This window comes from Podarcis cretensis (genome assembly GCF_951804945.1).
Source record: "Podarcis cretensis genome assembly, chromosome: 6".
NCBI lineage: Eukaryota > Metazoa > Chordata > Lepidosauria > Squamata > Lacertidae > Podarcis > Podarcis cretensis.
This window is the reverse complement of record NC_137175.1, coordinates 50,143,636-50,215,724: the sequence shown is the minus strand read 5'-3', so window position 1 is coordinate 50,215,724 and position 72,089 is coordinate 50,143,636. Positions and strand designations below refer to the sequence as shown.

The 72,089-nt window shown below is 43.8% G+C and overlaps 2 protein-coding genes across 4 annotated transcripts in view; both read right to left on the bottom strand.

Annotated features, from left to right (window-relative positions):
- AHCYL1 (adenosylhomocysteinase like 1) overlaps positions 1-24,678 on the bottom strand; it is a gene marked incomplete at its 3' end in the record, with an annotated part of 49,525 nt that extends 24,847 nt beyond the window's left edge. For all 3 annotated transcript variants that reach the window (XR_013840396.1, XM_079982545.1, XM_079982546.1), the window contains exon 1: positions 24,447-24,678. Coding sequence is in view for 2 of the 3 variants with exons in the window: in XM_079982545.1 (XP_079838671.1) it covers positions 24,447-24,557 (111 nt within the window). The remainder of the gene's footprint in view (positions 1-24,446) is intronic.
- Positions 24,679-42,383: 17,705 nt separating this feature from the next.
- On the bottom strand, positions 42,384-68,327 carry CSF1 (colony stimulating factor 1). The gene is made up of 10 exons (XM_079981940.1): positions 67,956-68,327; positions 67,368-67,801; positions 61,725-61,856; positions 56,148-56,213; positions 54,001-54,174; positions 52,810-52,975; positions 50,081-51,213; positions 48,450-48,508; positions 48,080-48,138; positions 42,384-45,982 (listed from the first exon to the last, which is right to left on the bottom strand). The coding sequence occupies exons 3-9, from the start codon at positions 61,848-61,850 to the stop codon at positions 48,081-48,083; spliced, it is 1,782 nt and encodes a 593-aa protein (XP_079838066.1). The 5' UTR covers positions 61,851-61,856; positions 67,368-67,801; positions 67,956-68,327; the 3' UTR covers positions 42,384-45,982; position 48,080.
- Positions 68,328-72,089: the final 3,762 nt, after the last annotated feature.

The window sequence follows — 72,089 nt, the reverse complement described above, 5'->3', positions numbered from 1 at the left end:
AGTATAAAATAAGTACACACAAGTTGACAGAGATGCAGATTTATTTTGTAGATAACTTTAATGTCTGCTTTATTTTTCAAACCGCTTAGAAGTTTTATTTATTATCAAGTGGTATATAAAGTTTGCTAAATAAATAAATGCTAAATATGCAAATGAGATTTCAACAAGATTTTACAGGCTAGGTAAAGCTGCACTCCGGTCCTGTGAACTCTATGTAACACAGACCACAAAGCTCTGAGCTATTAAGAAGGAACTGTGAACTGATGCCAAAGGCTCTTTTGCCTGCCCCAAGAGCCACAAAGCCTCCCTTCTGCAACCACCTAATCAGACAAACGATAGCTGTGCATGTGAGGAAAATACTCTCTCCTCCTAAGAAAAAGGGGGCTACAGAACTATGCCAGAAAAGGAGTGCCCTCAACTGGCAGGGCAGCTACATCCATTCTCAGTATAGGTGATAGGATGTCTGCTATATGCACACATGCTTGTTTGTTTGTGTTTGTGTGTCTGTGTCTCTGTGTGTATACCACCTCTTCTCAGCTATACCTCAAGTGCTTTTGTTCTGTGGCATCCAAGCAAAGGCCTTTTAATCAGCATATCTATAAGGAAACTTGATCATTAGCCAGTAACTCAGTGTGATGTAGCAGTCTGCAGTTACAGCAAGACCTAGATTCAATTCCTTGCTTAGCCACAAAACTTACTAGTGACCTTTGGGCAGTCTGCTTCATGAAGTTGGTGTCAAGATACAATGGCAGGAAGACTGACTATACTACTATAAGCTGTTTGAGAAACGGTAGCTTAAATATGAAATTTCATAATAAACCTATGTGCACCATAATTGTCTCAATCCTATAAGGCAGAATAACTGTTCCAATCCTATAAAGCAACAAAGAAGTGTCTGAAGGGATCTACCGCTGATTATGTTCTGTACTATTGGTAGTACAGCTGACCTAGAAGTGTGTGAAAGCTATCTTCAAGTGACTGGATGACCAACACAATGTGTGATGCAGGCTTGCTGATTTTTGGTGGTCAGTAGAAGACCTGAAGCTGAAAATCCAGACTTCTCTATTTGCTACAAATCAAGATGTTAATCTAGGTTTAGAATGTGTTTATATATGTGGCAATACATCAAAGGGGGTTTCCTTAAAAGCAGAACAGAAATTTTGGGAACTGAGAAATGCACAAGGAAAGGGCAACAAACTAAGGTGGGTGGCAGAGGTAACAATGTTATTGTTAATACGAAGTTCCAGCAAGAGACATTTGGTATATGCTAGGCTTGCCATACGTTAGGAAAATTCCTGACATGTCCTGGTTTTGGGTATAAAAATGGCGTCGGGGGAATTTTGCTGAATTGGCAAAATGTCAGGAAAAATCCAGATGTATGGCAACGTGGTGGGAAAAGCAGCGGAAACAGCTCCAAAAGCTTAAAATCACTATTTTGGGGAGAGGCTTCCCCAAAAAAGTTCAACAACTTTGTGGGTGTCAGGAAGTTTACTTTTTGAAATATGGCAACTCTAGGGAAGTAATAGTGCCACTGTATTCTGCTCTGGTCAGACCTCACCTGGAGTACTGTGTCCAGTTCTGGGCACCACAGTTCAAGAAGGACACGGACAAACTGGAACGTGTCCAGAGGAGGGCAACCAAAATGGTCAAAGGCCTGGAAACGATGCCTTATGAGGAACGGCTAAGGGAGCTGGGCATGTTTAGCCTGGAGAAGAGGAGGTTAAGGGGTGATATGATAGCCATGTACAAATATATAAAAAGATGTCACATAGAGGAGGGAGAAAGGTTGTTTTCTGCTGCTCCAGAGAAGCGGACACGGAGCAATGGATCCAAACTACAAGAAAGAAGATTCCACCTAAACATTAGGAAGAACTTCCTGACAGTAAGAGCTGTTTGACAGTGGAGTTTGCTGCCAAGGAGTGTGGTGGAGTCTCCTTCTTTGGAGGTCTTTAAGCAGAGGCTTGACAACCATATGTCAGGAGTGCTCTGATGGTGTTTCCTGCTTGGCAGGGGGTTGGACTCGATGGCCCTTGTGGTCTCTTCCAACTCTATGATTCTATGATTCTAGTATATGTGCAAGTCCTAACAGGTGGTTAGAATGTCAGACATCTGTCATACCCCAGTGGCAGGGCATCTACTTTGCATACAGGTCTCAGGCTCAATAACCAGCATCTCCAGGTATGTCCTCAGAAACTGCCTCATTTGAAAGTGCCAGTCAGTGTAGACAATACAGTACTGAGTGAGACAGACCAATGATCTGACTGAATACAAGGCACCTTCCTATGTCTTTGCTGTAAACCATAAATGTAACATTTATTTAAAAACAAATCAGGGAAACTTAAAAAAAAATAAAAAATCAGGACAGCCACTATAAGTCAAACTTCTAATTCAAAACCCAAGAGACAGCATGCAAAAATAATCAATAATCCAGGTTACAGTTTGTCATATTGGTAACAAACTAACTTTAAAGTTTGCAAATGCTGTATGTCAAAACAAATTCCCACTATGTTGAGAAAGCATAGAAATTATAAGCATACCTTTTCCCAATGCTCCAGACGAACAGTGGATTCCCATTTACTCCCAAGAAAAGTCCCTGTTTATCCAGAGCAAAGATTTGTTTGCTAAAAACTGGCCAGTGCTCCCATTTGTCACCACTATTTCTTCAGAATACAAAGAGGAACAAACAAGTTGCATTTGGATCTGGCTTTTAAGTTCTAAAAAGGACAATTTGGATCTGGGAAACTGCTTGCTAATGAAATCAACTGCTGAATTTACCACTGTAATCCCTGAACCGGCTTTAAGGGCGCTCATCTGAACTCTGCAGCTTAGTAAAATCTGTCCTGTCTAAAAATATTATCAAACATGGCAAGCAGCTTACTAATGAAGTGAATTACTCCAGCATTAAATCAATTTTAAACTTAGCCTGAAACCAAAATGGTGTATGACACGGGGCTGGAATACAACCCTGGGAAAAAGACAGGATCCAACTGCAACCTCAACAGTTGACCTCACAATATCATCTTCTTTGTTCATGTGCTGTGATCTCTAGATGACATTAAAAGGAAAATCCTCTCTCAAATCTCTCTGACACCAATATTGACTGGTACAGAGTGTCTCCTGCACACACAGCTGTGGAATGTAGACGTCCAAGCACGTGTTTTGGGGAAGGTCTGGACAGCTTGCTATATTCAAAGCCTGCTAGTTTGACTTCACCCAGGAAAGCAGAAAACTGCCCCTTTTCACCATGGGTAGAGACTTAATTTTTCCCAAAGCCAAAAGCAATCTTCACAATGTCATATTTTCATTGGAACTCATATGTGTTTCACTGCTGGAATTTGCTTTCCTAACCGGGTGTGGCACAGTATTTAGCAGCAAAGAAAATATTTTAGATCCCAATACTTCAACACCATGTAGGGGGAAACAGTTTAGATTCTCCCTCGACCTTTAATCCATGAAGCTCATACATACTTAAGTCAGCATCGCCCTTACTTTGTAAACAAAGGTTAACTGTAAGACTAATACCAAACCAAGCATTATTACTATTAAAACATACTATCCCCAGTATCAACTGGGAGTTACTAACCTGATCAATATAAAATGAGTTTCTATTGTGAAACCTGAATTGTTAAATACATTTGTTAATATTAGGAAGACTATTGGCTCTCAAGTCTATAAGATGGCATCAGGACCTACTTACCCCAGTTTGACCTCTGGGATGTGCCTGCATGGGCTTATGACATTTAGACCTGACAACTGAACTTTTACAAAATTAAGGTTCTCATCTACAAGCCATGCAGCAGGACTTTAAGTACCCATTCGCTTCAGGGAGTTTGAAAAAGATTAAACACATTCCAGCTGAATACTGAAAAATAAGAGGTAAAGGAGTGGGGAAGCAGAAGACAACAAAGAAGACTGAAATAGGAAAAGCTCAAGAACGTGTTAAAAAATTATAATGATTGTAAAGCCATTAGGGACAAGCAAAGAATGTTTATCTTGTGGAAGAGTGGTATGATTTTATCACCTTTGTTAATTATAAAACTATTTCTCTCCTTCTTCACATTATATGAGGGTGTGGCCATCTTGACCCAAACTGCTCTTTACGTATGTATTATTATTTTTTGCATATAAATTCCTATTTCTTTGCTACACTTACCTATTGAGGGGTAACAGGACATTTTTAAGATACTTGGAACCAAAAAGTCTGTTAGTTGGGGGGAAGTGCGATTTAGTTTTGCCTCAAGTTAAACTAATTAATTGATTTTTTTTGTTATAATAGCTCTATGTATGTTTGTTTGCTGAGTGAGGGAAATACTATAGTGCAATGCAACTGTATCAGTATTCAACAGATAACTTATTCTACTTATGTATTCACTTTTTCTTGAAAACATAATAAAGATTATTTTTAAAAGAAAAAAACAAATAAGGAATTGGATCTGCACTGAATGATTGATTGACTGAATTTATATACCGCCCTTTACCTGCAATTTTTTAAAGCTCATTTCTAGCATGAACACTTGCAAGAACAGTTCCAAAATACCCATGCTATGTCTGGTGACAATTCAGAAGCCAAGAGAGCTGGACAAAACTCCCACTGGGCTCACTTAGCCCCCAACCACTTTTCTTAGTGACCATTATTAGTCCCCCTGCCTCTCATACTCCAACCACAATATTAATTCACCTTGCATTTGTTGTATGTAACACCTTGAAAAGTCTTCAAGTTTGAAGGCCTTAATCCTGAAAGCAAGCTTGACAGTGACAGTGCATTCCACCAACATTCTCAGTTAAACCACATATAAAAAAACTAAAACCAAAGCTAAACCTTATAGTCTCCACTGCAACACACAAAAAATGCAATATCTGACTGGCCTAGATCTCAGGTACTCGGTGTTCCAAAAAGCTACTCCTGGGGCTATTTAGACTAACTTCTTTAATAACTAACTACTTCATGAGTCTCTTCCTACAGAAAGAAAGAATGATACGTGTTTACTGCAGGGGGAAATGTTATAATTACCACATTCTGCTGCAATAATTTTAATTGCAGACTATTTGAATGGCTCAATATTCATTACTCTACAGCCTTTAATTGCTTTTGTGGGGGAACTAATCAATGATTATTTATAGCACAATCCTAACCATATTCACTTAGAAGTTAGTCCTACTGAATTCAGTTGGGCTTGCTCCCAGGTAGGTGGATTAAGATTCCAAGATTAATATGTAGCTGGCCAACTGATGCAATGGATTTGCTGCAGCTACCATATTTGTCCTAAGGCCCAATTTGCTTCCCAAGAACTAAGCTACAACACTCCGGAGACAAGAAAAGATAGTATATCTCAAATCCTAACTCATGAGTTAATTTCCTACACTGAAAAGCTTTTTTTAACATTGAGCACATTTAATCATGTTATCCACACCTTTGTTCTGAATTGGTACAATTGCAGGAGATCTGTACCATATTATACGCATCAGTAAATAGAACAGCCCTTACCCTAGTACATTAAGTCAAGAGGAAGAGATTGTGTTCCTCCTTTAAGGTGAGGAAGATGGATTCTAAGGAGCAATGTCAAGTGCTACTCAACCCAAGGAGGTGATAATCTAGTATTGTTGGCACTACTGCCATTATTGCAGGATAAAAGGTAAAGGTAAAGGTACCCCTGCCCGTACGGGCCAGTCTTGCCAGACTCTAGGGTTGTGCGCTCATCTCACTCTATAGGCCGGGAGCCAGCGCTGTCCGCAGACACTTCCGGGTCACGTGGCCAGCGTGACAAGCTGCATCTGCCAAGCCAGCGCAGCACATGGAACGCTGTTTACCTTCCTGCTGGTAAGCGGTCCCTATTTATCTACTTGCACCCGAGGGTGCTTTCGAACTGCTAGGTTGGCAGGTGCTTGGACCGAACGACGGGAGTGCACCCCGCCGCGGGGATTCGAACCGCCGACCATTGATCGGCAAGTCCTAGGCGCTGAGGTTTTACTCACAGCGCCACCCGCGTCCCTTATTGCAGCATGGTAATGTGTTAATATGGTAGACCAACATTTATAAACCACTTGTGTTATAAAGAGTGTCAAGGAAACACAACTGTAATTACAACCCTTTCTCACGGACAGACTTTCCCCAAGAAGAACACTTCCTTCTGTTTTAGAAAGTTATGGCTGCAGTTTTATGGCTGCAATCCACAAGTTTTAGTTTTATTACCTCAGGTAGGACCAACATCACAATTTAACAGAGGGGTTTTTTTAGTGTGTAGTTGGCACAAAATCTAGAGTTGGAAAAATGTGCTGCTGGAAAGCTGATAATGTGCAGTTGGAAAAATGAGGGGAGAGGAAGTAGACATCTTAGGCATATGTGTTTTATTAAGCGCTTAAATGATAGGTAGTGTCACCGATGGCATGTATGCCAAATATATATGTATAGAATGTGCTCAGTTTCCATATTTAAAACAAACTGCTCAAACTCAATTTAAAATTCCCTTCTTTTTGGGGGGCAGAACCTCCTCTTCTTCACTTTCATCTTTGGGCAGGAAATACTTTGTCACATCCTTGTATATACCCTTAAAATACTCCTGTTTTTCCACCTGTTAGTCTAGGGCAAATAAAAAAATAAATCATCAATGGATAGTAGATAAAAGCTAGTGATTTCTATGGCAAAAACCTCACCGATAAAGGTTGTAAGCCAGGAACAGAGTGCCTTTGAGTTAATTTGCCTTCTTCTAGGGGTGGGGATTTGTACAGCTGGAAAAACCTGCATTTTTAAAGAACCAACCATTTAATTGGAAGTATTCTCCGTTAAAGTGGTTTGGGGAATCACAGCCCAAATTTCTCATTATTTTAATAAATTTACCTGAGAGTAAAATATTACTTACAAGAACAATTCTTCTGCAAGTTTTCCATGACCATGATAAAGATGGGGAAGAATTTACATTCTAGAGCTTGGATCCTTCTACTATTGACCTGCACTGCTGCACAAAAAGAGCAACTTCTACATGGACATCTCAAGGCCTGCATCAACATAATTCCCATCCCAGCCTTTGGATGAGTTATCCTCCAGGAATGAAATGAATTAGGCCTCAGTCTTGCACAGGCTCTTGCATTCCCTTACCTCAGGGGAAAGTGAGCAATAAATTGGGAGGTTCCCATTTTGGAATGTAGAATAGTTCTTGATGAAAGAGAATGAAACCCTCAGAATAAAATCTCCTAATCTGGTCATTCACTTCTTTTAATGTTTAAAAGGGTGCACAAACCTAAGGCCCAACTCCTGATCTTTTCTGAAGATTATCCTTGGCTAAGAACCGAGGGCATAAAATAAAACATTCACAGGCCTCCAGATCCTTTAAAAACATGAACTGAAGAAAAAGCTCTGTAGGGTGCAAATTATTGCTGCTCAGCACAAAAATTGTTCTCCACATACCTGAGATTACTATACTCATTTAAGCACATTAAATTGCTTTTTATAGAAAAAAATAGAACACGTAGCTTTTTGTGGCTTATTTGTTCAGCACATATGGTTCTTATGAAATAAACTAGAGCAGCCAGTCCCTTTGCTCAGAATTAGAGACTGGAATAAACTAATCTTGAAGAAACATATAAGCCCATAAAAATCTGCAATTGGAGCTATTTTGTCATTCTGATTTCTAAGCAACCTTATGTGAAATGCAGCCTTGTGAACAGCAGTTGGTTTTACTGAAGTTAAGCTTTACCTGAAACACACCCAAGGGGTGGTGGGAGAACCATGTGGGAGTAAATTCAACAATGGAGTAGGGATATCACCCAAAATAGAATTAGTGTAAAACAGCCTTTCTCAATATTGAGTCCCCTTATGCTGCTAGACTACAACTCCCATCATCCCTAGGTAGCAGGTCCAGTGGTGAAGGGAGTTGTAGTACAACAACATATAGGGTGCCAAGATTGGGAAAGGCTGGTCTGAAACATCTGGGGGGCACCAGATTGGGGAAGGCTGTTCCACATGATGCCATATGATGTTATCCCACCACACATTGCAACATGTGCCCCACAAAGGACATGGGTAGGCTGCTCCTGTAACCCCAATCACTTTCTTCTGTACTCATCACAGCTGAGTGACAGATCCTCTGGCTTTATGAAGATAAGCACACAACATTCCTCAATTGAACTTTCTTGGATTATTCTTGCCCCACAGCCATGACTCGAATTTCATTCTCACAAAACAAGCTTGCAGTTTGATTACTGTCTGGTCACTCAAGGTGACTAAATATTGCCTCCAGCAGAGGTACAATCCCACCTACAGAGCACTAAGATCTGTTGTTCCCACAATACAGACACACACCAGGATGTTCTAAAACTGCTAGTGCAATTTTGTGACAGTCTTTCCTGTCTCGCACATTTGGCAAAGACATGGAGATTGCTCAACATGCCAGTGTCATTCCTTAAGAGGAAAAAACTTTTGTGGCGTAAGGTTTTTGTTTTTTTAATTTTGTCACTATGTTCTATGCTTGTAAGTTGCTTCCAGACACTCTGTTGAGGGAAGCAATTTATAAGTGAACTAACTTGTTCTGCAATCTCATCCAAATTGGGAGAGCCAATCCCAGTTGCCATCTGACTTAAGACAAGAAGGTAGGGATGGACCTGTAAGATCAGCCACCATTCATAATAAAAAGAAAAAGCAACTTGGGCAAATAAACAGTGTGTGACTGAAGACTGTTTTGAAGGTTGGTGTCGGAATCTAAATAAATACTCATGAACAGTGAAGAAGTAATTGGGTTGCAAAGCCGGACAGAAATGAAATTTGCAGGCATGGTATCTCCTTGTGCAGGGGGGAAATGAGACCAGATAATGAACTCTCTGCTACCATCCCTCATACAGGATTGACTGAAGTCCAAAAACAACAAAGTGCTTTCTCCTTTCCCCCAGGAAACATCAGGCAAAGCCACCAGCCTGGAGTCTTTGTGCTAATCACATGTAGCATCCCCTCCAAGGTACTTGGAAGGGGAGACACCGACTGTCTTTGCCCAGGGCCCAGAGTGGGAGCCAGAGTGATCCCTAACAGGAGCTCACTTGCACTGAGGGGATACTAAATTTGCACACTGCTCTTTTACTTCCACAGAAATTAAATGCCGCAGCACGTCCTAATATGACCTGTTCTTTTTGCTCATAACAGCATATTCATTCTGACACAAGACTTCTACATTTTATCAGAACAGAGCCAGCAATTGTCCCAAGACAGAGCCCAAGTAAATGATGGTTTTGCCACTTATATGACAGCTTTTTGTGGGTGCAATATATGAGTAGTTGAAATGGAACTTTAAAGAGTCTTATCTAAAGTTCCATGCACACTGCCTTACATAACCACATGAGAAGCCACAGCTGCTAAAATCTGTGATTTCTCCTTAAAGTTAGATTATTAAAAATGGAGGAAAGGGTGAGAATTTCCAATCCCAGAAATTGCAGCACATAAGCTACCAAGTTAAAAAATATGTCTATAGCAGTCTGTGAGACGAATAAATTGACGTGAACATAAATGCTGCACCCTGCTTCCCAGAGTACAAAATGTAAGGTCCCATGTGCATTATACATTTAAAGAAGTATTGTGCTATTTTAAACATTTCTCCTCACACAACTACAATTTCCAGAATGCTTTAACAATAAATTCCTCTTCACAGGGAACTCTTTGCACCATTGGCTTGAAAGTTTCATTTATGTAAGTCTAACCCAGACAAATAGATGCTGACACATTTTAATCTTTTGAACTGTTAATTCTAATTTTTTTTTTAATCTTTTAATTGCATTTATCTGCTTTTATTGATGATTTTATTGATGAGAAGAGAAGACTCCTTGGAAAAGACCCTGATGTTGGGAAAGATGGAGGGCACAAGGAGAAGGGGATGACAGAGGACGAGATGGTTGCACAGTGTTCTCGAAGCTATTAACATGAGTTTGACCAAACTGCTGGAGGCAGTGGAAGACAGAAGTGCCTGGCATGCTCTGGTTCATGGGGTCACGAAGAGTCGGACATGACTAACGACTAAACAACAACAACAATTGATGATTTTACTATTTCTTATAAACTGCATAGAGATTTTACTACAATCTAGAAGTATATAATTTTTTTAAAGTACAAATAAAATACCATAAGTACTTTTCACACAGTCTTTCTAACCAGAGAAAGATTTTTTTTAATGTGATCCTTACTACTACAATTTAGGCTGCAGACCCAAACTACTTTGAATGACTATTGCCATCAGTAAAGATTGGTTACCCCATAGAAAAGATCATTATCTCAGCAGAATTTCCTCTTAGGAGCCTAGACCTGTTTTCTTGTAAGCTCCTGTAACATTTCTAAGTTTAGAGACTTTGGGATGGTAATTGTTTTAATTCATTTATTTTTGGAAGCAAGTTGTCATATTTAATAAAAAGCAGATTTAAGAGAGAAGGGAAAAATGCATCAGTTCTGCTTGTGTCAGTCATACAAAAGCATGAAAGCTCCTCTGACATCCTGGAACTGCAGGGCATTATCCCCCAGGGTCAAATTGGAGATGACTGACAGGAGTTAGCTTAGGCCACATATTTTAGGCTGCATTGTGATACTTTTCTGTAGAGCAATGGGTGTAAATCTCCCCTTTACTATTACTGTAACCCAAGCCTTGTTCAGCAATTGCAATAATGGAAGTTGGAGGGGAAGGAGAAAGAGAATGCCTGCCCCCAACCCCCAGTTTCTAATTCCAGTCACTTACTTGAGCCCCTGTACTAGTCAATGACTTGTGAAATTGACCAGACGGCATCAGAAGCAGCTTCTGGTCTAAAAATATCCACCCCTAATTAAGTTTTAAAGGGGAAAAGTGTTCTTAAATGAGGTGGAGAGGGAAACTGGGGGACTCCATTATAACAAATATTTTAATATTATTATTGTGGCAGTACTGATCATGATGCTCAGAGCCAGTTTTGGCTCTTTCAAAGTATTTCTTGGAGCACTTTAAAAACCTGCAAAACATGTTTGACCAGAAATAATGTGTGTGTGTGCTATGGGCAACGATAGCAACATCAAGTCTTTGAAGTTACTATCTGTAAACAGCCTTAGATTGCCTATTATCAAAAGAGAACCCACCAAAAATCCCAGCTAGTACTGACAGATGCTACAGCTCCACACATTTACAGAGGGAGGTCCACAGATGACACAGAACAGTCTTGCCTTAGGGCAGCAGTTAAACACCTACTTCTGAAGAATTCCTTGTGTGGCTTAAAGACAATTTTCTGATAAGGCATGATTCTACTTTGAAAGAAACATGGAGAAAACGGATGGCTATAAGAAGGCCAGTATCATCATATAACCATATTTGTACCATTTTGAACCTATAAAGTTTCCCAAGATACAAAATTTCTAAAACAAAGAAATATTACATGTTCCTGGCTACTTAGCACATTAGGCCAGGCATAGGAAAATTCGGCCCTCCAGATGTTTTGGGACTACAACTCCCATCATCCCTGACCACTGGTCCTGGTAGCTAGGGATGATGGGAGTTGTAGTCCCAAAACATCTGGAGGGCCTACTCTGCCTTATGCCTGCATTAGGCTATAAGCAAAATGATGCTGGGAGAGGGGATATTTGTCATGCAATGGGGAGAAGATGGGGAAAGTTACCTTGAAGAGCTTCACAAAAGCTGCATGTCTAGCAGAGAAGCTCTTTGAAAGTATCAGGGGTTGGAAGGGGGTGGGGGGAGACTTTTAGATCTCCCTTATGCAGAAATTCTATCCCAAATATTACAGTGTCCGGCCCAAATACAACAAAGAGAATGGCTGTTGCTTCCTATTCTTATAACCTTGATTTGTCCAGGCCCTTGAAAATGGAAGCAAAGTATTGGCAGCAATGCAATTTCAGTGCTGCAGCATGAAGAAGACTCATGCTCTGTATGTGATTACTAGGGGAGCCGCTAGAGGATAATGTAATGATTAGTGGGGGAGTTGCACAGTTGCTATGGGAGTAGTAATTCCTGTTGCTGCATTTATTCTTTCAGTGCTGTTACTGTGTTAATACACCAGCAATTTATTAGGGTAGAATACTGATAAGTTTCAGCCAAGAATTCTAGCAGGGCTACTTAGAAGCTGATTTGCCCATGTCCAGCAGCTGAACATTACAGCCTTACAAATACGGCTGGGCAAAGGTGAATCGTTTCTGCAACTCATTAACTCCCACTTTTTTTAAAAAAAATGCCAAAGGCTACCTATAAAAGAGAAGCACTTAGGAACAGAAAGACTGCAGAATCCAGAACTGGAGTTTTCAAGGCCTTGAATGAATTTACAATGGTATTCTCCTATCCGTGACAGTTCATTTTTTGGCTGTTGTTCCTGTTTGTTTGTTGTTGTTGGTTGGTTTGTTTTTCTATTACGTTTTATTGTAATTCATATTTGGTATTAGCCGCCCTGAGCCCGGCCCTGGCCGAGGAGGGCAGGGTATATATATATATATATATATATATATATATATATCTCCAGTACATGGCAGGTAAAGGTAAAGGACGCCTGGACAGTTAAGTCCAGTCAAACTTAGACTATGGGGTGTGGCGCTCAAATCACTTCAGGGAGCCAGTGTTTGTCAAACAGACAGCTTTCCAGGTTATGTGGCCAGCATAACTAAACTGCTTCTGGCGTGACGGAAGCCAGAGAGCATAGAAACACCCTTTACCTTCCCACCACAGTGGTATCTAGTTATCTACTTGTGCTGGTATGCTTTCGAACTACTAGGTTGGCAAGAGCTGCGACAGAGCAATGGGAGCTCACCCCATCATGCTTGGTACATGGCACCACTAGCTTAGTCAACTTAAACATCAAATGAATTTAAGCTATCTTGATGTGTCAGTTGCAGAGCTTCAACATGAAATTATATTTCAGTTCCTCAGTTCCAAATAACCCCCTTCCCTTTTGAGAGTAAAGTTTGCACATCAATAGTTACATTTGAGGGGGTTTTCCTTAACAATATAAAGCGGCATAGAAATGAAATTAATATTAAAAATAGTTCATTTTGCAGTACCTGATAGTTTGCAAGAAAAAAGGGGAGGTCATGATTTCCCATCCATGCCAATGATTTTGCTCTTTCTTTTTGGCCTAGCATCATTTAAAAGCAGGGGCAATACCAAACAGGAACAAGTTTAGGAATGGGACACTGATAAAGACAGTGTTTGATACAGGGCGGGTGGGTAGGAAGGTAGTTTGATTGTTCTAAAGGTGCAGTGGCAGCCATGTTATTTTGCGCCAAACACAAAATACATTTGGACACAATAAAGGTGCATACCAATTGATTACCCAAGGGCAGCACCTGGAAGAGTCAAGAGGGGATCCAGACTGCCATTATTTCCAGCATATCCAACCCTTGGGCCACATTATAAATTAACATACTAATATTAAGTGTACTGATGCATGGACAGCAATTACCCCAAGGTCTTAAATAAAAACCAGCTAATTGCTTTTAAAATGAGGAAAATATAAAGTTGTTTCTTGGCAAAGATCTTAATGAAGGTTATATATTCAGCCACAGGTTGTAAAGCAGGTAACAAGGTTTAAGAAAAACTCAGTGAGCACCAAACAAAAAGCAAAACATCCTTTATGGTTGAAAAGATCACAACTCCTGCACACTGGAGGAACTTACCCCTTTCAGCATATACTAAAAGTTATGGACCTCATGAACAAATCCAAATAAAAATGACAGAAGGGATGTTCTGTGATCTTCTAAAGCACCATTTGTTGGTTTTGGATGACACAACAAGCTGTGCTCAATCAAAAAATGGAAGTGTCAAAACGTCTGAAAGTAGAGGAGAGCTGAAATGGAGGCGGCAGATTTTGCAAAAATTTTCACCACTGTGAGATGCTTCCCTCCTCCTTTTGGTGATTTTTGGCACTTCTTTTCAAAAGGGTGCCAAACTGTTTATGAGAGGTGGTTGTCCTGTCTCTGTTGCATTAAGGGTGGCACATGGGAGTTAGTTGGGATGCAAGGAGCTGAGGCACCTTTCATGGCCAAAACTCCATTCCTGGAACGAACCTCCAGCCAATTTTCAGTGACTCCCCCTTCCTTCTTAGCCTCTCTGCACCAGAGCTCACCCCATTCAGTAGGGTCCCCAACACTTGGGGGGAGGTTTGCCAGGGGAACATGTACAGGAAAGTCACCTTCCTCCATACCCCTTTGCTCTTGCTTCTCAGCATCCAGGCAAGAGTTAGTTAGTTAGTTAATTAATTAATTAATTCATTCTTTCATTTCAGATTTGCACATTTGCATTAGAGCTATTGTAGAAAATGGTTCAACCCTGTCTGCTACAGTAGATAACCATCCTAAAAAAGAACTGAAAACCTGCAGCAAATACTTAGGCAGCTTAAATTCAAGGAAACTTACAGCAAAATGTGGCAAATGGTATGGTTTTAATGTACTGCCTAATGTGGCAACTATTCAGTCATATTTATACATATCAGATAGTCGGGAAAGGAAATATCTGCACAGAATTAGTCAACATATGCTTAATTTTTATATGCCAATGGCCCATCCAGTCCAGCATCCTGTTCTCACAGTGGCCAACCACATGCCTGTGGGAAACCAGCAAGCAGGATTCAAGCACAACTTTAAATCTCTCAAGTGTAATCTGTTTTAACTAATTTTAATAACCTTTTAAAAAATTATTCTAACCTGCCCTAGGACCTCATGGTAAAGTGAGTGTAAGAAATCTAATGAATAATAATTTTTCAAAACCCAATCCCTAAAATGCATTTTTGGTTGGTCTCATACAGGCTATAAAGTATTTTCAATCATGCCCTAGCTTAATTGCAAAATGCAATATTCAGCCCACACAGCTGCAGCAATGAGAACACAGGAGAATTAGCTTCATCGAGACAGAGGAAGGTCATGCTTTGTTATGTATACAGTCATTCAATCCAACTTTAATAAGAATTGGCAATACCCTCTTATTTAGAGCTTGCCTGGATCCAAATTAATCCTCTCCCTGTGGGGCTGGAAAAGAATGCACAAAATTCTGACCAGGATTCTTGTGTGTGGGGGATGAATGGCTGAAGATGAAAGCTTCCAGAATACAGGTTCAAATTATATAAAGAATTTTGCAAGAAGGTGAAGAAGGAATTCCCACTGATTCAACAAGAAGTCTGATTCTGCCCATTTCTAACAGCAAACTCCCAAGTTCTGATATCTAGGAACGACAGCCCTCCCACCTCTAGTGCCAGGAGAGCAATGGTACCAGATATTTAGCTCAAGATCATCCGCCTGTATGCAGAAATAGAGCACCCTGTCCCACCCTCATGCCTGGATTCTCAGCATACACCACCATGCTTCCAACTTGATTAGAATACCCAATCCATGGCCAGCTAGTTGATTCCCCCCTCCCTTACAAGCCTAAAGTGAACAGATTCTGCAGCAGCAATAAGCCTGTTACCAAGGGCACAGTATTGATCACAACACATAATATAGTTCAACTAGCTCACTATGAAAGGGAAAAGGCAGTTCCTGAGCTCTAAGACTTGAACCATGTCAACAGGAAATATCCTTTCTAAAAAGCTGCTCACTAGATTCTTTTTTTAAAAAGGATTGACTAAGATTTTAAGCAAGTTGTATGACCACAAGTCAACCTTGTGCTGTCATTCCTTCAAAATCACTTTCATGTTGTCACCATCAGGGACAGTTTTGAGTAGCATGCTGAACTGCGTACATCCTAAGGAAAAGGTTTTTAAGTTGTGCTACAAGACTACAGACGAACCTTTCAGTGTTTCACTAAAACAAACATTTAAAGCTACTTGGCCTCTGGTTGAGGAAACTTCACAATGGAACAGCACAAAGGGCAGCCAAAGATAGCAAGTTCAGTGCTGGTAAGCCCTGAAGGCGGCTATGTCCCCAAGAACTAATGGATTCAAACATAAACTAGTACTTTTGGTACATAATATGCAATGACTTTAGAAGAAGTTCTGCACCTTAAGAGGCATCAGCAAAAATTCATTCAAGTAACTGAAATATAACTTCTTAAAAATTCATTCAATGAAAGCAGCCTTGAAAATAACTGCAAAATTGCTAACCTACAACAGCAACACTACTACTACTATGACTACAACTACGATATTTTACAAGCCCTTCTGCTCACACATCTGCATCCGTCATTTATGCCACACATTTCTCACCTGGAATCGAAAAAAGTGACATTCTTAAAGCTTACAATAGATTATCCACCTGAGGAGTATACTGCCAGTGTAAGGGGGTCTCTCAAATCAGACAAAACTATTTTGAGCTACTGGATCCCAAGAACACCTAGTAGTTTATTTTTGTTGTTGTCATGTTCCTGTTTGGTTACTGAATAGATCACAAATAATTTACAACTAGAATTTCCATATGCATAAACAAGATTGCTATGTTCCAACCACACTCTGTGAGGCAGCTACCATAGCAATATTCAGAATAAATCAGGAAAGGATCTCTAAGTTTACACAAACTGGAACCCCCCAAAATGATTCTAATGCTGCCCAAAGGGAGCATTAGAACCTACTCTATAATGCAAAATTGGGGTGGGGGGGGGAGAAAAATTTATAAGGCTGTTTAAAAATCTACAGCCCTTCAGCATCCCCCAATATGTCTTTCACAGATTTCACAACCGGCAAAATAATCACATCTCCATTGTTGCTATGAGGACACACAACAACAATGAGAAGGAGATATGCAAACTTGAGAATTTCTAGAGCTGATCATTTCATCAACAACTGAAGCACTTATCATAATGAGACTCTTGGGAAACCAATCAGAGTTGCTCCAAAGAATCTGAATGACAAAACTTTCTTCTATTAAGGGATGTTGAATGACTATTATCAACTCAAGTTCTAGTAAGTCCATTTTAAGTCTGCACATCTGTCCACCTGTAGAACTCCTTGGATTATCTACCGTATGTCAGGGTGCGCTATCAGGAAGTTGATAGGGGAGCATAGTAGGTCTTTCCCTTTCTAACAGCTATCCTGGGGCAAAGTTCTCAACCTGAGGTACTACTTCTGGGCTAGTGGAGTTTGTAACCTGAAGTGTTTGTAACCCAAGGTACCACTGTATTCTACAATGCTACTTCTAAAGGTTGCCTAGCTATCTTCTAGGATGAACAACCCTGTCAGCAGCAGCTTTCGGCCAATTCTGAAAGACACAGAACCAGTGCTTTTTTTCTGGGGGGACGCATACCCCTAAACATTTTGTGAATCGTTGTACTTTTGTCCTTTCACTGTATTTATTTTTCCCAATTTGAACTATAAAATGGTGATTTTTCTTGAGTCAAGATGAGAGTACCCCCAAACATTTTTTTAAGAAAAAAAAAAAGCACTGCTTAGAACCAAACAATGTTGAACACACACAAAAAATGTGCTGAGAGATTAGGACCAGGAAAACTAGAGACCCATACACACTGAAAGACGTTCTGGGCAACAATTTCTATGCATAACAAAAATGAAAATGAATAGTCAGAAATCAATGTGGGTCTGCAGGGGTGAGCAGCAATCTCATGGGCAACACTAGCACAGCTACTTCTTAGATATAATTGAAAGGCAATGTAGGATTTTCTTTGGTGTGTTTATTCATTGTTGTTTTTTGGTTTGGTTACTGAAAATTAATAAAAAGAATTAAAAAAAGAAAGAAAGGCAATGTAGGATTGGGAAACAATGGGCATACAGTGGTACCTCAAGTTACAGACGCTTCAGGTTACAGACTCTGCCAACCCAGAAATAGTACCTCAGGTTAAGAACTTTGCTTCAGGATGAGAACAGAAATTGTGCGGCAGTGGCACAGCGGCAGCAGGAGGCCCCATTAGCTAAAGTGGTACCTCAGGTTAAGAACAGTTTCAGGTTAAGAACGAATTAAGTTCTTAACCTGAGGTACCACTGTATAGGGTTTGTCCAAACTAAGGCAGGGGGGAAATCTTTTCCCAAGCAATTTGGCTGAGAATATTGTTTCTAGTCAAGATATAAATAAGCTATTGGTCAAGAACCAATGAAAACTGGAGAAGTTGATTGCATGTTAAGAGGAAATTAACTGTTTCTCAAGATGGCATATGTAGATTTGAAAAAAGATGATTTTTCATATCCATTCATGCAGGGAAGGAAAAAGGAAGGAGATTCTTGTGTTAAGTGGACTGTGTTATACAAAATATATCCATGTTCTGTATTAATGTGGAGAAGACATCGGAGCTTGAATTCTGTAAATTTATGCAAAATAAATACATGCAATTTATTCAAACTGCAATATTTCTGCAGAATTGTGACTTTGACAAATCATGTATGGAACGTATGCTAGAAAAATAGGAAGGAACAGGGAAATATACAAATATGCATTGTCACATTCTGATTCCTGATTATTCAGCACAGCAAACTGTACATTTTCTAATTTCTTATTGTTCGTTTAAGAAAAATAAGAAAAACAGTTTGAGTTTTCTGTTGCAGTTGTAGTGCACATATAGCACTAGAGAAATACCATTTAGGATAAATTAACCAGCATATAAAATTCTTTTTTTATTAATATCTTAATATTAATATAATATCAGGGGTCCCTTTACCTAGTCTATTTTCTATTAGCTAATTTTTCCAATCTTCAGATCGAGATATTATAAGTTCATTTTCTCTTGCATGCAAAAAGTCCATAAGAAGTTTCCAATCCTTAATAAACGTCAATAATGATTTTTCTCTAATTAAACACATTAATTTTGCCATCTCAGTTAAGTCCAATAATTTTATCAACCATTCATTTATAGTAGGTAGGGCTGTATCTTTCCATCTTTGTGCCTATAGCAATCTTGCTGCTAAAATTCTTCACCTAAGATTCTGAAACCCAAAAGGATATTTACAAAATTGACAGTATACAATTGTAAAGCAGAAAAAAAACACATCACTACGGAAAGTGTCAGTCCAATGTGTATATGTAAGCATAAGGAACGTACTGGAGGGAGCTACAATGAGCAATGAAGCTGAGAAGCAGAAATACTGATTGCTGAGAAGCACAAAAAAGAAGTAGGCAGAGAGGAAGAGTAACACTTTTTTATACTTGTTAATATGTTGTCACTGGAAGGGATTCTGTAGAGTGGGAATACATGACTCCACTTGCCTCAGTCTGCTACCTACATGAGTGGCACGATTTTTTTTTGGGGGGGGGGGAAATCCAAGGAGTGACTAAAACTTAAAGCTGTTTTTGAACGTTAATCTCTGTTTTATAACTCCTAACCTCTCTTTGTTTTCTTTTTTTTACATGCTATTAACATTTTTTTTTTTTTTAGCTGTGATTAGTATTCAACGCTAGGGGACGCAGGTGGCGCTGTGGGTTAAAGCCTCAGCGCCTAGGACTTGCCGATCGAAAGGTCGGCGGTTCGAATCCCTGCAGCGGGGTGTGCTCCCGCTGCTCGGTCCCAGCGCCTGCCAACCTAGCAGTTCGAAAGCACCTCCGGGTGCAAGTAGATAAATAGGGACCGCTTACCAGCGGGAAGGTAAACGGCGTTTCCGTGTGCGACTCTGGCTCGCCAGAGCAGCGATGTCACGCTGGCCACGTGACCCGGAAGTGTCTCCGGACAGCGCTGGCCCCTGGCCTCTTAAGTGAGATGGGCGCACAACCCCAGAGTCTGTCAAGACTGGCCCGTATGGGCAGGGGTACCTTTACCTAGTATTCAACGCTAGACCTACTTAAATTAATGGACATGACTAACTTAGGTTTATTAACTTCAATGGGTCTACTCTGAGTAAGACAGTAAAACACAACCCTGTGTCCTAATCACAGAGTTGTAGAGATGGAAGAGACCCTGAGGATCATCTAGTCCAACCCCCTGCAGATGTCCCATACAGAGATCAAACTTGCAACCTTGGCTTTATCAGCACCATGCTCTAACCCAGTGTTTCCCAACCTTGTGCCTCCAGCTGTTTTTGGACTACAATTCCCATCATCCCTTGCCACTGGTCTTGCTAGTCAGGGATGATGGGAGTTGTAGTTCAAAAACAGCTGGAGGCACAAGGTTGGGAAACACTGCTCTAACCAACTGAGCTATCCAGGCTGACGGTGGTAAGGTTGTTTTTTTAAAAAAGCAAACAATGAAACAATTTTGCATAGAGGGATTGATTAATATTGATGCAACTAAGAAGATCTATGAGCCACTTGTAAATACCTGAAGAAGGAGTTATTCATGATATGAATGTACAAAGACTCAAGGGGAGATTTTAGCACTGTGGTGGTAAGAGCTTTGAGGCGGGGGAATAGGCCACAGCTTGAAGCATTTTAACGGATTATATAGGAGTGCTAGAATATGACAGTACAATGAAAGGAAACAATCCTATATTTGGTATGGGTGGAAGAGCAAAATATGCTTGACCTTCTACTTTCTTTGACCAGCTGTTAGGAAGATGGAGAGAGGAGATAGAAAGAAATGCAAGAACATATTCTTCTTGAATCTATCAAAGCAGCCATGAGGGAGCTTTGTGGCATCCATAGCAACCCAGGAACTCTCTTTTAATGGGGGTGGGGGGTGTTGTTGTACTTTGCTGTAGACTTATAGTGACTAAGATACTACCCTATCTCCTCAGTCTGTATGTAGGAACTCGAGCTGTATTATGGTAAAGCTGCAGCACTATACTATTAGCATTCTAACTGCTGTAATATTAAAAAGTGTGCCTTAGCCCATTGGCTAAACAAGTCTTCTCAATTACACCCTTGGCAGTTTAAGTGGCCTGCACCCGTAAGTCTTGGCTTATTTATTTTATGAAAAGCAAAATATAATTTGAGCACTAGTTTTCACTCATTTAAATTCATAAAAGCAGAGTTCAAAGGAGTCAGAAGCAAAAACTCTTGCCTACTACAGAGCATTGCACCCACGAAACGGCCATTCCCTGAACATGGACAAACCCCCTTAAATGAGTCTTTTGAAAATAAAGAAAGGGCCATCCATACCACCAATCCGACATCCTAGCTGTAGTCATCACTGATCCTCTGGGCAGGCTAACAATGTATGGGCAATAATCCATCCTGATGCCAATCGACACAAATTAGGTGACACAATAGTCACAACAATCACAGTAGGAGCAATGCTAGCAACTGGAACACCTGGAAGGCTTGGCAAGAGGTGTTACATCACTGATACTCTCCCAGTAAGTCCCTTTTAGTGATGCCAGAGTCCTCTGGAGGAGAGGTGGCCAAGCTGACTTTGAACCATTTGGTGGGGGTGGGGGGAACACAGCCCCACCCACTCTGAATCGTATTTAAGCCAGGCTGCTGTGGCCCCTTGGGAGGGCAGCAAGACTATAACTACTAGCACTGGTTAGTCCTATTATTACTAGCCTGTAAATACGTATATACAGGGCAATATCAAAATTAAGTCTAGACTATTCTATTGCAACACTAACTTATCAGGTTAATTAACTGCTTTTAGTTTTCCTGATATGTTTTCTAATAAACTGTTTTCAAATTGCAGACCACTTTGGGCATATGTTTACAGTGGGGAAATGGCATATAAATAAACTATGCTTAAACTTAAAAAGATACCTTATGTACACCTTCTTAAATAAACAGACAAGGTTCTGGGAATAGATGAGGGCAAAGAAATTCACAGATCCAATTAAACCTCCTTTCTGTTACATTTAAAAACATTGATAAGGAAACTGTGTAACAGGAACTCCACTATTAACATTACATATTGGATAAGATTTGAATAAACGGTAGCTGAAAACATTAATTTATGTCCAAATCAACCAAGATTTAACGGTCTTTTCTGATTTATGAGTCTCAGACATTAGCTGCACATTCTATATTTCTCTAAGCAATATTTTAATCAAACTGTTCTTGAGACCCATATAAGTAGCACAAATGGCGACATTGGAGTTAAATACAGGCTTAAAGTTAAAGCAACTTTAAAGAGCAACTATTTGCAACCAGAAATTTGAGAACTTCTTTCCCTGCAGTGTTCTTCTAAACCACTCAAACCAACAACATAGCACGTTATACTTCAATGGGATATTGAGGCCACACATATATAACTAAATACAATACAATGCAGTACTAAATACACTCAAATAAGCAAACTGGCTGTAATAGTGTATACCAATGGCATAACTATATCTGGATAAAGAATGTTTACGCAGGCATGGCCAAACTTGGCCCTCTAGATGTTTTGGGACTACAACTCCCATCATCCCTAGCTAACAGGACCAGTGGTCAGGGATGATGGGAATTGTAGTCCAAAAACATCTAGAGGGCCAAGTTTGGCCATGCCTAGTATAGCATTGATGCCAACCCCTTCACAGCACTTTTTAATGGGGGAACACTCATGAGGTAGGTTTGAATGTCTTTTCCATAATCTGAGATCTCAGATCAGAGGGACCGTGTGTCCAGGGCTGGCCCAAGTTACCTTAAGGGCAAGGCCCCTGCCCCAGCCTCATTTCATGTACAGAAACTGAACAGATTGGCTAGGGACAGGACAGCATCATCGACCACAGCCGAGGATAGCAGGTTAGTTTAGAAGGTGTAGTTAAGTTCATGTGGCACCTACAGCTTTGTCCTCCAACAAAAGGGTACAACTGGAGGGCTGCTGACACCATCCCCCCAGCATCTGCCACCTGAGGTCGTCCTCCCTCTGCCAACCTAATATATGCAGTTCTCCATCCATGTTTGGATCATCAAAAGTACAAGGTCACAGAAACAGTCCTGATAGGTACCCCAACCACCAACTCCACACAAATTACAGAAACATTATCAGAGATGATGTGTGTCTGGAATAGGTGACCATATCCCTTTTCTGACAGTTGATTTTGGAGGACAGGAATGCTTCCTGCTGGAGTTCATGGGCACAGCAAAATATGTATGTATGTATATTTTTATTAACACACTTGTGATTATTTTGTAACTTAGAATTTGCCAAAGCCAAAAGGAATAACATCTCTAGTTTCTCAAATTTCACTTTCTAAGGTGGAACTAGTGGTTTTGCATTATATTCAGGTGGAGCAAACTGGAATGTTATAGGCGTGGTCCTTGGGCACCTGCTAAGCATGAAGTTTGATTTTCCAGCTAGCACCAAAATGTTTCTGCTAGTCATTGAAAGGTTGGGCTGTACAAAAGGTTTCACAAAAGGTTTCAAATGTGAGTTTAAGGAAATAAACTTTCTTTACAAGTTTAATTCTGCTTCAGTTCAGCCATCAAAAGGAAAATGCCCATTCTCCCAGGAAAAGCTTTTGCGCCATACTCCATTCAGGTTTAAGTTCAGAGCCATGCAACACAAAGCTAGGGAGAACGCAATGTTCAGCCCAGAAGGACTTCCTACAGGAAATCTAAGCCGAGAATTCTGGCTATATCTGCCCATGCATAACTGAAGAGTTCACAGTTACAGCTCCACTAACAGCAATGATTACTAACAGTTACAATCACTGAGGCTGCAGGAAGATGGTTTTTGAAAATCCTAAACCAGGTAGGAATACAAAGCAAAAATAGCCCTTCCCACTAAACAGCACTTAGGAATAGCACGAAGGCGTTTTCTGATCTCTGGATTGACATTCTCAATGACGAACAAAAAGTTGAGAGCATATTCCAGGTAGCACAAGACACCATGCCTCTATCTGAAGGTACATTCGCACAAGTCAAGCAATAACTCTTGTGGGAGCTCCCACAAGACTGCCTGGATTAAGCCTGTACTGCTATGCTAGGACCGATAATATACTGGAAGAATATACTAGGACTTGTGAAAGAGAGAGACATAATGATATGGAAAAAGCTACAGGCCACTTTTAGCTTGCACAGCATCCATTGCACCCGGTTCCCAGGGGCAGTCTTGACAGACAGCAGTCAGATATCACATATGCATGCTGGGCTCCACACTGTTCCTAGCTAGCCAGGTGGATGGAGGAAAGCAGAGTCCAATCTCCTCTGCGACTGCTAGACGGAAATGCTTTCCACTGGCAGACATGGGGATAGAGACCTTCGAGGCAGACGGTCCAGCCTTTCAGCTGCAAAGAAAAGTGTTCGCACGAACACCGCCCAGGCCTGCCAAGCTGAGGATCCGTGTCCTAAAGGACCTTCCTTCCCAGTTCTTACAGCTGCCCAGAGCTGCCACAGCTGAACCACAGCTCCAGACTCCTCCACATCTCCTCCTCCTGGAGTTTCCCCCCTATTTCCTCCTCTTCCCCAGTCCCCGCTCCCTGCCGGAGGGGGTCACGTCTACATGCCTTAAGCCCCGGAACCAGTTTCCAGGGTCAGGTCTCAGCGCCGGGACACGAGAAACGCCGACGCAGAAAAGAGTTCCCCTGGGCATGTGCAGAGCGCCCGCTGAACCTGCAAGCGCGTCAGGGGTCAAGGGGAAGGAAAAGCTTTCCCCCACTCATAGGGCGCGACTTTCAGGGGTGGAGGGCTCAAGCCCCGGCTCCTCTCCCGCCGGAGGGCCTGAGGCGCCGAGCCCCGTCGCTGCCGCCCCGCCCCGCCAGCGCCCCCCGAGCTCCCCGCTCCCCCGGCCACCGGCCCGCACCTTCTTGGGCGCCTTGGTGAGCGTGGACATGAAGGAGTACTTCTCGGCGTCCTCCATCTCCTTCGTCTGCTTCAGCTCGTCGCCGGCGGCGGCGTCCGGCACAGAAGACATCGTGAGGGCGAGCGCGGAAGCGTCCGGGCGCCGAGGCCGAAGGCAGCTGCTGCTTCTCACCGGCTCCGCCGCGACCTCCCTCTGCAACCGCCAAGACTGCGGCCGCCGCGCTTCAGCAAGGGGCGGGGCCAAGGGGACCAACACGTCACCACGCACGCTCGGAGTCGCCCGCGAGCCGCTCGCACACGCACAGGTCGGGCACGCGACGCCTTCGCGCAAGGATCTGGCGGAGGAGTCTCGCTTGCGGGGGCTGCAGCGCCACCTGGCGGAAGGCGCCGCGAAATGGTCGTAGCCTGAGCTTCTTTAATTGCAGCCAGTCCTTGCGCATTGTGCCTCCCTAAGAGCAGGGCCGGCCCAAGGCATCTTGGACCCCAAAATGGCATTCCCCTCGCCACCGCAGCAAAAAGGGGTGAGGGGAGATCTACATTAGGAACAAGGGGGGGAGTAACATCAACATAAGGATCTGTTGCCTCATGGATCCTGCCGCTTAAGGCAATTGCCTCAAGTGGTTTTATGGGTGGGCTGGCCCTGCTAATACTGTAATGTATTATTAATTTATTTGTTGTTATACGGAGCAAGAAAAGCACTCTCAAAGCAACTTACAAAAATGTAAATATTAACTAACACTTAAAATGTAATAGCGTTTAAAATATTAAATAGCGCTGCTCCTGGTGGCTGTTGGATGACTGTTTCAAGTGGCTGGAAGAGCTGTCAGATTTTTCCCCTCAAGCTGGTACAGTCACATTGGGAATTTTGCACTTTCGGAGGCATATCATCAGTCTGATTCCTGGTCAAGCACAACCCCAATGCCTTTGAAAGGACACAGTTCTATTTTATCACTTTTATTTACGATTTGTATTTATTTCATTAAATGTATACACCATTTGATTGTAACAAAGTTCAAAGCAGTTTACAAAAAAGATCAAACAATAAAATCAGGGGAAATTCACAACCATACTTTAAAACATACAAAAGTTAAAATACAGATTAGAATTACCTCAACTTTCTAAGCATCTGCATAGGCTTCTCTAAACATAAACGTAAAGAGTACCATGAAGGCGGCAACTTGATTTCATTAGGCAGGAAGCTCCAAAGTGCAGGTGTTGCCACACTTTTTATGAACTTGATCTGTCAAAGGCATCTGTGCTCTGGGGCATTAGGGATCCGTTTGGAAGGACTCACTAAGGAGAACTCTGCTCTCACCTTCCCAGGATTTTGGGTGCTGTTCCCTCTTCCGCCAGCACCAACACCTTACACATATATGAGACCAGATGTAATGTTTTAGACTCTTCCAGTTTAATCATTTCTCTTTGATTTCCCCATGCTTGTTCATGGTCTAAAGGCTATAAAATAAATAATGAGGATCATACAAAAAGTGATCATACACTATTTAAACATATTAATTTATTCATAGTTTATTAAATTTGTCAGTTGCTTTCTCTTGCCCAGGGCAACCCAAAGTAACTTACAACCAACCAAACAGACCCCATATAAACTCCACATGGATACATTACAACCAAGAGGGAAGAGAAACCCATTAAAAACATCCCGCCCACTTCTAAAGGCGACAGACAATCAAAGGCCAAAGACCTGTTTATAGAGTTTTTGCTTGGCCCCTAAAGATATATAATGATGTTGGCAGGCGAACCTCCCTGGGGAGAACATTCTACAGACGGGGAGCCACTGCAGAAAAGGCCCATTCTTGTGTTGCCACCCTCTGGACCTCTCATGGAGGAGTCACACAAAGAAGGGCCTTGGATGATGAATGTAGGGTCCAGGCTGGTTCATATGGGGAGAGGTGGTCCTTGAGGTATTGTGGTCCGGAGCTGTTGGGCCAGGAATCACATTATACAGTGTGTTCAAGCTGCCTGCTGCATTCTACAACAGCTGAAGTTTCCCAATCATCTTTGGAGGCAGCCTCATGTATAATGGGTTGCAGTAATCTAACTTAGAGGTTACCAGAGCATAGGCAACAGAAGTTAGACTATCCCTGTCCAGGTAGCAACAGGGCCACCAGCCAAAGCTGAGGCCACCGAGGCCACCTGAGCCTCAAGCGACAGCAAAGGACCTAGAAGTAACCCCCAAGCTACATACCCACTCATTCACAGGGAGTGCAGACCCTCCATGGGTCCCTATTTTCCAGGGATGTCCCTGATTTAGAGAAGTCGTCCTGGTTTCTGATTTGATCCCAGAATGTCCCGCTTTTCCTTTCCTTAAGGTGTCCCTATTTTGTGGCTTAGGGCCCTCGTATTTATGGGACCGCCTCTCCAGAGGACCTTAAGGTCCATGAATAATCATAGTTTAGAGGTCCCAGGCCCTAAGGAAGTTAGATTATCCTTCACCAGGGCCAGGGCCTTCTCAGTGATGGCTCCGACCTGGTGGAATGCTCTGTCCCATGAGACCAGGGCCATGCAGTATTTAACTTCCTTCCGCAGGGCCTGTAAGACAGAACTATTCCACCTGGCTTTCAATTTGAACTTAGCCTGATCTTTTGTTCCCTTTTCTTCCTTCCCCCTCCCCTTTTTATGAAGATTACCCGCTCTGGGATCCCACAGCTACCAGTAATTCTCCCCTGGTCTCCTTGCTGGCCCAAATAGGACTAATTTAGGCAGCTAGCCCTGGTGATCATCTAATGTTTATTGAATGGATTTCCCCTCTAAATTGATTTTTTATTTTATTGTTATTCACATTTTATACCGTATTTTAATGCTATTTTTTTGTAACATCAATTAAGTGTTTTAAATTTGTTGTTAGCTGCCCTGAGCCCAATTTTCTGAACTTGGAAGGGTGGGGTATAAATAAATTATTATTATTATTATTATTATTATTATTATTATTATTATTATTTTCGTTGGAGAAATGTTGGGGGTATGGTTGGATGTCCCTATTTGCATTGGAGAAATGTTGGAGGGTATGGAGGTATTCGACTCCCAAGCCGCCTGAAGGCAATTATGTATAAAGAAGGGGTTTTTTAATGTATAATATTTTATTATATTTTTCTATATTATATATTTTATTATATTTTTCTGGAAGCTGCCCAGGGTGGCTGGGGCAACCCAATAAGACGTGTGGGGTATAAATAGTAAAAGTATCATTATGGAACAGGACGTCCCTATTTTCATTGGAGAAATGTTGGAGGGTATGGCAGTGTAACCCTATCAAGAGCAGCAACCTCCCATCAAGTCTAGGGAACTGTCCACTTCAGTCTTATCTGGATTGAGCTTCAGTTTATTGGCTCTCATCCAGTCCATTACTGAGGCAAAACATTGGTCCAGCACATCCACTGTGTGTCATCAGCCACGATCCTATGCGTGTTTATTCAGAAGCAATTTACACTGAGGCTTTCTCCCTTATAAGGGTTGCAACCTGAGGTACCATAATATTTTGGGTCAGCCCTGAGGGCAGAAGCATCTGGTCTTGAGAAGAAAGAGAAGATGTAGTCAAGAGCAAACAGATCACAATATACTGAAATAAACATCTCCTTGGACATTACATTGCTGACCTTAAGATGGCAATGTTGCACTTCTCTATACAGTTTCTGTCAAGTGTTGGTCCTTTAGAAGCCACAGATGCTGCATCCCAGAGGCCTCTTGGTCCCTAATAAGACATCTAGATTCCAGGTCTTGAAAATGAAATGGACACATGAGCTTCCTTGAGCATGGTTCTACTCTTCAGTGCCTTCACTCACTGCTTTATGACTTTTCAAATTTTCTCCCAGTAAAAGTGGATAGGATGGCACCCTTTCCAGGTTTTGATTTATTAACCAACGAGAAGCCTTTGCATTTGGTCTCATGAAGGCCCAGGTACCATTTATGCTCCTGATCCTGAATACATTTGTGTTAGCATTAGTTTCAGTTTAGAAGGATTTATGTTCATCAATAAAAGTCATTCAGTTGTACAGATTTCCTACACAGAGTTATTTCTCTGGGGTGAATCAATCACTTAAATCTTTTCAGAATCAACCTGACTTGCAGGTATGTTATGTGCATCCGAATCTCTGAGTGGTAAGAGATTCCGAGCATCCCAACAGAAAACCTTGGATTTGATTTCTTGAAATTAGTGTCACTGGAGGTGGATAGCATTTTCTGTGATATGAGGTTTATTTACACATATGGAAGATTCACAGCACCAGTGCTTTAACTGAACCTGCTTCACCATTAGTTTTCTAGGAGGTGGCACCAAAGCCACAGCTTTGCAATCTCAAAGAAAGCAAATCAGGCCTCTATGTCTTTCCAGCTCCAGGACTGGCAGCTCTTTGTCTTTTTGATCTGTTTCTCTCTCTCTCACACACACACACACCCTCACCCTCTCCAGCAAGGGGACTTGCCCACTTCAGCTCATCTTCTAGAAATATCTTCAGCTTACATAATGAAACCAAACAGTTAATTTACTGTATTTTGACAGTGTTAGCAGTCTTTTTTTCTGTTGTATCCCATCTTACAGCTAATAGAAGCACAGAAGGGGACCCCAAAAGCCCATTTAGTATGTCCCCCACACTAGAATTGCAGAATTGGCCTGAGGGCGGTTGCCTGCAATGAATTAAATCACTGGTCCTTTAAGGGAATGCAAAGTATTTCTTTATCTGCACTTCCCACGAACCTGTTCAGAGGCACACCTAGGCTCCCTTGCACCCTTGGCAAGGAGCTGTATGGGCGCCTCTGAAGCCAGGAGAGACCATGGACCAAAAACTCTTAAAGTTTGCTTTTTGTCGCCTTTCACACTTCACCAGTGACTTTCTCCGTGGCCATTGGGGTCGGGTCTGCTCTGCTCCACCTCCCTCTGAACCTGTTAAAGAATTAAGCAGCAAGGGAAAGGAAAAGGGAGGAGAACGTAGCATGAATCCAGAGGTTGAAATGTAAGGGAATTACATGCAAGATGGCCTGTGAGGTAAAAACCATTCATGTATGGAAACAATATTATGGACGTTTCTGAAAAAAAGGACTGCACAGCTATGGGTTATTTCCCGCCCCCCCCCCCTCCAACCCCAAAGCAAGCCCTGAGACCTCAGCTGATAGCACCTTAAAAGCAAATTAAGTGTAAAACCGCAGAAAGTCTCCAGAGGAAACCACAGAGCTGTATTCTTGGAAACAGCTTGTCGCAGCTACTCAGAATCTGCTGTGATCATTATCATGGACCAGTGTCATGATGTGCAAGCCTGGCTGTTTCAAGCTTTCTTGTCAGCTGTCTGCAAGGCTTTTTAAGGTGTCCAAGGGGATCACCTTATGGAAACAGCCAATATTCACTTATTTTGTAAATGTTTAGGTGCTAGAATCCCAGGGCAGTGAACAATAAAAGCAATAAAAGTCAGTACAATAAAAACTATATTAGGTCAGTGTTGTTACAGATCTGGGGTAACAGCATTTAGGGGTGAATGTTAGAAATTAACAAATGGTAGAATTTAGATAATATTGGTTTAGAGTATTGAAGGGAAGGTTCCAGGCCACTAAAAAAAAACAGGCTGAGCTGCGTTTCCAGGCCAGGGCCTCACCTGTGATAGAAGAAGTCATTAAAAATGACAAAAACGGTCCTGGAAGCATGTCAATAACCCATCCATGAAAACCATCATCAGGGCAGAGAGGGCAGTTCCCATGGTTACCGTGGACAGAGAAAGGTCTAGGATTTCAGCTTCCATGACTACAGGGGAGAGGGAGGCTGTGCCCACAGGAGAAAGGTGTCTCGTGGTTTTTCTGGCAAGGGTCTTTGGAAGGGAGAAGGGAGGAGGCAGAACTGCATGAGCTGCTGCTACGAAGGCCAGAAACATATTGGCAAGTTGGCACAGAGATGGCGTGCGGGATGCCTTGGACTCCAATGCTGCACTGCTGTGGGGAACAAGCCCTTCTTGAGATTTGATGCCAGGGCCGTCTTAAGCATATCCAGAACCGTGGTGCAAAGATCCCTCCGGCGCCCCCCCCCCTTTCCAGAGTTGTCGACCTTTTTAAGGGGGGCGGACCCCAAAGTTGTTGACCTGAACTTAGGAATTCCACAGATTTCACTACAGGGAAGGAGAGGCAAGAGCTGGGGGTGGGGGAAACCTACCCCTTCCTTTACTGGATAGAAAGTGGGACAGAGGAAAGCAGGAAGGAGAGGGCATTTAACCCACTGATGGAGAGGAGAGGAGGGTGGGGGTTAGGAAGGTCAGCATGCCCATCGAAACCGTTCCCACCCGCCTCTTCAGGGCTCCCCTCCCGCACTCTGGCCATGCACAGGAGGCTTGGGAGGCAAGCTGCACTGAGCGAAGGAGAGAGCAGCTAGGAAAGAGGGAGGAGCAGGAGGGCAAAAGCAAGCGACCAGATGACTGAGAGAGTGAGTGCAGCACAGGGGAAAGGAGGAGGAGGAGCCTCATGTGTGCCTCCTTTCGTTTCGTTCCCATCCCCAAGAAGGCCTCGGTTCCCAAAGAGGGCATGCTAGGGAAGGGTTGCCATGTGCTGCACTTGCTCAGCCGCCCAGTTTAGAGAAGCACGCGCGCGCACACACACACACACACACACACCCCAACCTCACAACATCGCCAGCAAGCAACTATTGCATCGCCAAGGATGCAGGAGCACTGTGCATGCACGGGGCAAGTGGATTCTAGGAAAACAGGAAGCTGGGGCGCCCCTGAGAGGCCAGTGCTGTAGCGCAACGCACCACTAAAACCCTATGGGAAAGACGGCTCTGTGTGATGCTCTCAGCTCTCTCCAAAGTAGACCCAGGTGTGAATATGTGTACAATAAACCATATTTCTTAAGGACACTCGTCTCCCCTGCATCTTGATTTCCCAATGGAATCTCAACCCTGGATGAGTTCCCGGAATCTCGTGCAGCCATTCAATGGAGATTGCAGTGGCTTGTAACAATATGAATCACAACAGCAGCCCAAAGCTGGTAATCCCTAAAATCCAGCAGCCCATTTTATAAAACATCCATCCACACCTGGTCAGCTACAAAAGATCCAGAATTGCCTGAGGATAAATAAATAAAAAGGGCAACAAGGAGGTTGAAAGGTCGGCGCTATGTGTGTTAGCAGACCTTACCATTAGGCAGAAAGAGGCAGCCTGCTCAGGCAGTTTAATTTGGGTGTCATGAGGAATTGTTAGTAATTTAATTTATCTTTTATATATATATATATAATATTTATTAAAATTTTTAAAACAATAAAAAACATACATAATAACATAGTATTTTTCCAATATCCACATTTCATTCTCATCCTAGGACTTCCTCACACCTCTTGTTCCTGCATTCTAAACTCATAAATTTTGCTGGCAAATTATTAAGTTGATTCCGTTCATATAATATAATTTCCCAAGATTAAATCTCGAATTTTGGAATTTAAAATCACTCTTTTGGAGATTTAATTATAAAACACTATTTAACCAAAATTTGTCTTTTCTTCCAATTACACTTAAATTTGTATTCTTTATAACTAATTTGTTGAAGCCATATTATTACTAATCTTACATCTTTCTTAACATTCATACAATTTACAATATTTTTGTAGATAGTCCTTAAATTTCTTCCAATCCTCCTCCACCAGTTCTTCTCCCAGGTCTCGGATTCTGCCAGTCATCTCCGCCAGTTCCATATAGTCCATCAGTTGCATCTGCCATTCTTCCAGTGTGGGCAAATCTTGGGTTTTCCAGCATTTAGCGATAAGTATCCTTGCTGCTGTCGTAGCATACATAAAAAAAGTTCGATCCTTCTTTTGCACACTCTGGCCGACAATGCCCAAGAGAAAGGCCTCTGGTTTCTTAGGGAAGGTATACTTAAATACCTTTTTCAACTCATTATATATCATTTCCCAGAAAACCTTCACCCTAGGGCAAGTCCACCAGAGGTGAAAGAATGTTCCTTCAGCTTCTTTACACTTCCAACATTTATTGTCAGATAAATGGTATATCTTTGCAAGCTTGACTGGAGTCATGTACCACCTATATATCATTTTCATAATATTTTCTTTCAAGGCATTACATGCCGTAAATCTCAAACCTGTGGTCCATAACTTTTCCCAGTCCACAAACATAATGTTATACCCTATGTCCTGTGCCCATTTTATCATAGCTGATTTGACCGTTTCATCCTGTGTATTCCATTTTAACAGCAAGTTATACATTCTTGAAAGTATTTTAGAGCTGGGTTCTAACAATTCTGTTTCTAACTTTGATTTTTCCACCTGGAATCCTATCTTTTTGTCCAGCTTAAAAACTTCTTTAATCTGAGCATAATGTAACCAATCTCGCACTTTATCCTTTATTTTCTCCATACTCTGCAGCCTCCAATTGTCTCCATCTTTTTCTATTATTTCCCAATATTTCGGCCATTTGGCCTCCATATTGAGTCTTTTCGGGGCCTTAGCCTCCATTGGTGATAACCACCTTGGGGTCTTATTTTCCAATAAATCTTTATATTTCGACCAGACATTGAACACTGCTTTTCTGACAACATGATTCTTGAAAGCCTTATGTATTTTAACCTTGTCATACCACAAATATGCATGCCAACCAAAAGCATTATTAAATCCTTCCAAATCTAAAACATCAGTGTTTTCAAGAAGTAGCCAATCCTTCAACCAGCAGAAAGCTGCTGATTCATAGTACAACTTTAAGTCTGGCAGGGCAAAGCCCCCTCTTTCTTTAGCATCAGTTAATATCTTAAACTTGATTCTGGGCTTTTTGCCCTGCCAGACAAATTTAGAAATATCTCTCTGCCACCTCCCAAAACACTCCATTTTATCCACAATCTGCAAAGTTTGAAACAAAAACAGCATTTTTGGCAATACATTCATCTTAACAGCAGCAATACGTCCTGACAAGGAAAGTTTCAATCTTGACCAAACATCTAGATCCCTTTTGATTTCAGACCAACATTTTTCATAATTATCTTTATATAAGTTCCTGTTCTTCGCTGTTATGTTTACCCCTAGATATCTTACTTTTTTGACCACATTTAATTCTGTCTCTTTCTGAAACCTTTCTGATTCTAAAGAAGTCAAGTTTTTTTCTAGAACCTTGGTTTTTTGCTTATTAATTTAAATCCCGCCACTCGACCAAACTCATAAATCAGTTGCAAAACCCTTTTGGTACTAGGCTCTGGCTCCTGTAAGGTCAATACTAGGTCATCTGCAAATGCTTTAAGTTTATACTCTTTCGCTCTGACCTGAATACCTTTTAAGAGCACTTCCAGGACCGATATAAATAGCAAAGGGGATATAGGACAACCTTGTCGTGTACCTTTTTCTGTTAGTAATTTAATTTATCATTATATGCTTGCTGCCAGGAAAGGGAGAGGCCCTTGTGGAATTCTGTCTCAGGTGCCAGAATAACGATGACTTCATTCATTGGCTGAAAAGACTGAAAGGTGCGAGCAGGCTCATATCCCACAAAGCAGTTGCTTTGAATGCTGCCTACATATTTTGCTTTATAACTTTCATTCTAAAGGGATAGGGCCAGACCTGGAGGTCTGGCAAACCTATTCCTCTGCAAACTAGAAAGCACTTGAAATATACCACCAGATAGGGTCCAGATAAACCAAGAACTTCATTATTACAAAGTAGGCTAACTGTATGGAGTTTTAAAGATTTATGGCTCTGGTGTAGATCTTGATTCAAGATCTTGTAAGCAGGAGAAAAGGAAGCACAATGAGGTCTGATTGCTGAGAAGTCGGAACAGGCAGTTAGTGGCTTAGAGTGGGATAGTAGAAAGGAACAGTACAGAGCCAAGAAATGTGAAATTGTTACAAAAAGGAGAATGCCAAGCACAGGGAATGAAAGAAAGATGGAAACAGGGAATGAGGAAGTGGAAAGAGGAGCATGCCCTTTGAATAACTGGGGCCATAATGGAGAAGTAGGCCAGGCTTACTTAATGTGCCCCAAAGTCTGGTGCTAAACATGGTATCACTTCCTCAGTGTAGGAAGCGATCCATTGTTGTGTGAGGAAATGAGAGATGCAATTAAAATCGAGTGTGATTGTGCCACATCCACACTATGTATTTACAGCGCTGTGGTGCCACTTTAGTAGTCATCACTTCCACCACACCACCCCCAATCTTGGGAACTATAGTTTGCCTGGCCTGCACCACTACCAGTTGCCACTCCTCCACCTCCAACTCAAGGGCTCATATGAAAGAAGTGCACCTTTTGGTGCTGACCTCCTGCAGGAACCAGTTAACTTGCGCAAGAGCTTGGCACTGAAAGCGGAACATGCAATCAGAAACCAGGATGGCTTCTGTCATGCCGGGGTGTCCCATTCAAATCAGGACTGTTGACGGGTGTGCAATCCTAGACCCACTGACCAGGGCCAAGCTATTTATTTATTACCTTTCTGCACTGCCCATACATATTGTTATAATATAATAATAATTATAATAATAATAATCTATTTCCTCAGCCACTCTGGGTGGCTTCCAACAAAACACAATAATTCATCAAACATTAAAAGCTTCCCTAAACGGCTGCCATAAACATGTTATATATACAGTATATTGTTACAGAGATGAGGTAACAGAGTCTATTAGTGAATAGTAGAAAATAATAAATGATTTGATTATTTCGGATCCGAAAGGAAATACAAGCTGCAGAGGAATTCCTGGGCTTGCCTATGCAAAAAATGACCTGGGCAAGCTGCATCACACATCAGTAGACCAGTTTAAAACATTAACATCACTGGATGACCCCTCAGGGGAAAACTGGGTGGTGATGATAAAATTAGAGGTGGTGGTGGCAGTCCCTGCGTTTTGTATAGGCATAAAATCTTCTCTCCCAGGCTGAACTCAAGGGAGTTTTTCAGCAGATGCCACGAGCACAGAGCACTCATTGGCTGCAGAACCACCTCTTTCCTGAAGTGCCTTTTCCACATGCTTATTATTTTTAAAGATTGCATTTTTTAGAAAGGGGTGAGGAATCGATACACATTTGATTGAGTAAGTGTAAACATGGTACTTTAGTTAAAAATAAAAAGGCAGACTGACCCCCCACATACTCTCTGGAAAGGAAGGGGAAGACAGACTACGGAATCTGCAGTCCATTTGCAGACTAATATGTCAGTCAGTCAAACAAATTTGCAAATGGAGACAGAAGCCAGGCTCAAGCAGCAGGAGAAATTTTTAAATATGCAGCTACTCCTTATTTGCATGTATATTGCTGGCAACTGAAAGCTTGGAATCCAGGTTTTTGGATTGAAATATGTGAGAGGCAGAAGCCCACAAAGAAAAGAAAACACTTGATATCCATCTTCAAGGCAGGGAGCCATATCTGTCTTCCCAAGTCACTTGTGGCAGAAGCTTAGCCTATGGCAGCCCTCCCAACATGGGCCATGAAAAAATGAGAGAAAGGAAATCATCCCACTTCAGGCTCCAGGCAGGCCCAGGTGGCTGCCCAGATCCACTCCAGAACACACCAGGAGGGAGTTTAAATAAAGACAGCGTGAGAGAAGGCCATTCTCTACGTTGAAAGGATGTGCAATTGTGAAACGGACATAGAACATGAAAATTATGGCATCTTTAACTGAATCGTCGGTCTTTAATTTTAATAGTTGGGGCTTTTATTTACTTATTTGTTTTGTTTACGAATTGCTTCCTATGAAACATCTCAAAGCGATCTCACAATACAATAAAAGTACATGTAGAAGGACTGCATAAATAAGCTGAAACAAGTGCAGATATAAAAACCACCTCAAATCCAATGCAGATACCCACTGGCATAAGAATTTCCATTCAGAAAGCTTGTTGAAGGAGGGGAGTCTTCAGCAGATGCCTGAGAGACAATAGAGACAGGGCTTGTCTGATATGCAATGGGAGGAAGTTCCATAGCGTAGGTGGCACCATGATAGTGGGTCAATTCTGGTGTTGTACAGATTGGATCTACTGATCAGATGCCCTCTCCTGCAAAGTGCAGTGATTGGTTGGGTGTATAAGGAGCGAGATGATCATTTAGGTAACCTGATTCCAAGATTTATAGGGCTTTGCACACCAGGACCAGGACCTCAAACTTAGCCTGGCAGCTAGTGCAATTATTTTAACAACAGTGTAACATGATGGTGGAGACACACCTTTCTGTCCTGGCCTTTGCCACTGAGAGATGTATTTTCAGCCTGTTTTGAGGACTGATATCTGTTTTAACTGTTTTTAGTTCTGAATTTAAAACTGTTGTAACCCACCCAATGAATTGCTGATGAAGGGTGGGTAATAATGAATATAATAGATCATAATTATAGTTATTATTAGCCCCAGTGAGCAACTGAGGTGCTGCATTCTGAACTCGCTGCAGCTTCTGGGTCAGCTTCAGATAGCCCCACAGAGAACGTATTGCAATAATCCAATCTGGACAACAGTGGCCAAGCTTCCAACTCTACAGTTCTATGAAAGCTGGTAAAAGGGCACTCCTGGGCACTGAGGTCACCTGGCTATCTAGTGGCAGAGAGTGAATTATGGGGACTGTATTGAATACCTTGTCATTGTTTTCTATCAGAATAGTTTCCTATGACTCATTCGGGTTTCCTGACCCTTATCTGATGCTACAGCAACTTATCTGCACCTGACTCAGCACTACTCTTAAACTGCTCTTAAAATTTTTAAACCATTACTGCCACACCGATTACAGAAAAAAAACTGTAAGGAAGTGGTATAAGCCTCAGAAAAAGAGAACGCCTGCTATTGTAGCACCCTGCTTGTGGTTAACGCTTAGCTGGAATGAAATATTCAACGCAGCAATAGAGAAATTAAAATAATAATTTATTTGTCAGACAAATAAATATGAGGCACAGTGGTATATGGTTACCAAGCTCTGGCCTGGCCTCTTGCCATTCTGGCCAGCACTTATATTTCCTTAATCCAGCCCCCTTGCTCCTCCTGTGGCTGCCTCTGTCCAATCAGCCTGGTTGAAATTCCTATTGGCTGTTTGCTAGAACCAATCACAAAAGATACACCCATTTCCTTCTGTCCTTTTATGGGAATCAAAAAGCTATATATTCTTCTATCTATAAATGACAAATAAGTAGTAATATATCTTACATGTGTCTCAACAAGGAATCTTAATTACCAGCTCACCTCTTGCCCTCCTTGCCCTATTGCCTTCCAAAACAGATGGTTAATCTTGAATTTTTATCTTAAACATATGTCAAGGATTTTGAGTTCACATCAACATTGAGAGATCTCCTTCATTTGAAGGTTTCTAAACAAAAGGCCTGACAACCATATATCAGGAGTGCTCGATGGCGTCTCCTGTCTGGCAGGAGGCTGGGCTGGTGGCTGACTTAATTTCAGGATAGTTACAACTCTTACAACTATATGAAATAAGAATCTAGCATTTCTTAAATCCTTTGCATAATTATATTTAAACTAATATATTTAATACATAAATAACCTTTTAAAAGGAAAAGAAATCTTAAAAGGATCTTAGTTTAAGAAAGAAACAGCTTTAGAAAAGACTTCCCAAAAATGCTCTCTTTCTGCCAGCCAGACCAGTTGCTTTTCAATTTGCTCTTGGCCTTTTTAACCTTAGGAAGAAGATATGGCTCATTTTACTATTTATCAACCCTTAATTTGTAGGGTCAGTGTAACCTTGGCTCTCAGCCTGTAATTCCCTTTTTACGACTTTGAGAATTGTTTTCTGCTATAAATCAGGGGGCCCCCTTGTCTAGGAGTAAAAACATTGCCAAGGTTCTTCTAGGCAGCTGCTCTTCTGCCTGGCATGAACATTTGAAAATCTTTAAGCTCATTTTAAAATACAAGCCCTGATTAAACATATAAGCTTTAATAAAAATGCAGGCTTATGATTAGATGCCTCACTATATTTTTGTAAATGCTACTTGGAAATATAATTTACTTCCTTAATTGTTGTAATTTGTGAAGGACTGAAGCTCTGAGGAATCCTAATGAACACTTAATTTCCTTTCCTTTCCTGTTGGGCAGAATTTGCTCTACAGACACTCCTTACAGCTTTCAGCCTAGAGAACTCACAAGCTTGAACTGGGTCTTGAAGATAACATCTCAGTGTTGCTGCCAGATGCACAAGGTACTGTGCTTCAGGGAATGATGGTGTGTAGCTATGCTCATTTCCCATAGATTATCAGCTTCTCTGAGTTCCAGGAATTCATCTGGAGAAATCTGATCCATTTGTTTCAGAAAAGCTCCACAACCACTTTCCCTCTCTAGCTTAGCCATGCCCACAGGCAGCAAAGGTCCTACATAATAATCCTCAGCTATGAGTCTCTTTTCTCTCCGCTTGGTAAGCTAATTTGCTTGCTTTGAATAATCAAAGAATGGATGCAGCTACAATTATTTCTCTTGGTGCCAAAAAAAGCATTTGACAAGATTTATTGTCAATTTATGTTTGTTACTTTGGAGAGATTTGGATTTCCCTGAAGAATTTATAAAGCTAAAACTCCAGTAAGGACAAGTAGAATCCTTTGGGGTCCATTGTATTTAGAGAAAGGCACAAGACAGGAACACCCTCTTTCTCCATTGATGTTTGATTTATGTTTGGAACCACTGGCATGTGCAATTAGCCAGAACAGAGAGATGCATGGCTTTGTGCATGTGAAAGTGGAATTTCAGAGCATACAGTAAATTGGCCAAAATCTGAACTATAGTCAGTGGGCAAGTGTAAATTTTCTGCTTTGTACACTAGTTGGTGTTTTCGTTGGTGCTCCTGTTTAGGAATTTAGGAATTTGGGTTTAAATCAGATTAAAATTTAAATCAGATTAAAACAAGATGGTAATGGAAATCTCTAGGGACTTAGAAAGAGGAGCATTATTTAAACTTACTATTTTAGTTTAGGTTAATACACTTAAGATAACTGTTCTGTCATGAATAATAAATGTGCTGCATGGTATTTCTTCCTATATACATAAAAATGTAAGGTGTCAGCATGCTGCAGGTAGCACAACCGCCAATAGGTGGCCATGCCACCTGTAGTGTGAGGGATGGCAGGCAGGCAGGTGAGCAAGAGAGCATGCAGCCTGGGTGACAGACAGTCCAGGTGAGCTGTTTCATGGAGTCCACGTTGGGGAGTTGCTGTGAACTGTCTTTATTAAACACACCTGAGTAAGGCTTAACAGAAGGAGAGACACTTCACTCAGCCATGTAACAAACTGCTCTGTGAAGCACCTCCCTCCTCCTTTCAGGTCCTGTGGGCACAATTGCGAGCTGCATAAACTGTCTTTGGCACCATGCATACACAAACACACAACACAACCTTATTCTGTTGGCTACAATATGCTTCAATTAAGTGTAATTTAAACAGGGGGAGGGGACTCTGTGGGTGCCAGGGAAGGCCTCCGAGGACACCAGGAAAGGCCTCTGTGGGCACATGTGCACCCATTGGCAACCCTTCTCCTAACAAGTGCTAACACTGCCAACAATGTTCAGCATGGGCATCATAAGAATCTGCCCAAACAATCCTTGTATAGTGCATGTTGTTCAGTCACCATGTCAGGTTGTGGGAATACACATTTAGTTTCCCATCTACCACACCCATTGCAAGTGGGGAAGGGCATTTTACTGGAGTCTCCGCATATTTCTCCGGTCTTCCCAAAACAAAACTGCAAAGAGATCCCTGCCTCACAGCAAGGCTTTACAACAGGGGGATAGAATCTAGCGCTGCTGGCATTTTAATCTGAAAGGGTTCCAAAAATCATTCTGGCATTTTTTTTTAAAAATGTGCACCCTGCATTTACATAGGATCAAACTACTTTCTTCAAGTTAGGCTGCATTTCATGCTGGTTCCAAGTTGACTCTGCCTCAAGTCAGGGCCGGATTTAGGTTTGATGAGGCCTTAAACTACTGAAGGTAATGGGGCCCTTTATATGTCCAGCTGTCCTTTGTCAACAACAAATTGTCGCTTTTTTGTGTTGAATATATGCTCTATGGTAATTTATGGTCCTAATAGGTATCTAAAGCCATTTGCACATAACAAAACATGTATTTTATCAAAGTAATTGTTGAACTGAAATACAATTAAGAAGTAGTATATTAATAGTGAAATAATTATTAAGCTCTAACTGTATGCAGGTTTTACTTTATTTGTTTTTTATCTTATATTTTGGAAATGTACATCCAGGTTTTTTCCCCCTTTAATTTTTTGGGGGGCCTCCAAGAGAGTGGGGCCTTAAGCTATAGCTTGTTTAGCGTATACGTAAATCTGGCACTGCCTCCAGTTCTCATTTTGCAACGTTTTGCAACTCCAGCTTGTTATAAATGAATTGTCAGTTTCTTTCTGTTGCATTCTGGAAAAGTGTGTTGCAATGTTCACATTCTATGCCCCACCCTGCGTTGACAAACAGAGCAATAAGCTCTGTCTCGAAGCAGGCTGCCCACAACACTGGTCTCAATATAAGCTAGGATTGCCGTTGTCAGCCTGCTTACCATGAAGTGGCCAAGTTACACACAGTGCCATTCTTGTCAAGAAACACGCATAGGACTGGGATACACACTTTTATGTCTTCATGTTGTTGTGGCCTTTCTCTGAGCACCTGATCTGGTAAAGGCAGTTTTCTCTCAGCAAGCAAAGTACTTGCTGTTGTGGTTGGTGCTGGAGACCAGGGTTCCAATCCCCACTCAGGGACAAGGGCCAATGGATGACTTTGGGCTAGTTCCTATCTCTCAAGCTTACCTTACAGGGCTGCTGTGAAGATGAAAGGGAGCGAAAAACCATATATACCACCTTGAGCTCCCCAGAAGAAAGGTGGACTATAAACCTAATAATTTTACAAGTTCATGTGAAGTATTTGTTTCAAGAGGTTAAAGGAGGATGGAAACTACTTTGAAAGCGTGTCATACGGCTTCTCATTCGACATTCTGCACTGCAGCATAGCAGCGGCTAAACGCTGGGCGAGATTCACCCCCAGCTCCTCATTCAGCCGTAAGTTTTTTAGACAATGAGTTTGGGCCAGACACAACTTCTCAGGCTAACCTGCCTCACAGGGTTGTTTTGAGGACAACATGGAAGCGGTAGGGAGGGAAAGAAGAGCCCATACACCCCCACAGGGAATTGTAATAAATTTCTCAACTGATGAGGTATGCTTTAGGCGTGTTCACTTTTAAAACCAGAATGTTTTCTGGAAATATGACAAAATTGCAGTCCAGTTTTGTGTATTTTGCCCCCCCCCCCAAAAAAGCACAAATGTTTAAAATGCCTCACACCTGATACAAGGCAGATTGCTTTTTCCTTACTCTGTTTCAAAAGGCCAAATAAAAATTGTTATGAGGGGGGGGAACCACCACCCCCAAAGCTCCTTATCTGTGCTTCCCATTCCTGAGCAAGAACTTAATTTGTTCATAAAGTGAGAACATATGTTCAAGGAGCGAGGAAGATATGTTTCGCAAGTCTTCAAGTCACTGACATGCCTTTTCTTTTAACAGCGATGTTTGCTACTACAAAGCTGAATGTTGTTAACATAGGCCATATTAAAATGCCCAGGTGCTGACTTACTCATCCCAGAGGCATCTGGCTGGCTGCTGTGGGGATAGGATGCTGCACAATCTATCAGGGCTCTTCCTTATCTCCACTTCTTGTTCCCGGAAAGTTGCCTTTTCCCCTACTAACCGTGATTTTCTATTAGTGCATACCTGAACTCACCCTCTGCATGCCTCGTCCATCTCTATGTGGTGCTATATCCCTAGAACTTCTCGTTCCATCTTGGGATTCATGTAGTTTCTGCTAGGTAGTGCAGAAAATGTGACAGTACAAGATACTTGGATGCTTAAGCTATGCAGCTCTGGCCCTGTACAATGTCTGGATGACTGACTGCCTTCCAAGCTGCTTAGGAAACATGACTTAATAATTTACCCCAATAAATTCCTTGTAGACCCCTCCTCTCCAATTGTAAAAACGATAACGTCACACAGAACTTTAAAAAGTGTTACACACATTCGTGTTTTTATTATTAAATACAAACTTTCCTATTTTTAAATAAACATTTAAACAGCTTTTTTAAAAAAGTCTTTAATATAAAATATTTCATTGTTTGTAAAAATATATATATAAAAAGAACACAGTCTGAACCAGAATTGCAACTCCATTTTTAAAAAAGGAACTCCTCTTCATTGGTTTTTCCCTATATTAATAAAAGGAGGCAAGGGAAGGGTGGCTGTTAAGGCATTAAGGCCAAATCCTAAGTTTTGCTATGCTGGTGAATAAGTGTGCAAGATGGAACGTACTGACTGCTGCATCCAAACACCACTGCAAACCTGGCCACAGGGTGCTAAAACAAACAGGGACTGTTCTTCATCTGATGCATATCAAAAGGTAGTCCTATGCCATGGCTCATTGACCTATACAAGTAGCTAATGCTTGGTCTCTGCCAAAAACAGAGAGGGAACTTGTCTGCTTCTGAGGTGTGAGCAAGCTGCCCATGAGCACTGCAGCTAAACTAGGAGCAAAGAAGGGGTGGCAAATGAGGTTTCACTGAAGGCCCCCTTGTTGCAATGCAAGTGCCAGCAGAAAACAAAATAAGGCAACTTTTGCCACTTTTGCAAGGATCATTGAATTAGCGAGATCAAAATTAGTGTATGCAAGCCCTGAACACCAACCAGGCCATACGCCCTCAGGGTGCTGCACACAAACACACACACAGTATAAGGCATAATATGATGCACTGGCACATTGAATAAGAGAGTCACCAGCATTTGGTGCAAACATGGAGGCCTGCTCACATCAATGGAGCAACATACATGGCACGATCAGCACCTTACAGAGCCTGGCTAGTTGCACCCACACCTTCCTCCAATACAAACAGTTTATCAACATTTCATCCATTACATTAAAGCACAAATGGGGAAAGGCTGCGTCGTTACCCTGAGGCCAGCTCAGCATCGCAGCTACAAGCAGAGATGGAGAAAGCAGGGAGGGCAAGAGGTGAGGCAGATAAGGGCTGCTGGTTGTGGTGAGGATGGATGGAGAAGAGGCATGGAATGGCAAGAGGCTGGACCAGATGCACTCACTCATCGACACTCACTCATTCAATCCAGGGTGGGAATGTTCTCAGCACACAGGAGGCAAAACATGTTAAGTATACAAAGTGCAAGAGCTTCGCTTCACTTCAGAGCTGGGCTGCGGCAACTCCCGTTGGCCCTCTACACATCAGCTCTCCACTACAACATGGAAAGAGATGCACAGGGGAGCAAGGAAAGTGTGGGTCCTTCTGAAGAAAGCCTCTAGTAGCAGCTCCCGGGTCGGCAATTATTAAGCTTCAGAGCAGAAATACACAATAAACACAGGGTGGTCCTCAAACCCATGATACGTTTGGCACTCTAAATTGAGGGTGTAGCACTGCAGGGGATAGGCAGTGGGTACGGTGGCAGGTAGCCCCCATTAGATTCTCCCCTGAAAATGCCTTCACACCGTTAAAACAACAACAACAACTTAACCCTTGCCCACCACCCATCTTCTCAAATTTTAAGTAAACCCAGCTGGGAGGAATAGAGCTCGCAGGGGCATCTGGAGGAGAAACAGCAAGTTTATGTTGTTGTTATGTACACCCCAACTTTCCAATGTTTCCCTGCAAGTTTCCCCCACGATTCAACTTGGAAAATGTAGGCATGGGAACACAGATTACCAAAGCCCCCAAGTTTCCTAAATTAATTTGTGGAAGATGAGAGGGGTGGGTCTTAACACTTTCCTTCCATTGGTACAAGAGATCAAGGGTGCGGGGTTGGGGTTGGGGAATCAATTTCTGTAAAATGGCATAGCTTTGGCAGTTCCAAGAGCCAAGCTCACCTTAGTGGGGAGGCGGGTAACTGAGCAGGGCCAATATATTTAACTTCTGTACTGCTGAACTTCCCTGCAGTGCCCTGCATTGTTCAGCAGGCTCTGGGAAGTGGATAATCTAAACACAGCTGGAAGAGGCTGCATCTCTCCTATGGATATAGTTACAGCTGCAACCACTTCAGTGCCAGATCTGCTCATGTCCTGACTTACAAGGCATCACTTCCTCTCTGGGTCAAGACACAATGCAGGTGGGGTATGGGGAACTGGGAGTGGTGCTATATTCTACATTTCCTGACAATATTACCAGAGTGTGTAACGCACTGGATTTCAGTTGATGGGTTGCATCAGTGATATAAACACATCACTTTTCCCAGGCAGATAAAGGCTGTGGTTATATATCACCCCCAGTATCAGAGGCACGATGCTGGATGCTGGGGAGCAGCGGGAAAGGACTACTCTGCTCACAGCCCACTTGCCAGCTTCCCGTGGGCATCTGGTTGGCTACTTGTGTCTGATCCAGCAGGGCTCTGCTTATCTGATAAAGACAGAGAGATCCATTCCTAAAGCCCTGCTAGAACAGAGATGGGGCAGAATCCCAACAGAACAAGGATTTCTATTTGTGCAATTAACTACCCACCCTTCTCTCCCTTATTCGGCACTGGAGAGTTGGGAGATCCCCAAAACAGATTTTTTTTGGGGGGGGGTACCGTTGCACAAGCAGAAATCTTTCCATCGATGGAACAGTTGCTTTGTGATACATTTATCTAACCCCATTTTTAAAAAAGCCAACTTAAGCTAGGAGTCGTCATCATAAGACTGTGCTGTATTCCTTATCTAGTCTGCCCTAAAGTGCAACTAAAATCAAATTTTATTAAGTGACCCCTGCTAGTCCTGGTAAAAAGTTAAAAGCAGGTCCCATTTTGTAGGTTGGGATTAACAAAAGGGGGTCCCTGGAGTGAAGACATAGAAGGCCACTGGGATAGCAAACTCTCAGATTAATGCATTAGGCTATTTGGGGAGATAAAAATGGAGGATGTTTTGCAGGGGAGGAGGGAAAATGGGTGTCCTTCCTTGGGCTACATTATACACATGGCTTAAAGGCAGGTGGGGAGAGAGTGCCCATTCTCTCTACAGAACCACAACTTGCCATTATTCATATCTATGGGGAGTTATGTCTAGGAAAATATATAGATATAAGGCCCAAGATCCTATGTCTTCTCCAAAGGAGCTGGAAGCCCTGGAAGAGAGTCTTCTTTCCCAGATACATAGCTGTTCAAACGGCAGACTCAACATCCATCTCTGGAGAGGATGTCACCCTTTCCACTCTGGAAGGCAGTAGGGCACAGTGGTTCTTAGAAACTCCCTCTCTCACCATCAGAAGAGGCCTTTTGAAGTCCAAAGTCAGCTTCCAAACAGTTTCCATCCTTCCCACCAAGTTCCAGCTTGTTGTCTGACTGGCAGAAAGAGGGCAGCTTGCAGTTAAGTGTGAAAGCCAACCTTGAATGCCAGGAATAAATATAGCGTCCATTTCCCGATGAATCCCTTTCCGTCGCAAAAAATTTAAAACATGTCTGGGAAGAGAAAACACTCTTCGTGAGAAGGGACTGCAATTGCTTCAGTTCCCAGAGTCCAGTTTGTGTTAATTTCTCCCAGTAGTAACAAGAGGGCTGTCCTTTTAAAAAAGAGGGATTTACTGCCCAGTCCCCACGTGGCTTGTCATCCCAGAGGGAAAGGGGTCCAGCTGGAAAGAAGAAGACAAACATTACAATGACACAATGTCTAACCACAAGGGGGGGCATGTGTGGCTCAAGCATAGGCCAAGCCACTTTGCAGGACTCGGCCAAGGCAGATTTCCATTTTAATAATTTTCTCTTCGGGGAAAATTAAAGCGATTTATGAACAGAACACAGTTCATATTTACAATATAACAACAACAAAAATACAACAATAATATTAAAAGTCCATTCTCGGCTGACAATCACAACAACAGTAGCACCATAGGAAGGATCAAAGCACTAAGACAGACTACCAAAAGGGGTTTTTTTTTGTTTTTAAATAGAGCCCGATTTTTGACAGCAATATTGCCAGATACACATTTCAAAACAGCTAGTTTACTAGCCAAATTTTGCTTGCTTAAAGAGTTTACTCAGTGTTTCTATGAAATGGAGGACTAACTCATAGGATTTTTCTTATTTTGCCTCTTGACAGGTATGAAATTTTCTTACCTTCCCCCCAGTGGGAAGGCAGCTTTGGGAGTGCACTTTTAAACAGGAGAGGAGAAAGTTGAGCAATTATACCTTCCCTCCCCACCCCCCACAAGCCCTGAGCTGAGCCTAGTGTCATGTGGGGCTGATCTAAATGAAGCCATGGGAAGCAAATCACAGAACTTCAGGGAAATGTATTCCAAAATCCACACACTGGTACCTCTGGTTACATACTTAATTCATTCCAGAGGTCCGTTCTTAACCTGAAACTGTTCTTAACCTGAAGCACCACTTTAGCTAATGAGGTCTCCTGCTGCTGCTGTGCCGCCACCTTGCAGTTTCTGTTCTCATCCTGAAGCAAAGTTCTTAACCCGAGGTACTATTTCTGGGTTAGCGGAGTCTGTAACCTGAAGTGTATGTAACCCGAAGTACCACTGTATTAGAGCTATACCTTTATTAGGTCAACTGATACCTAATAAAGGTATAGTTTTCCCCCCATAACTTTCTTCAGGAAAGGGGAGAAGATTTGGCTGGCTATCTATCTATCTATCTAATTTGTATACCACCCTTCATCCATAGATCTCAGATGCAACAACAAAAGTCTGCATCTGGCCAAGAGCATTAAACTGGAATGTGGGGAGGAGGAGGCAGCAGACCTTCAAATGAGACTCATTTGAAGCAGGGCAGGTTTTAATGACCAGCAGCTTTGACTCCGGCACATCCTACGAGGGCCACTTTCTGCTCCCACATTTTACACAAGGGTGACTCCAACCTTTACAACAACAACGAAAGGAAAGTCCTGCAAGCAAGTGGTAGTTCTCTAAGCCATTCCTCACTCCCCACCCCCAAACCAAGAATGCACCACAAATTGCATAGATCCTTATCTGTGGCTGCCCCCAAGGACAAAGTCACATTCCACTGCACTTAAGACACATTTGCGGGAAACATGTCCCTACGCAGAAAGGAGGTGGTAGGTTGCATGTGCCCAACGGCATTCGCCTGGTCAATAAACCAATTTCTGAGCCCACACACAAAAAGCACAGGAGACATGGGGAAACAGATCAGAGGCCTGTCTACTCCAACCTCCCATTTCCAGCAGTTGCCAGCCAGACACATCTGCCAAGGCACCACATGCCAGGCAAGAAGGTAATAAATAACCTTGCTCTCAGTCTGTCCCCAGTAGCTGGGAATCAGAGGGACGCTGCCTCTGAGTCTAAAGGTCCCATTTTCCCCACGCCCATCCAGATTTGTTTGTGGCACAAGGATCTGTCTCAGCTCCATCCACGAATACACAACCCCTGCAAATAGACCTTCTCTTGGAAAAGAGGGCCAGAGTGGACAGGGAGCTTCTCTCACAGTACTAGAATATGAGATCATTCAGTGAAGCTGCATGGTGGGAGATTCAAGGTAGGCAGAATGAAAGGAATTCTTCACACAGTGCAGTTACAGCTATGGAATTCACTTCCAGAAGATGTAGCAATGGCCACCAACTTAGAAGGAGATTAAGGCAAATTCACAGAGGATAAAGCTATCAGTGGCTACTAGTCATGATGGCTAGAAGTCTGGCTGGCCACTGCAGATACAGAATGAGGGAGTGGGTAGCCCTACTGAATCAGATCAAAACCTGTTCTTACCTCATAGTTCCTCCTCCTGTATCTGCAATTCCAGATCTCCCTCCCTTCTATTCAGTGGCCTGGGGAGAAAGGAGAAAAAAAGGGATTAGAAGTCCAACACTGAAGACTAAAAGCAAGAACTGATACATCACGAGACTACATCTCCCTCTGTATGGTAGAAATCCACCTGGCATCTTTTCCTCTCAACAATAGTTGGTGTACCCAATAACTGCATTCTGTGGGGAACAGGCTAAGTTTTCAGACATGGGCTCTACAACTCACAGCAAGATTCCAAGGATGATGGAATCTCAAGGAATTAGCTATCTGAGAGCAAGGGGCCTATTTCACCCTAGTTATACATCTGAGTTATGCAAACCTTCTGCCTTCTTACCTTCCTTCTTGCCTTTCCAGGTTTCTCTCATTTCTCTGCAGTCGCCTCCTGGCTAGCATCTGCGTGGAAGAAAGGAAATATTTACTACTATAAGGAATGTTGATATGAAGCAAGAGTGAGGTTGCATGGCTAGTATTGTCAAACTGGCTGTGCAGTTTGAGATGCTATGGTTGTCCTAGGACAGGCATAGGCAAACTCCAACTCTCCAGGTGTTTGGTACTACAATTCCCATCATCCCTGACCACTGGTCCTGTTAGCTAGGGCTGATGGGAATTGTAGTCCCAAACACCTGGAGGGCCGGATTTTGCCTATGCCTGTTCTAGGAGGACAAGCAGGCATGTTGCCCTAGCAAGCTCTCATTGTAGTTTTGAGGGCTAGGAGGCCATCAGTTCACCCACTAACCAACAACTTTACCAGTTGCTGGTAAAGGCCCATCCCAAGCCCCAAACCCCAGCATAACTGGAATTTCCTTGGGGCAACCTAGTCAGATGGGCAGAGTACAAATAATAAAATTATATTTATTATTTATGCCAATGCCATTAGCATCCATAGAACTGGTGTCACAGACACAAGTGAAGATATGCCACCAGGTTCCTGCCCTGTCTTCCCCTACCATTTTTAACACTTTGCCTTTTAAATCTACTTTTCCCCATAAGAGTTTCATGAACACCATCTCAACCACACTCTTCCTACACCTAAAAAAAAAGTCTCTCGTGTTCCCCCTGTCATTACATGAGACAGGGATCTCACTGCAGATGGTGAACAATAAAGACAGCATTAAAAGAAAGCTGCTATTACCTGCCTGAAAGCATAACAAATATTTTAGCATGCAAGAAACAACTACACCCCCTCTCCTAACAGTAGTGATAAGAGTCAACCTTCTGAACATATACACTGACTGCAAGGCAGCTCCACAAATCAAGAGATGCTCTCAGTTTCCTATAGGACTTCTTAAGCTGTGGGCATGAATCAAGCGTGTGCTTGGGAATGGTTAAGCCCTGTCCAGAACCGGAAGAGGTGGTCAGTCACCACTGGCAAGATGAAGTACAATGGACCTTGCTGGTCCACTGCTACATATCCATTTGGTTCCTACTGGGAATGGCATCACTTTCAACTCCCAGAAGACTTTCAGTCTATTTAGGCTGGAAAATGTGACCATTTTTACTTAAGAACTATGTCACAGGAAGGAGAACTCATCCGCTCCACATCACCCATCAAGGACAGCAGCATTCACCCCCAGCACTAGGACCTTACTGCCAAGAACACTTCCAGACTTTGTGGTGCAGAGCCACAGAGGTTTCCCCTATAAAAAACATATCTAACTTGTGGCTGTAGAACTGCTTGGATTGTCTGAGATTACATTCAGTTGCAGGACACAACGACAGTAGGAAGTATGCACCGGGAGACACATACCCCTTAAGACCTAGCTGGCTAATCCTTTTCTTCATTCCAATAAAAGAAATGCAGATGGATGTTTGCCCACATCCAATAATGTTCTACCCTGAGAGGAGGGAGTGTACTTTGAGTTCAGCCGCTTCTGCCTTCTCCATTGATGTATTCACAAGGTATGCCCCACATTTGCAACCCAAAGAGAATAAAGGAGAACAGTTTAAGTCAGGTCCTGACCTTACCCTGGATTTATGGAAGTAGAAGAGCAGGCCACCCACAGCCAACAGGATTCCCAGGACACTGGGTACCACCACATAAGTCACAGCCATCCCTTGGGTATTTCTGGCTTCTGGCTTCTCGCTGTGCTTGTCTGTGTTCGGAGGAATGAAGCTCAGATCAGAGCTGGGACCTGGCATGCTATCCTCCGGCTCCCTGCCCTTGGCTGGGCCCTCTTCTTGTTCCGCTCGTCTCTCTCGGAGCTGGGTGCTGGGCGGTACTCCTGGGGCTCTACCTTGGCTGCCCTCCGCCCCCCAGGAGTAGCTTTCTGGGGGTACCTGCCTGTGAGATGATGGACTGTTTGTCGTCACCACCAATCTAGAAAGCTGTTGTGCAGCAGAGACAGGATCCTCAGAGACAGGGAAGAGTGTGGGGTCACTGGGCGAGAGGGCTGCCCCACTGCCACTGGAGGGCACCCCTGCGCTCTCTGCAGAGTCCAAACTGGCAAGAGACGCCAAAGTTAGGCCAGATGCGCTGCTTGTGTCAGTCATAGCCCAACCAGATACATCCATTTCAGTTGATTGAAGCCACTGCTTTCTGAGGTAGGGTTTGGCTGAGCCAGAGAAAGGGGAAGAATGGGAAGGGAATTCATGGGGCCATGTCTGGCTCCTGCCAGCCCCAGAACCAGGGAGAGGAGACCCTGTCCCCATAGGTTCAATGCTTTGTTGGCTAGAAGGAAGGGGAGAAATGTTTTTGAGCCTGGGGGACCAGGAATCAAAGGTTACGGCTGAGTCCAGGAAGGATGCAATGTTTGTGGACAGAGGGTCAAGTCCCTGGGACACAGCTGCCAACGCTAGTTCTTCTGGCAGTGAGGACATGACAGCCTCAGTGCTAGCTACGAAATCCGTGGGCGCTGGAGCTCCTTGGCCCCTTTGGGTGCTCCTAGGCATCCTGGGCCTGGTGCTACCCTGTGACCCGCCTTGAGTCTGCATGGTGCCAGGCTGCATAAAGAGCTGGAGAGTGCTGGCAGCTGCCTCTTTGCTGTCCAGCTGGTCTGCAATGGAAGAGGAAGGCTCAAAGGTTGGAAGGAGAGAAGCTGAGCCTCTGCCACTCATGGGGCTTGTGGCTGGACACGGGCAATCCTGGTCAGTCACCACACCTGAAAGATCCAGATAAAGAGAAGAGAATGGCCATAGAGTAACCAGCAAGAAGAACAGAATGGATGCTTCAAGCCGAGATCAGCCCCTTCCCTCAAAAATCACCATGCTAAGGCGGGGCAGACCAGTGCCAAAAAAGCAACAAAACAAGTAAATGAAGCAGAGGCAGCAAAGCAACCACAACACTTCCAGGGGACCAATGGATGGAACAAGACACTGCAAGATCAGCTGGGAACAGCAACTCCCAAGAGCATCACATGCAGCCCAAGATTACTGAGAGCACACAGGATACCAAAGAGGCCAGAGAACCAACTCTGGAGGAATGGCATCGGATCAAGATTCAGCTAGTTTAGCAAGCCAAAGCAAGGGCAACCACAGCTTCTGCACATGCCTCCATGAGCAGAACAGCAGAGGGAGCAAGCTGGTCAAGCAAGAAGCAGCTGATCAAGCAAGAATCAAGGGAGGAAGCATGGTGCTCCTACTTCGCTGTCCTTCCCAGCATTGCAGGCAATGTGCACACAGGGACAGAACATAGAATATGGACTCAAGAGGAAGACAGCGACTGCATTCTCCACACCGGCAAAACCAAGCACCACTCAGAGAACGGGCAGCGTCATTGTGCCTATTGGACCAGATGAGCAGGCAAACCAAGCTAGGAAGTGGTTCACTTGAGGCCAAAGCACTAGGCCTGACCAAGTGAGCATCTTCTAAAAGGCGGACAATAGGATGGCTTTTTCTTAAGGCTGTTTCTGAGAGTTGCATGTATGTGTGAACATCAACAGCAATGCAGTGTCTTCTCAACTTTGGTCTGCGTAGCCCAGCGCCTCCCTGCCTGGCCAATCTGTTTTGAGGGCCACCACAAGCATGACATCTCCAAACCTCTGCCCTGGCAGAAGATCCCATTTCTGCAGGTCACATATAGACATACTATGCCAAGCCACTTCTGGGATTTCCTCATGGTCTGACCACAAGCAGACAAGACTGTTATTTGTAAAGGTCAGGGTACATCAAGAGGGTACTTTGCATGAGCAAAGAACTTCCAAGGTTAGAAGAAACCCTTCAGAAGGGATCTTTGAACAGCCTTTGTCAACACATTTTGAATCTTCTCTTAAGCCATGTGGGGGAAATACATATTTTACTGGGAGATGGGGAGGTGAAAGCTAAAAGTCCCACTGTGTCCTGATGAGCATGCAGAGGGCCTTGAATTGATTGTTGGACTCTTAACATAGTCAGTTTTGCCCTTGCCACAGATCAGAGAGATAATGCTCATTTCAAAAACATGAAACTTCTGTTGACTTAAGGCTTTAGCAGTTAGTAACCGCACAAACAAGTGTAAATACACAGAAGCACACAAACAAATGCGCACAAATAGCAGCTCTGGAATACCCTCCCAACCCGGAATGTTTCATTTACCTCAGCCTCACCAGTGCACTGACACCCCCCCAGATGGCTAGGGCTAACTAATGGCAGCTGTAGCCCCAAACATCTGGACAGCGCCAGTTTGGGAAAAGCCAAGTTAACTTAGAAGCCTCCTGCTCCTCAAATGCTGCCCCAGCAGCTGCCAGGAGATGCAAAAAAACCCCAGAATTTTCTGTTACCTGGAGATGTTGTAATCTTCCCTTCTGAGTCGGAACATTTCTTAAAGACACTGCTGCAATCATGGCTGAAATTTCCTTTGGACAAGATTTCCTTAGCTTTGCTGAAGTACTCATGCACCAGCTTCAGCATCTGCCTTGCAGTCCGGGAGAATGCCCTGGTGCAGTGCTATAAGAGACAAAAAGAGAAAGTAGGGGGGTGGGAATCAATGAGCCACTATCTGAATCTGCCAGAACCAAACAGCCACCATAAAAAATATCTGAGGAGGCATATGCAGCAAGAGGCAGTCACTGTGACCCAGCAAAGGCTATCTGGCTACACAAAGCAGGCTTCCAGCACCTCTGAATTCTCAGCGATGGATTCTGAACCCCATTTGGAGAGCACTCAGCAGTGTAAGAGTTTTAAGAGGTCCCAGTAGCGCAGAGAAGAACTTGCATCACTTGTGATGCTGCTAGAACCGTCAACAGTTTTCCTCCAGCTGCAGATAACCAGCCTAGGTACTGCCTAATTTTTGTTACTGCTGTTATACGTCCCCCCTTTTCTCCAAGGATCTCAAGATTGTGTACATGGTTCTCTCCCCTCCTTTAATCCCCACAATAGCGCTGTAAGGTAGTTTAGGCTGTGAGGCAGTGACTGGCCCAAAGTCACCCAGTGAGCTTCATGCCCAAATGGGGATTTGAACTCTGGTCTCCCAGGTCCTACTTCAACACTTCACCCACCACACCATACTGGCTCAGTAATTTGGATGGAGGCATCATGGATTAAAACTCCCTCCCCTACAACATGGTCATGATCTGACTCATGGAGTCCTGCACCCCAGAGCTAAAGAAGTGAGTAGCATCATGTGTAGAGCAGCCCTAACAGACTGCTGTTTTCAAAGAGAGTGCTCTAGCTCAGGGATGAGGAAGCTGTGGCCCTCCAGATGTTGTGGAACTCCCAACTACCATCAGCTCCTGCCAGCATAGGCAACTGCCAGGAATGATGGGAGCTGTAGTCCAGCAACATCAGAAGGGCCAGAGGGTTCTCCACCCTAGCCAGTAGAGCAAGTGCATACGTCACACAAGTATTGTCAGTCCCCAGCTTCTTTCCCACTTCCATAGAGCACACGTTTCAGCTGCCATTTAGTCTCCTAAGTCTCACCACAGATCTGTTAGCATCCGTGAGAACTGCAAATCTGATAAGTAAAAGGTTACCTTGCTCTCTTCTTCATCGCTGCTATTAATTTCCATGCAGTCTCCAACTTCTATGTGCCAGTCCTTTACCTCTTTCATTGTGTCAGAGTTTGGAGTATTTTGCTTGAATTCAATACTTTCAAGGATGTTTCTTAGAGGAGAGTATGCCGCTCTGAGAAAGCATTTGGGGTCATCCTAGAAGGCAACAGGGACAGGTGTCCATCATAGAAAGACTCATGGCTGGTGTCAAAGATCAGCTATGCACGGCATCTACCATCATCAGCCCCCAGTTGCTACTTCTCCTTGTTGGTGTTGCAGATTCCACCTTCCCTCTCCAAACAAGTGAATGGTGGTTAGAGTGAAAAAGAGGAGCAGCTTCTCTTGATCTGGCTTCTCCCTCTGAGTAATTGGATTGGGTCCAGAAGAACAGGCCAAGAGAATGGGCAATAACAGCTTTGATGAACTCCCAAGCAAGGGCTGCTTTAAAATAATTCCCCCAAAGCCTGAAGCCAGCAGAGAAATTTCTCCAAGTGTCCTTCAGGATGAAATACCCCATGAAGCAAACTGAGAGACCACAGGACTTGTGCAACATCTTATAAGGGGCTGGGATGGGCAGAAAGACCAAGTCTCCCAAATCCATGACTGGTGACTTAACCACAAGGTCATCTATGCAGGATTTTAGCTCACACATTCTCTAAATAAGTGAACTCAGGGTTCCTCAGAAGCTTCATCAAAGGTGCTTCAGTAAGAAGATCAGGAGTGAGAGACAAGTTGCTGGAAAGGCAGCACATCTTCTGCCATTACCAAACTTCCTCTCAAACAAGCTGTGCCAATACAGCACAGGCATATGTTTAAATCTCAACAGGCCCAGCCAGAATCCCACAGGAAAAGTGTGTCTGTTCCAGGATATGCCCCAGAACAGGCACAGGCAAACTCAGGCCTCCAGATGTTTTGGTACTACAACTCCCATGATCCCTAGCTAACAGGACCAGTGGTCAAGGATGATGGGAATTGTAGTCCCAAAACATCTGGAGGGCCGAGTTTGCCTATGCCTGCCCCAGAATAATCTATAACAAAATGGAATTATTTGGCAGATACACAGAGGTTCCTCAGCCAAGCTAGTGGCTCAGTTCAACAGTTGAAGTATGGTTTAGAGCATGGGTGGGCAAACTAAGGCCCGGGGGCCAGATCTGGCCCAGTTGCCTTCTAAATCCGGCCCATGGATGGTCCGGGAATCAGCGTGTTTTAACATGAGTAGAATGTGCCCTTTTATGTAAAATGCATCTCTGGGTTATTTGTGGGGCATAGGAATTAGTTCATTTCCCCTCCCAAAAAATATAGTCTGGCCCCCCACAAGGTCTGAGGGACAGTGGACCAGCCCTCTGCTGAAAAAGTTTGCTGACTCCTGGTTCAGAGTTTTATGTGTGATGTGCTTGTGTTTGCACAGTTCCTTCTCACCTAGAACGGCCACAAGGAAGAGATTGGAAGCACCTGATTCCAAACCAAAGTTCCTCATTTATATCCAAACTCAGGGGAAGTCTGCTTAGTTTAAGCAACGAACAGACAACCAACTAGGATCATAAGCCATCATTTGATTCTTAAGATCACGATCATAAGTCAGGATCTTCACCACACCATAATTCCCCTGGGTTTCAACATAAAAGTGGTTGGTTTGCAACCAGAGATGAAAAATTCCAAGGTACTTGTGACTGTGCAAGAAGGAGGGAGGTGTGTGTGTAGGTGGGGGGGGGGGAGCAGATGAACCTAAGGCTTGCACAGGCTCATAATGCTCAAATCATAGTATAGTATTAAAAACACAAAGAGCTCAAGGTGTCCCCTGAAGGTATGATGTTCAAAGCCACTGTTCTCAACTGGGGGTGGGGAGCCAGCCCAGGCCACAATCCCTTGATGTCCGGCTCTGTTCTCCTCCTCCAGGGCTGTTACTTGGTTGGAATGTGCCCTTAAAATGCAACCACCTTGATGGAAGATGGAGAGTGATGTATTTCTGGCCATTCCCACTTTTCCCTCAGAACATTGCCCAACAGGGATGAAAAATGTCCCCCCCCCCCGCCCCTTGTCTAAACACGAGGCATTCCTTGGTAACACACACCAAGTCCCACAGATGTGTCAGCAGCACAGTAGATGTGTGTCCCACAATTCCAACTCACCAGCTCTCTCTCATCCACATACTCAAAGGACAGCTCACATGAGGGCTTCATCATCTGACTATCAACCTGTAACAAAAAGGCACAGACAAGTCAAAGCAACTGTAGTGGACTTTTAGTTTAGTTTCCTTCATCAAGGAATCCAGAATACAGGAAAGAATATCCCCACCAGCCTACACTGCTAGGAATATTTTATTGACAAAACAAACCCCCGTGTTGGAAAGAGAATGTCAGCAATGTCTAGGCAACACGATGATCATGTACATACGCAATAGACAATCTTTATAGAATTCCTTCAAACCATAACAAGTACAAAATGAAATCTTTAGTCTCAAAGTCTCTTAAAATCTTTAAATGAAATGAGGTATCAGACTTTGTACGATGAAAGACAAGCTGTGAAGCTTTGTGTATTCAGCAAATATGATGTCCAACACTGAACAGTGATTCCGGATATTGACTACTGTTTCGTAGAATTCTTCATCAGCGTGGTGGGAGGATATAGAATTGCTTCATAAACCCATCTTATTTCAAATGAATGTATGTAAATGAAAATATCAAATGCAGTCACAGAGACTAGGGTTAGGGGCAGCCAAGTAGTGATAGTATGACAAGATTTAGAAATGAGTGCTTGAGTATCTAAGAACTCTCTTCTTTTTATGGTATTGCAGGACTGATAATCCAAGTGCCAACTCTGTCAGCCAGCTGCGTCACTTTGCTGGGAATCTACCGCCTTGGCTACTTGGCCAGCTAAGATTCTGCAAATACATCCAAGCTTCTTTAAAAACAAACAAACCCTCCCCAAAGGTTTCTGGGTAAATTTGCTGCATCTCAGCTGACTAAGCAGCTGAGGCAGTGGGGGCTCCCCCATCACATCCACTCAGAAGAGCACATATAGTTTAGATCACAGAGGACACCTGCAATGTGCACCCTGCTATTTTCTGAACTGCAATTTGTTAGAAAACACACACTGCACATTAGAGCAGTAGTGGAAGCATGTGCACAAGCATATTCTGCCCTGACCGGTGTCAGTGCACCAGGGGCACCAAGCTCCATGCCAGCAAGAACCATGTTGTGGCCATTGAACCAGCTCTGAGCTTTGCAAATCCTTACCAAAGCAAACAGCTGGCTCTCTTTGCCCAGAGGCAGAAGTCAAGTGTCTACCACCCTGTGCCTTCCAAGTCAAGTGCTGACTCAGCACTTTAGAACACCTTCTCCAGCGATCTCAGCCTAGTGCCGGCAGGGAAAAACACCAGGGAATGATTTGGAGCTTCTGCAGCAGGCCAACACGAGATGGGACTGCCAGGAGGGCATGTCGAACTGGAAACAATTGCTTCATTATCTGGAGAGAGCAGCCGCCAGCAACATTTATTCATCACAGAGAAGCAAGCACAATGAGGGCGGGGGAAGGGGCAAAGTTTAGGTTCACTGCCCTAAAAGACGAGGGAAGCATATGCAGCAGTAGGAGCATCTCACTTTCAGTTTTGGTTTTACAAATGTGATCCCGTTTCCATTTGGCCAAGAGATCACAGGATTTTGGATTCTATAGAACCAAGAAGAACAGCTCTGGGGTCAGCGCAGCAACAGCTAGCTAAACAACCTAATCCTTGGCAGGCAGTACAACATTTTGATTTGCATCCTGACTTCTTGCACAGAAACTTAAAGGGGCAGCAGCAGAACCTTAAAAAAATAAAAATTCCAGCACTTTGCAAGCCAGACCACACATTTTACAGCAGAGCTCTCTCCTGAGCATTTTCTTAAATCTGAACAGACTATTTTCATTTCACCTGATGTGCTACAAGATATCTAGGTCTTCATTCATTAGTCTCCCAATTAAGATTTATTGCTCCTTTAAGATAAGCAAAGTCCACTAAAAGTAAAAACAGCTTTGCAAAAACCCGAGTTACTTTTTTCAGCTTCTTTTTAAAAGAGGAAATCATTTAATGGTTGGTGGTTGCAAGCCCAAATTACAGCTAAGTAAGAATCTCAATCGTGGAGCAGTGATCAAATGTTAGCTTTGACCAACTATATCAAATTACTTTTAGCCCAGAAGAGACTTTGTGAAGAGAAGTTTATTTGTACAAGTCAGACACTGTTATCACTCTCAAACAAGAGATAATTAGTACCAGTTGTGTCCTTGATTCTACATAGTAATTTAGGTAATGTTAAGGCTTTAGAGCTTTCTCCTCCGGCATCTTTGGAGGGGAAATTAGTGGTATGATTCTAAGACCCCTAATCTCACACCAAAACTCAGTTTCAACCTCACACCCTGACTATTACACATTGTAGATGGCAGTAAAAACCCCTTAATTCCTCTGCAATGGCGCTGACCACCTCCACTGCTTGGAAATGTCAAGAGAATGATTTGCTATAGCCTAAAGAATGTATCTGAAATGCATAGTTACTCTTTGATATACCTCAGCAGCTGAAGTGTGCTAAGTGGCAAGCTGTGCGCTGCACGGTGCTTTAGCATTCCTCAACTTGTGTACTAGAGACAGAATGTGCCCATCTAAACAGCCAGAAATTAGCTTTCCAGGGGAGAGAGCTGGATCCTGGAAAGTGACAATACATACAGGTCTCGCTATTCAAGCATAATGCATTCTCAGGAATTTGTTTGTGAAGTGAGCATTTACATAACAAGCAGAAGATTTCCACTGTCTCCTGTGGAGGAATTTCTAAGGTGTTCCCAACCACAGAATTTCAACACCCAAATGAAAAAAACCAAGGGAAACCTTGCAAAAGGCAAACAAGGAAGGAAACCAAGTGCCTTCTTAATTGTCTGATCTCTCCCCCTCCCTCCCATCATGGTTTCTGGCAAAACAGCTGTCAATGACTGGCAAAACACAAAAAGTTAAAGGCTTGTTTAAATGGCTTCAGCCTTGTATACCAGAAGGAGTGTCTCTACCCCCATCACCCAGCCCAGATACTGAGGTCCACCTCTGAGGACCTTCTGGCTGTTCCCTCTTTACAAGAAGTGAGGTTACAGGGAACCAGGCAGAGGGCCTTCTCTGTAGTCATGCTTGCCCTGTGGAACGCCCTTCTGTCAGATGTCAGGAAAACAAACAACTATCTGAATTTCAGAAGACATCTGAAGGCAGCCTTGTACAAGGAAGTTTTTAATGTTTGATGTTTTGCTGTGTTTAATGTTTTAATTTGTTAGAAGCAGCCCAGAGTGGCTGGGGCAGTGAAGTCAGATGGGACTACTACTACTAATTTGTTTACAGTACTTCACACAGGACCAGCTGTTGGTATCTGAATCTGCATTATGTATAGCAAGGTTTGGGTACTAATTCCTCATGTTTGGATAAGTCAACTTTCTGTAACAAGTGTTTGTGTAGTGGGACCTGCATATACTAGCAACTCATAGCAACAAGCTTTGCAGAAGGCATCTCCCAAAGGCAAAAGGATGGGACAGCATATAAGCATTTAATTTTATCTCGCCATTTAATTTCTGGATTTCTCCATAAACACAAGAAAAGGTTTTTAAGGTAGCTGACTAATGTCTTACTAAACATGAAGCAGTTCAAGGGTTGCACTTCGTTAGCCACATGGATATCAAGGTGGCAAACCTATTTTTGAGCACAAATCAATAAATTGTGGCACGTGAAAGACTTCAGAGTGAGGCTTTTTTTGGATGACCACCTCAGGCTTTTGTGGTGGCGCTGTGGGTTAAAGCCTCAGCGCCTAGGACTTGCCGATCGAAAGGTTGGCGGTTCGAATCCCTGCGGCGGGGTGCGCTCCCGCTGCTCGGTCCCAGCGCCTGCCAACCTAGCAGTTCGAAAGCACCTCCGGGTGCAAGTAGATAAATAGGGACCGCTTACCAGCGGGAAGGTAAACGGCGTTTCCGTGTGCGGCTCTGGCTCGCCAGAGCAGCGATGTCACGCTGGCCACGTGACCCGGAAGTGTCTCCGGACAGCGCTGGCCCCTGGCCTCTTAAGTGAGATGGGCGCACAACCCCAGAGTCTGTCAAGACTGGCCCGTACGGGCAGGGGTACCTTTACCTTTACCTTTTATGCAGTCTTGTGGAAAGAGGGAGATGCTCTTGATCAGCATCTTTGGAACCAAGACTATTATCTTAGTGCCTGATGCATGTCTGGTCTACAGAATGAGCAAGCTGTTATGCAAACTTAGAAAATGGAAGAGGGTCCAACTAAGGGTTCTGCATAATGCTGCAGGTACAAGAGCTGTAAGCTTTGATCCCAAGCCACTCCAGCCTTCTCTCAATATAGTTACACCAATTATTAGATACCACACACTGCCTTGGTGGGCAGCAAGGCTTATGAGGGTATTTTGATAAGGGGATGGAGAATCTGAGGTCTTCCTAACCTTCTGCAGGAAGTAAACTGCCAGCAGGTCCCATTCCCATAACTGCCAGAACCTCCACACACTTTTCTCAAGTTATCAATCCCTAATCAGGATGCCACAGAGAGCCACATTCTCCCAATGATTAAGCCCTTGAGTTGGTCCTGTGAAACTTTCTTTTCCTGGTTGCTTCTAGTTCTCCTAACTAACTATCATGCTTTGCTGCCACAATCACTTGTGACTGACAGTGGAAAAGAATCTTGATTGAAGCCCACATAATTCCTTGTAGGCAAGATCAAAGCCAGGACCTTTGACAGTTAACCACTGGCAGAGACCTCCCAGCAGTTCCCAAGTGATCCAGGCAGGATCAAGAGTCTGGAAAATTCCAGGCACTTGTTCCCAGAATGTTGTGGTTCTGAATCACCCCAACCTGCTCTCCCCATGACTAGAATGGTGCATTCCAACTCTACCATTCTATAATTGCATTAGCACTTCCTGCTGGAGCTATGCTTTATTACCCTCCTAAGCATCTGTGGAGTGGTCCCCATGCCGTACCTCCCTTTTTAGTTACTAAAAGTCTTCATCGGGGAAGCGCTGAAATGGGTGTGAGAGAGTGCACACGCCTGCACTAAAAGCTCTTTAGCCTGCAGAATCAAGCACAGTCCAGGCTGCATCCAGCTGAACCTCCTCCTTAGTAGCATGCTCAGTGTTAACACTCCCTCCTCACAATATTGGCTCCATTTATCCCCAATTAAAATGGCACTATTTATCTCAATTAAAAGCAGTCATTCAACTTCCTTCCACTATGTCTTCTCTACTTTCATTTTCTACCTTCCCCCTTCTCAACTTCTGCCTTTAGGGCAAGAACAGCTTGTGAACGGAGAAACAAACAGTTCCAGGCACGGATGGATTAATATATTTCCTGTTGATTTTTAGTAGTTTTCATGCATTTGCTTAAAAAGGCAAACTGAACAAGATCATTCAGCATCCTGAGTCAAACTGAACTAACAAACAGCAGAGGCACTGCCTTCTGTTGACCAAAGGAGCTAGTAACTTTATGCCATCACCACAAGATCTATGCATATTTTGTTTTGGGCCTGAACCCAGGCTCATAGTTTGTCTCCCCCAGACAAACCACAAGTGGCAAGCCAAGAACAAACCTTGGCTATGGTTTGTGGCTTGTCTGGAGAGGTGCCTCTGCCCAGCGTAAGATCCAGGTGATTCATCTTCTGATCCATTCTTTCCTGCCACCTTTGCTGTACTAATTGCAAAGAAACTCACCAGGTCCAGCAGGCGATTCAGGTGAACATCATGGATTAAGCGGCTGCAACCTCTGTTCTTCTGCTCTGCTCCATGGATAGCGAAGGCCACAAGGAGAAGAAAGGCCGCTGCAATGTGGGAGATCATCTTTTTCTGTGCAACAAATGAGACAGAGTCAGGATTAAACATGGGGGAAGCCTGCACCTTCATGCACCCTCTAGCCTTGTGGACGTAAACATAAACCTAAGAAAATATGAAGAGCCCTGCTGGATGAGACCCAAGGCTCATCTAGTCCAACATCCTCCCACCACACACCTTGACCAACCAGATGCCTATAGGAAGCCCAGAACTAGGATCCGAGTGCAACCCCTTTCTCCCCATGGTTGCTCCCCAGCAAACTGTATTCAGAGGCATACCAATTCCAATACTAGAGGCAGAACAGAGCAACCATGCTTAGGAGCCAACCTCATATCCCATGAATTTGTCCGAACCCTTTTTAAACCATCCAGATTGACAGCCAACACTACATCTTGCAGGAGCAAATCCCATGATTTAACATATGCACTAAAGGACAAAGTAGTTTTCTCTGTCATGAATCTACTCGCCTGATCTCATCTGATCTTGGAAGCTAAGCAGGGTCAGGCCTGGTTAGTACTTGGATGGGAGACCACCTGGGAACACTAAGTGCCACATGGTTCCTGTCAACCTAGATAGCTCATCATGGTGCTGATAATGCCAAGGTTGGAAATTTGATCCCCATAGGGAGCAGTTGCATATTCCTGCATTGCTGGGGGTTAGACTAGATGATTATCAGGATCCCTCCCAACTCTACAATTCTATGATTCTACTGACATTCAGATTTGTTGGTGGCCTTTGTTCTAGCATTATGAGAAGGGAAAGAAAACACTATCTGCTTTCTCCTCTCTCATTCAAATTCTGTTTCTGCTCACTACACTGCAAAAACGCATCCCAAAGCATGTATGTCTGGCTAGCCCAGGGTTGTGCCCATTTTGCTATTTTTAGATATAATACAGTGTTGTAGAATTTACTTAACTCTTTTTTCAAGAGCATCCAGTGCTTTCTCCACTGCAGTGTGGTCTGCCGCACATTATCCTTCCAAGCCACAAGTGCTGGAGAATCAGTCGCTTCCCCCAACTCTGTCCTCTCACTCTTCCCCCCCCCCCACTGCCAATACCTAGCCATGATATCTTACTATAGAGGATTTGAGTTAATTGCTATGTATAGGAATTGTTACCATCTTCTGGATGGAGACTTTATAGCTATGACTGCACCTCACGTTTTTTAAATAAAGAGAGATGAGGTTTTAACTATCGTCCCATTACTTCCTTCTGAAACCCGTTTGCTTTGTGCTTTCCCACTAGGCTTTTTGGTGCTGGGACTCTGCCACTATATAAAATAAATAAATACATTACAATTCCACACTTTGGGCATGCCTCCAAATATAACCGTTTCCTTCTGCCACCCATGGTGACCTGCAGAAACTGCTACACTTGGGCATCTATTTATGTACGGAGTCTGCACCACAGAGGTGTCCTATTTCTCCCCGGATGCTCCCGTTATGTGTAAGAATTAAAACAGAAAGAGGACCCTTCCCAGCAGCTTTGGAAGAGTTAAATCTGGCCTGCAAGCATTCCTTTCCCATTCCTCCCCACACCCCACCGCCTTTTCCTCTTTCTTATTAGGAGAAGGAGAGGTCAGCTGTAGCCAAGCTGGGAATTTCCCAGTTCTTAGGCCTCAGCTGGATTCTGCACATTCAGATAAATATGCCTTTGCCAGTCTGTGACAGCACTGGCTTTTTCCCCCAGGAAGGAAACAAAAACAGCTCTTGCTTCTCCGCAATATGTTGAGATTTTATTGCTCAAATTCTCTCACGATTAATCAGCCTTCCTTTCCTCTTCCAAATTATTTTATCCTCCCTTCATTGCTGTCTCTGTCCCAATCCTCTTTTCTTCCACAGCACCAATTTCCATTTTCCATAGTAAGGGTTGTAACGGCCAGAAATTGCCCAGGCGCCACTGGAAGCGAGCAAGTCTCATTTGTCACCCTTAAGCCTTCCCACCTGGAATTTCCCCTTCGCATCTTTGGCCATTCCATCAGATCATGAAGGCATTTTCCTTTTCTTTTTAAAGAAGCATTTATCTCTACTGCCTTCCGTAATGCATTTCAGTTCTGGAGCTCAGTGCCAGGCGACACTTCTGCTCACGTTAACAGGCTGTGCAACTGTTTCAGACAGAGGGCAAAACTAAATAGCAAAACTAGGGTGGAGGGCTAACTTGGGTTCAAGCATCCATCAACCTCCTTGAGGTCATTTTATGTAAGCGTCACATGTTTTCTTCCCCCAAAGCAGCCAGCACTGGCCACTGCCATAGATGGAACTTTGCCTCTGTTTCGCTACTTCTCTCCCCACCAAAGCGTTCTGGCAGCTCATCTCCAGGAGCTCCCTTGGACAGCTGGGCACTTGGAGGATACTCAGCAGTCTGCTAACCAGAGTGCTAACTGCCTTCGCCCACGTGATGTTGATACTGGCCTCTGAGGTCCTGCTCATTGTCTGCGGCAAGGCAGAGACAACCAGTCTCTGGAATTCCCTCCTCAGGAAGGCTTTGCCTAGGACAATGTGGTGGGTATCCTATGGCAGGCAGGAGGGGCTAGTTTGTAACGTTCTCCAGCTTCCTTGTGGTTCTGTTGCAAGGAGAGTTACTCGCAAATAACTTCCAGGGGAAAAACAAGATCTCCATAATCAAAAAGGGTTGCAACCACTGTTTATTCTACGCAGAACTACAAACCCACAAAAATTAATGGGCATGACTAACAAAGGTCCATTAATCAGGTGTACTCCAAATAGAACTTTTAATACTGTGGATTGTATCCAGCACAGAACAAAACCAGTTGTCCAGCCCAATTTGGGTGCAACAGACACAGTCAGGGTGTGTGTGATATAAGAGACTAGCAGATGGGGTTTCCCCCCCTACATCTGCCTCCCTGTCACTTCTCAAGCAACTGTATTTTGTGTTCCAGCAACAGCTGTGAAGCCTCTGGTGCCACCCTAGCGAGACACTAAACCCACCTTCTGCCTAGTCTGCTCTCCTGCTCTTCTTTCAGCTAGTCCAGGCCAGCCTTCCCCAACTCAATGTCCTCCAGATGTATTGGACTACAACTCCAGATGTTTTGGAATGCAGCTCCCATCAGCTCCAGCCAACTGGAGGGCACAGGGGTAGGAAATGCTGGCCCAGGCTTTTCATTCCTCCTTCCTTCCTACTCAAGCGCAGAGTCTCTCCCTGACATGTCCTTGCATGTCCACCCACCGTTTTCCTTGGCATCTTCCATTCCACAGGTTAAAAAACACACTTTGCTCCCAAGCTCACATGAGCCTCATTATATGCCATGACATCCATTAGCAAGAAAGCATTACACTGAGTCCTGGGAAAGTCCCTCAAATGCACCTAGCTGCCGGTCCAGTCACTGGGCACAGAAAACAGGAAACATGAAAGGAGGGGAGGAGGGAATAATAAAAACATCACACATAAGGTTTGGAAGAGGCTTCGGAGTCATGCTTTGTTTATTTAACCTTGCCCAGTCACAGAAAGCTCTGGAGATTAAAGTTTCTATCCCTTCAGCAGGTGAGTGCATGCAGAGCACATTAGGACTTTCCCCAGTATTTCAGTGTAAAACGAAAGACTGTAATCCTCATCTTGGTCAGAATCAAGACATGTTCCTATCAGGGAAGGAGGACAATATTCTGCTCCCCAAACACACACATACACTCCACATACAGATGCTGACTAGAATGACAGCTGAACCTTCTTCATCACCAGGAACAGGATCTTAACCTCAATTGCATCCAAGGGCACAGAGGAGGATATGTGTATGACACACACAGCTCTGCCCTCAAACACTTCAGTGCGACTCAGCATCTGCTGCCAGTTGCCTCACTCTGCCCAGTGCTAGGGCTGACCCTGCTTGTTCATCCTAAAAACCAAGAGGGAGCATTTAATTGCATCGGGAGATACTGGAAGCCAAGTCTTCCTAGGAGTCCCACCCTCTGAACCGGATGCCCCATCCTCTCACTCCAAGGAAGTGGAGATCTGCAGGAAGGGAAAACAATCTGCATATACTTAGAGGGCACCCCTGGTGTTTCTGTGTTGCAGGAGGCCGAGCCCAGCTTCAGATCCAGATCTCAGTGAGCATCCTCTGAATGAGCACCCTCATAAGAGCATCATAAAGCTGCTTCTGCAGCTAGAGCATAGAAAGGCAGAACTGCAAAGCCAGCACACTTGTTACCGGAGGACAGTAATCCACAAGGATCAGTGGCGTAGCGTGGGGGGTGCAGGGGGGGGCCGGCCGCACCGGGCGCAACATCTGGGGGTTAGGGCGCGCAAATACACGGGTTAGGGGGCGCAAATCCATGGGTTAGGGGGCACAAATTACTTGCCTTGCCCCGGGTGCTGACAACCCACGCTACGCCACTGACAAGGATCATGTGGGCAGCTCCACTCCAGCCAATATATGCACTGTTAATGTCTAGTGGCAGATGGCACTGATACAACAACCTGAGGTATTGACAGTGCGGCAAGTCGAAATATCATGCCAGAGGCAACTAAGGCTGCAATCCCAACTGCACTTACCGGATAGTAAGCTCCATTGAATCCACTAGGGCTTACTTCCGAGTAGGCATGGGTAGGATTGCACTGTAACTACTCAATGCTATTTAGCCCTGTGCTTGCTCGGGGAGTAGAACGATAGCATCGTGGAGCTGGAAGGGACCCCGGGGTCATCTAGGCCAATCCCCCGCAACGCAGGAATCTCAACTAAAGCATCCAAAACGCCGCGGGCCTTACACGCGTCCGAGTTGCGCGGCAGGGTCAGACCTCCACCCCGCCCGCCTCCGAAGCCTGAGATTTATAACCAGCTTGCAGCGTCGGCCGCGCAGAATGACAGGAGAGCGTGCAAGGGAGGTGGGGAGGCGGAGAGCAAGCGGCGCATAACGCGGGGAAAGGGAAGCCTCAATACTTGGATCCAGGCAGCGGGTGGGCGCAAAGCAATGCCAAGGGTGCCAACTTGAATGGGGGGGGGCAGGTAAGCTCCACCCTGCATGATCGATCACATGACGGGGCTCACCCATACAATTTGAATGGCAATGCCCATCAACTTGTGGTGGGGGCGGGGGGACCCCTCGACCCCGAGAAATTGGCTCCTATGACCTATGCACAAACCGGGACACTTGGATGGGAAAAGTTTCTCACACACACGGATCAGCAGCAGCGCTTTGCGCGTTAGCAGCCAAAGCGGAACACCTGGCTGCAAAGTTTGCGCCAAGCCCTGCGGCCCTCCTCGTGTTTGCTACGGAGTAAAGCGCCGCGTAAACACGCCACACGCCTCGGAGGAGCAGGCTGCGCGGCTGAAAGGGCAGTCACGGACTTACTCGCGAGGAAGCACGCCCGCCACCCCCGTCTCCGAAACGCAATTGGGGGGGGGGGAGATCTGCGCCTTTGCAACTCCAGACCCTCTTACTTCGGCTGCTGCCTATCTTGCTAGTCTTATCAACTCGAATACATTTTTGTGGGAGGGGAGAGAGAAGAGACCCGGACAGTCCCCTCCGGACGGGCTCCGCTTTTCCGTGAAGGGGGTGCCTGGCTCCCTCCTTACCTTGGCCCTGCACGCAGCCCGCTCCGAAAACGCCCCAATCCGTCGCCTTAAGATCCGGGTTGGCGAGAAAGCAGCGTCGGCGGGCGCGCCTTCTTTCCCTCTTGCAAGCTAATCCCGTTTGCAGCAGCGGCGGCGGCCGGCGAAGGGGGCTGGGACTGTGTGCTTTCAGTTCGCGCGAAGCCCAGGAAATGCTGCCTCCGTCCGCTCAGTGCCGCCTGCCTGACTCGCCGGCCTTATAAAGGGCTCCCTCCGGAACATGTGGTTTACGGGAAATCACCTTGGATCGGCGCCACGCTCCCTCCTCTCGACGGGCCCTCCCCCACTTTGTAAAAAAAAGAAAAAAGAAGAAGCCTCTTTTTCCCCCTTGCGCTGTAGTCCCCTCCCCAGATTTGTCACTGAGAAGCTGCAGAACTAGGAAGCGCTTAAAGAAGCCTCTGCTGGACCCAGTGGTGTAGCGTGGGTTGTCAGCACCCGGGGCAAGGCAAGTAATTTGCGCCCCCTAACCCGTGGATTTGCGCCCCCTAACCCTAACCCCCAGATGTTGCGCCCGGTGCGGCCGGCCCCCCTGCACCCCCCACGCTACGCCACTGGCTGGACCCCTTCTCGCCTCTTCAGACGACGGGCCTCCTCCGCATCGCGATGCCCGGGTGGGTGTGTTTTCACCTGGGAATTTCCTTCCTATCCCTAACCCAGACGTCCCGAGTCTGGCAAAGACGACATCTCTCTCGTGGCAACAACAAGTTGCCAAGCCCCATCCGCATATCCCGAATTGCTGCACTAGAGACTTTCCCCACGCAATCCAAGGCATGTCCGCTCCGAAGTAAATCCCATTGAGTTCAATGGAGCTTGCTCCCAGGTTGAGCCGGAGGCTGCAGTCCGATCACCGTTTAAGTTAAGTCCTCGCTCCTGCAACCTCACCTGTAAAATGAGGATAATAGTGGCCTAGCGCACAGAGAAGGGTTAATAGCAAGTCTTGGCAAAGTAACACCTTGGGCCATGCTGGATTAAATGCACATGTCTTTGAGTAATGGTTTTGTCTTTTCTGATATTTTTGGGGTTTTTTGCATGCCAGTGTTAGTTGTTATTTTATCTCTGGCATAACACAATCATCTCTCTCTCTCACACATCACTTTTGTCATTTTTAAAAAGCACAGGTGTTCATTTGGGGAGTGTCATTTGGGGCCCGCCCCATGTTCCTGAGCCCCTCTGCCATCAACTACCAGCTGCTGTGCCATCCAAGCTGCCCTTGCCCATCTTCTAAACCAGAAACACTACAGGCACTTCTATAGCCCTTGAAGGCAGAATGGAGACAAAGAGGGCAGCTTGTGCTGTTAAACATAAAAACGGGGTTCTATTTCCAGCTGAGAAACTGCAGGGTGGCCATATGTCACATGCTATGAAGTGCAAGCACTTCAAAACCAAAAGTCAGGAAATGGGTCAAGATGGGCACCTGCCATTTGATTACTGTTGTGGAAACAATGACATGTGGTGGCTGGTCCCCATATTAAAATTCCAGCTGCAGGAAGGAAACAATACTGGGAATTTCCAGCAGATATGTTGCATCCATTTATAGTGAAACTCCCTATGTGTTCAAGAGATTCACCGTGCAGAAGATTCCCACAGGGTGTAGGGTGGTTATTTAGGGTCTGTATTTATTATGCATAAATAAGAGATTTCATATCTGTTTAAAACAAAATGGAACAAAAGTTGTCTTGAACAATTGTACAGATTTAGAAAACAGGAGTCATATTAATACATTTACAAAGAGTAGCTAAACATCAGCTAATTTGATGGAGGTCCAATGTGCAGGTCGATAGATCACTAACCTCCTCCACCTGTTGCACCTGTCTATTCTACACCCAATCATTTCCTGTATAGTAAATATTGGAAGAATGACATGGAGGTGTATTATGAATCTTTTGTAGCAATGTCAATTTCAACTACATTTGCCAAAATCAAAAAGATAAGTAAGCTTCTTGTGGTCCACTTCTCACCAGCTGAGATCATTTTATGCCTCTATATTTACCTTGTACTTCTACGTACTTTCAGGATGTGGGTGGTGCTGTGGTCTAAACCACTGAGCCTCTTGGGTTTGCTGATCAGAAGGTCAGTGGTTCGAATCCACGCAATGGGGTGAGCTCCCATTCCTCTGTCTCAGTTCCTGCCAACCTAGCAGCTCAAAAGCATGCCAGTGCATGTAGATCAGTAGGTACCACTGTGGTGGGAAGGTAAACGGTGTTTCCATGCTCTCTGGTTTCCGTCACAGTGTTCCGTTGCACCAGAAGCAGTTTAGTCATGCTGGCCACATGACCTGGAAAGCTGTCTGTGGACAAACGCCGGCTCCCTCGGCCTGAAAGCGAGATGAGCGCCGCAACCCTATAGTCGCCTTTGACTGGACTTAACCGTCCTGGGGTCCTTTACATTTACCCTACACGTACTTTCCTTGTAGCCAAATAGACAATTGTCAGTTCCTTACAGCATCCTTTTCTATAAAGCAGAAGCAAATAAGGCCCGCTAATGAAGAGCAGTGATGGCAAGATGAGATGAAATCTGGCTTCTCTGTTTTAATGCTGACGACACCACAACACTTATGCACTATAATAGGGTTGTCACAATTTTTCTTTTCATTTTTGACATTGGCAAAACTCCTACACAAAATCCGGTTTGAGTCTTGGAGATTCTGGTGTGGTGCATGAGTGTGCTTTTGCAATGAATGTGCTGCTTACAAGAGTGAATGGAATGCATGCACGATGGTGCGTGGGTGGGGGTTGTTCTGCATTTCGTGTTTCCATACGTGTGAAAATTTTACAGAATGTAGGGAGACAATGAGGAATCTCATGGAAGAACCACTGTTTCAAGGCCCAACAAAATTTGAGCTTAGGCTGCTAGAGAAAATAAAATGCATGCAGAATGAAGGGGAAACTACATTGGTAATAATTACTGCTGTTATGACACTAACATGTTTGCATGTTAAATGAATGTGATGTTTAAAACTTCATCATAATACGCTTTTGGATTTTCCCAGAATGTGGAAGCGTGGATATAAGGGTTTATGGTAGAGTTGTAATCTTTTTTCTTGATTTTACTGTTTTATCTTTTGCAACCCACTTTGAGGCTAAATACAATCAAGCAGTGTAATATTTAAATGATAATAAATAAACATGAAATTCCAATTTGGCTCAAAATCTATTTGCTGTGATAACAAAAAGAAACTTAGTGCAATCCAATGTGTTTACTCAGAAGTAAGTCCCACTATATTTTTGAAAGACAAAATAATAATACATATTTACAAAGGGAAAGAAAGAAAAAAGTAGCCCAACTGAATTCAATGGGGCTTATTCCAAGGTATAGGATTGCAGTCCTGTAGGCAATATTATTTGACTGATTGAATTCTGCTTTAATAAAATGGAGTTGAACTCAGGGCTAAAGATCCCTTTGAACCAATTTGCTGCAAAAGCTAGTTGTCTGACTGGTTTGTGGCTGTGATGAACCCACCTCCCAGTAATCTTTGAAGTGCTTTCACAATAATTTTTAACAAATGATCATGCTTTTAAAAACAAAGTTTTGCAAAAATAGATAAATGAATATAGCACTTAAAAAAAGTTGCCAGTCCACCTGAACATGGGTAGAGAGGCAAAATGACCACTGAAACAGCATTTAAGTTGCTGGTTTCTAGTACACCATTGTCACCTACAGTATAAAGTCAGGGAAGAGAAAAATGGTGTGACTTAAATGGTACGCCCTTAGACTGCAGCCCTCCTCTACTTACCTGGGAGTAAGATCCATCCAGGGGCAGAGGAAGGGGTGTGTGGTGGATGTAGGCCACCCCGTGTGTCACCACTGAGCAGTGGCGTAGTGTGGGGGGTGCAGGGGGGGCCGGCTGCACCGGGCGCAACATCTGGGGTTAGGGCAAATCCACGGGTTAGGGGGCACAAATCCACGGGTTATGGGGCACAAATTACTTGCCTTGCCCCGGGTGCTGACAACCCACGCTACGCCACTGCCACTGAGGGAGGTGACAAAATGCCGGATTGCACTCACCACAGGCCCTGCAGAACGCCTGAGCCACGCATCTCTCCTGGCCCCATCAATTTCAATGGAACTTACTTCTGAGGGAAATTGGTTAAGATTGCATTGTTAATGTCTTCTGTATCAACCCCTATGAAATTGTAGCTCTGCAGCCTGAACATAGAACAAGGAAAGATGGTGTGTGTGTGTGTGTGTGTGTGTGTGAAGTCACAGCAGGGATATCTGCAGCTTTTAAAATCAAAGCAGAGTTTTCATATCATGTCGTAAAAATAGTGATCTAAATAACTCTCATTTCAATCAAAAAAATCTTTACAGGTCTTTTATTTTTTATTATTATTTTATTGAAAAGTTTCCTTTTATGAAGGAATAATGTGATAAAACAAAAATTTAAAGAAAAAGGAAATGTGAAAAAGAGAAGAAAAAAAGTAAAACCACGTGAAAAGTACAGTGCAATACAGTAAATAAAATCAATTTCCTTTCTATGGATTATTGTATAGATATGTGATACTATTATACTCATATAAATATGGTTGCTAATAACCTACTACATTTTGTATAAACTCATTCCAGAGATGAATATGTTTGTCCGAAGTCTGCATCTATAGGCAATCCGTTTGTATGTTGCAAGTGTTATCATGTTGTCAATCTAAATAACTCTCCTTTGAATCAGAAAGCTTTGCATGCTTTTTTGAC

Excerpts from the sequence above, each read along its gene's own strand:
- CSF1 (XM_079981940.1), bottom strand. The coding sequence starts at position 61,850 with ATGATCTCCCACATTGCAGCGGCCTTTCTTCTCCTTGTGGCCTTCGCT. Across the intron at positions 56,214-61,724 it reads TGAATCGCCTGCTGGACCTG|GTTGATAGTCAGATGATGAA; the intron begins GTGAGTTTCTTT and ends TTTTTGTTACAG. Across the intron at positions 51,214-52,809 it reads GAAGATTACAACATCTCCAG|GTGTGGTGACTGACCAGGAT; the intron begins GTAACAGAAAAT and ends TGGATCTTTCAG.